The sequence below is a fragment of the Hemiscyllium ocellatum genome, chromosome 15, assembly GCF_020745735.1.
Source record: "Hemiscyllium ocellatum isolate sHemOce1 chromosome 15, sHemOce1.pat.X.cur, whole genome shotgun sequence".
NCBI lineage: Eukaryota > Metazoa > Chordata > Chondrichthyes > Orectolobiformes > Hemiscylliidae > Hemiscyllium > Hemiscyllium ocellatum.
In genome coordinates this window covers 65,934,757-66,002,432 of record NC_083415.1, presented here as the reverse complement: position 1 = coordinate 66,002,432, position 67,676 = coordinate 65,934,757, and the positions used below count along the sequence as shown (strand labels likewise).

General features: G+C 46.6%; 2 protein-coding genes across 3 annotated transcripts in view; both read right to left on the bottom strand.

Annotated features, from left to right (window-relative positions):
- The window catches only part of LOC132823026 (DENN domain-containing protein 3-like), a 148,299-nt gene extending 142,128 nt beyond the window's left edge, over window positions 1-6,171 (bottom strand). The window contains exon 1 of the mRNA XM_060836560.1: window positions 6,152-6,171. The gene's annotated coding sequence lies outside the window, so the exon portion shown is untranslated. The remainder of the gene's footprint in view (window positions 1-6,151) is intronic.
- Window positions 6,172-39,347: 33,176 nt separating this feature from the next.
- Window positions 39,348-67,302, bottom strand: LOC132822828 (large ribosomal subunit protein P1-like). 2 transcript variants are annotated; one of them, XM_060836186.1, is made up of 4 exons: window positions 67,204-67,302; window positions 46,431-46,505; window positions 43,988-44,111; window positions 39,348-40,615 (listed from the first exon to the last, which is right to left on the bottom strand). In XM_060836186.1, exons 1-4 carry the CDS (start codon window positions 67,273-67,275, stop codon window positions 40,536-40,538), a joined length of 351 nt encoding a protein of 116 aa, XP_060692169.1. In that variant the 5' UTR covers window positions 67,276-67,302; the 3' UTR covers window positions 39,348-40,535. The 2 variants fall into 2 exon arrangements, with proteins under 2 accessions (XP_060692169.1, XP_060692171.1); XM_060836188.1 differs by lacking the exon at window positions 67,204-67,302 and adding an exon at window positions 48,459-48,770.
- Between the last annotated feature and the right edge of the window lie 374 nt (window positions 67,303-67,676).

Sequence of the window (67,676 nt, the reverse complement as noted above, 5' to 3'; positions counted from 1 at the left end):
CCCACACATATTCTCACACACACACACTCACTCACACACACACAGGCATACAGACACATACACACACTCACTCACACACACATACACTCATTTTCATGCAAACACACACACACATACACACTCATTCATACACACATATACACACTCACGCACACACTCACTCACACACATACACACAGACTCACTCATTGACTTGCACTCACACACACTGACTCTCACACACACATGCACACTCAAACACACACAGACTCACTCTGACTCATACACTCACACACACTGACTCTCACGAACACAGTCTCTCTCTCACACACACAAACATACACATACACATATACACTCACACACTCTCTCTCACACAAATTCTTTCTCACACACTATTTCACAGGCAAACACTCTCACTCATACTCATATATGAATGAATAAAATAAACAGGAGAAGGCCATTCAGCCCCTCAGTTCTTCAGATGAATGAGATGATTGTAATTCCATTGCCCTGCCTTGGCTGTGTATGATGGGTCCCAGTCCTGGATGGGTTTGTGTTGTGGTGGAAAGAGTTCCCAAAATTGCCCCTGGGAGGGGCTTGCTGACATTCCTAAGTGACCTGGCTGGAGTTTCCATGTTCTACAGTCCCCCTCCCCATCACAGCCCCTCGGACTGGAGAGCACAGTTTGTCCATCAAATCCTTTCAGAACATTGATCAATTTTTTCCACTGGGAGGCCAGCCGTAGCAGCTCTCCATCCCCGTCCACAAGGCTGGTCTCAGGCTCACCTCCCTGGGGGGTATTGTTCCAGTGGGTCAGGGCTGCACTCTCCCTGGGACTACATCCCTGCATCACCAGAAGCACAGTCAGAGTGTCCCAGAACTCAGGCACTGTCTGCCGACGGTCCTGCTCCAAGGGGCAGCTCGCAGGACAGTGCAGGAGCAGGCTACACTCAGCTGGAAATGCTGACGGTGGAAGTGTTTAATTTTAAACAACAGCTTGGGACCCCTCCCCCTCCCATGGAGACCCCCTGCTTACAGGGAGGGGATGGGAGGGGAATAGTGAGAGGGCAGAGGTGACATAAAGGAGAAACTCTGAGCTGTGAGGGCACAGTGTGTGTGTGAGTGTGAGTGTGTGTGTGTGTGTGTGTGTGTGTGTGTGTGAGAGAGAGAGAATGTGTGTGTGTGTGTGTGTGAGAGAGAGAGAGAGAGAGAGAATGTGTGAGTGTGTGTGTGTGTGTGTGTGTGTGTGAGAGAGAGAGAGAGAATGTGTGTGTGTGTGTGTGTGTGTGTGTGAGAGAGAGAGAGAGAGAAAATGTGTGTGTGTGTGTGTGTGTGAGAGAGAGATTGTGTGTTTGAGAGCATGTGTATGTATGTGAGTGAGTGTGTGTTTGAGAGCGTATATGTCTGTGTGTGAGAGTGTGTGTGTGTGTGAGTGAGTGTGTATTTGAGAGTGTGTGCACGTGTGTGTATGTGAGAGTGTGTGTGAGCGAGTGTGTGTCTGTGTCTCTGTGTGCGAGAGTGTGTCTGTATGCAAGTGTGTCTCTGTGTGTGAGTCTGTGTGAGAATGTGTCTGGACATCTGTGTGTGTGTGATTGAGAGTGAGAGAGTATGTATCGGAGTGACTGTATGAGATGGCGTGTGAGTGTGTTTGCGTGTGAGTGAATGTGAATGTGTCTGTGCAAATCTCAGTGCATGAGGCGCACAGATTTTGCTGGTCACATTACAAACATCACTTGCACATATTTAGCCAGTTAAAGACCATAGAGAGGTAGCATTGAGCTCAATTCCATCTCTAAACAGGAAGCAGCTTACAGTGTGGTAACATGTTACTGTTTCTCTGGTGTATTTGTTGCGTTTGATGTTATGGTCTTTAACCGTAAGAGTTGTGCTTTGTAATGGGTGTAAATCTACAATCACGTCAATGTACACCAAGCGAAGGGTTAGTGTTCATCATGGAGTCTGAACAAATCAGCTTTACATCAACTATTCACACCCTGGACTCAGGAGCCTGTCAACGGACAGCTTCAGAGAGAGAGAGACAGAGAGAGAAAAAAAACGAAGAACATTTCCTGGCAGTGAAACACAAGTTATGACTTGGCAGATCAAGGCAAAATATCAACTGTTGTCTGGGAAACACTGAATCAAATCCAGATGTCTCTGGGAGGCACATCAGGTCAACGTTAACACTGGATTGGATTGAATTGTGCAGTCATCAGTGAACATCCCCACTTCTGACTCAATGATAGAGGGAAGGTCATTGATGAAGCATCTGAAGATGGTTGGGCCTAGGACCCTGCCCTGAGAAACTCCTGCAGAGAGGTCCCGGAGCTGAGATAACTGATCTCCACAAGAAAGAAGCCATTTGGGCTAAGCTAGACCATGCAGGTCCTAATATTCCATAATCTGTCCATTCTGACCACAGACCCTTAGCCATAGAATCCTAGAATCCTAGATTCCCTACAGGATGGAAACAGGCCCTTCGGCCCAACAACTCCAACCGGCCCTCTAAAGAGTATCCCACTCAGCCCCATCCCCCTACTCTATTAGTTTACATTCCCCGCTGACTAACACACCTAGCCTACATATCCCTGGCGGTAGATCCCATGTCATTCTGTTCTCTCGTCCCTCACACATTTGTCCAATTTCTTTACTGAAGCATCTGGCCTATCAGTGCCCCCCAATATCTGAAACTTCATGGTGTATACAGAATTCTCTGATTCCTGATTCAGAGCTGTCTTGTATCAATGGCCCTTCATCTCTCACCCTCCAACAAGTGGAAATGTTCCCTTCATCGACACAGGATTTTGAATGCTGCCAGCCGTATGGTCACGAGATGAGAAGGAGGCCATTTGGCCCAAGGTGCACATGCCAGCTCTTTGACAGAACTGTTTGACAGATCCCACCACATCCATGAACCACATGCTTCACCTTCACAGGGAGTCCAGAACTAGAGGGCATAGGTTTAGGGTGAGAGAGGAACGATATAAAAGAGACCTAAGGGGCAACTTTTTCACACAGAAGGTGGTACGTGTATGGAATGAGCTGCCAGAGGAAGTGGTGGGGGCTGGTACAATTACAGCATTTAAAAGGCATCTGGATGGGTATATGAACAGGAAGGGTTTGGAGGGATATGGGCTGGGTGCTGGCAGGTGGGACTAGATTGGGTTGGGATATCTGGTCGGCATGGACAGGTTGGACCGAAGGATCTGTTTCCATGCTGTACCTCTCTATGACTCTATGAAATGTAGTTATTATCAACTTACATCAAACATTGGTTAGATCACACCTGCAGTAGTTCAGAAAACTTTGCTCTCTGTCCTGTAAAAGGTGATAGAGGCACTGGACAGGGAATTCCAAACATTTCCGAGGCTGATATCGAAACACTCAAGGAGCTCAACACCACCCAGGTCAAAGCAGCCGCTTGATTGGCACCACACCCACAAGCATCCACCCCCTCCCCCAGTAACAGCAGGGTGTACTATCTACAAGATGCACTGCAGAAACTCACCAAAGATCCTAAATAGAACCTTCCAAACCCCTGACCACTTCCATCTAGAAGGACAAGGGCAGCAAATACATGGGAACCCCACCCCCTGCAAGTTTCCCTCCAAGCCCCTCACCATCCTGACTTGGAAATATATCGCTGTTCCTTCACTGTTACTGGGTCACAATCTTGCAACTCTGCCGAATGAGGGCATTGTGGGTCAACCCACAGCACATGGACAGCAGCAGTTCAAGAAGGCAGCTCACCCCCACCTTCCCAAGGGGCAACTAGGGTCAGGTAATAAATACTGGTCCAGCCAGTGACACCCACATCCCATGAATTAATAATAAGAAAAAAGATAAAGGCTAGCATGGACTGGTTGGACAGAATGGCCTGTTCCCTTGTTGAGATTTGAGATATTTTTCTGTTTATAGTGAGTTATACTCATGGACAGCAGTTTTAAGTTGGAGTTTTTGTGGGATGAAATTGAAAGTAACCTGATAATAAAAAGTACAGAGCCTCAGACACAGGGGCTTGGGATTTTGTCTGAGGCAAAATATCAAGGCCATAATACTTAACACATTGCTGAGGCCTCCGATGACTGCCCATAACCAATCAAATTAATACTGCAATCCTGGCTGGAACAACTGAAATCTGATCAGAATCCCATTGGACTGAGATTCACTAATGACTCATAAACAACAAGAATAATTTCATTCGTATAGCACAGTAAAACATCCCAAAGTGTTTTAAGAAGCAGCAGTAAACAATATCTGAACCACACGAGGAAAGAGACTGACTCCTGAGATGGCAGGGCTGATATACGAAAGGAGACTGGATTAGTTTGGATAATATTTACTGGAATTCAGAAGAATGATAGGGATTGTCATAGAAACCTAGAACATCCAAACAGGACTAGACAGGGCAAATGCTGAAGAGTGAGCTTAGAGAGGCTTATAAAATCATGAGAGGCATGCATAATGTAGATAGTCAAGGTCTTTATGCCAGGGTATAGGAGTCCAAACTAGAGGGCATAAAGTGAGAGGGAAAAGAATTAAAAGGGACCTAAGAGGCAACTTTTTTCACACAGAGGTTGGTGTGTGTATAGAATGTGCTGCCAGAGGAAGTGGTGGAGGTTAGTACAATTATAACATTGAAAAGCTATCGGGATGGGTAAATGGATGTTGTAACTGTGCCCATTTTGACCACTTCCTTTGGCAGTTCATTGCTATTCACTTTATCTATACCCCTCATGATTTTATAAACCTCTATAAGATCACCCCCTCAACCTCTGATGGTCCAAGGAAAAATGTTCCAGCTTATCTCGCCTTTCTTTATAACTCAAACTTTCCAGTCTTGGCAACATCCTTATAAATGTTTTCTGAACCCCCTCCAGTTTAATAATATCATTCATAGTGCAAATAAATAGACCCTTCGGTCTGACTTGTCTATGCTAACAAAAGTGGTCTCACCACTGTTCAGTACAACCTTAACATGACATCCCAACTCCTGTACTCAATGCTCTGAGCAATGACGGCAAACAGACTAAATACCTTCTTAACCGCCCTATCTACACGTGACTCAAATTTCAAAGAATTATGTACCTGCACCCCTAGTCTCTCTGAATGACAACATTACCCAGGGCCCTATTGTTAAGGCTATAAGTCCTGCCCTTTCTTGTCTTACCATAATGCAACACCTTGCATTTATGCAAATTAAACTATATCTACTACGCCTCAGTCCATTGGCCCAATTAATCAACATCAGCAAATTAGGGATGGGCAGTAAAGTGCTGGCTGAGCCAGAGACACCCATATAGGTGACTAAAAAAAACAAGGTTGAAAACTGCTCACAATATTCTAAACGTGGTCTGAACTGAGTAGTATACAGCCTTAGCAATCCATCTCTAGTCTTGAATTCTAGCTGTCTTGAAATTAATTTTAATGTTGCAATCAGATTCTGTCTCCTCTCCTGAACTCTGTTCTGTGGAAAATAACCCGAGCTATCCAGTGTGTCTTCACAGCTTGATCACTCCAACCCAGGCAATATCCTGGTGAATCGCCACTGTACCTCCTCCAGAGCAATCCCATCCTTCTTGTAGTGTGGAGAACCACACACATTATCCCAGTTCTGGCCTGATTGATGTTATCTACAGTTCCAGCACAACCTCCTTCCTCTTGTATTCAATGCCTTGACTAATACAGGGAAGTATCCCAGTTTGCCTTCTTCCCCACCTTATCGACCTGCCCTGCTGCCTTCAAGGAGCTATGGACATGCACAGCAAGATCCCTCTAATCTTGTGTACTTCCTGGGATCCCGCTATTCAATGTATAACTCCCTTGTCTTCTAAGTGTCCCCAAAATACATCACCTCATACTTTACAGGATTAAATTCCATTTTCCACACTTCAGTCCATCTGACCAGCTGTCTTTGTCATCCTGGAGTGGAAGGTTCTCAGTCTCAATACTTACTGCAGCTCCAGTAAGTCTGTGAACCTGCCGATCAACTCTCCTACATTCATGTCCAGATCATTAATGCACACTGTTGAGAGCAACAGACCCATAACCAAAGCCTGTGTTACACCACTGGTCATAGACCTCTAGTGATTAACACAGACTGACTCAATCAAACTCAGAACGACTGAGCCATTGACACTACTTCCCCTCCAGAGAAAATGGTTTTTACCTTGCTGTCTTCTTGAAATCTTCTATCAGTTTAAGTGCTCCAATCAATTCACCTACTATTCCTCAAAATCTGAATGAATAAACCCAGAAATGTTCCAAAGAACAATTCTCAAATACTTTGCCAGCTGTAAAGAGCATTGTGAGTGCTCTGAAGTTGCAAAAGGTGCTGCATGAATGCAGGTTCCTTCTAATGATTGATTACATCTCCAATCAGAGCAGAGCACATTTACCACAGTGTGATACACGTAAGCAGCTGTGTCTGTTAAATGAGATCAAAACCAAGTCTAGCTTCAGCCCCCACAAGGAAATAATGTTTTCTTTGTAAACGCCCAACATCAGTTTTCTCTTTGAAGGAGAATGAGAAATAAGGTGTTATTTTCCCGCGAAACCAGCCCTGTTTCATTTTATAAAGCCAGCCTTTCCATTTCAGGACAGGACAGTGAGGCCTCTATGGTGAAGATTTCATGACTCAATTTGACATTTTCCAAACTTCCAGGGAAATCATTTACATTAAAGTTCTGCTGTGATAAATATGTTTAGAATTTATTCCAAACTTTCCTGCGGAACTTTTACCCCCTACTAAGACATTGTAAACTCAGCAAAAGCTAAAAACAAAATGAAACTTCCCTCTGAACGGTTCTGCGATGACTGGACAGAATCAGGCCATTTGGCCTAACTTGCTGTCATTTATACTCTACACGAACTTTCACCCACTTGAATGCAACTTCATCATTGATTTATTGTTTTACATCAACTAGGAGAAAGTGAGGACTGCAGATGCTGGAGATCAGAGCTGAAAATGTGTTGCTGGAAAAGCGCAGCAGGTCAGGCAGCATCCAAGGAGCAGGAGAATCGACGTTTCAGGCATGAGCTCTTCTTCAGGAATCATGCCCGAAATGTTGACTCTCCTGCTCCTTGGATGCTGCCTGACCTGCTGCGCTTTTCCAGCAACACATTTGCAGCACTTATTATTTTATATATTTGTACATTTATCTAGCGCCTGTGTATGATAGGTTCCCAGTGTATCCCACATGGCCATCACAAAACAAAGGAGACAGTGAGGTCTGCAGATGCTGGAGATCAGAGTTGAGAGTGTGTTGCTGGAAAAGCACAGCAGGTCAGGCAGCATCCGAGGAGCAGGAGAATCGACGTTTCAGGCTGGAGCTCTGATGTAGGGCTTATGCCTGAAACGTTGACTCTCCTGCTCCTCGGATGCTGCCTGACCTGCTGTGCTTTTCCAGCAACACACTCTCATTAGCAAACAAAGTCTGATCCAAAAAAGAGAGAAAAGCACAGATCACTGAAAGTTTCATCATACTTTCAAGGTTTAAAGATTTAAAACTTAAAGCGTGCATCTCCCAGGGAGATAGAGAGGTAGACAGAGACTTGTGGAGCTGCTGATCATATTGACAGCGTTTTCTGTCTCTAATCACAGAATTTAGACTCTGGGCAGCTGAAGGCATGGCCTTCAGCCAATGATGGAGCACATCATGTTAGGATCAGAGAGGGCTGGAGTCTCAGAGGGTTGTGAGGAGGCTACAGAGATAGTGGGGGGTGAGTCTGTGGAGGGATGTCAAATCTGGGATGAGAATTTCAAAATCAAGGTCAGAAACAAGGAGCAAATGTAATCCATCAAATCGAGATGGGCACATTCTGATGAAATGACCCCATGACCTGTAATTTTAAGTCAGATTCTCTCCACACAGGCCTTGCTGAATGTTTTTAGTGGTTTCTCTCTTAGCTACAACATGAAAATACCTTTCTATTCAATTTTTTCTCAGTTAACTAGCTTCCTCTTAAATGTGTCTACCGTTGCCTAAGCCATCGCTAGTGGTTGCAGGTTTCACATTCAGTTCATTTATTGGGGTTATTTTTGGGATATGCCGTGCTTTACTTCCTTCCCCTTTTCCTTCTAACTTGGTTTTGCTGGTGGTTCCGGTTGTTCAAATTGTCAATCTCACCAGGACGAGTCTTTCCTCACTTTGAATCAAGCCCTCTGATTCCAGCTCGTATCCAACATGTGAATTCGGAGCACGTCATTCAATGGCCTCAAGTGCAAATCCCTGATTAACTCCCTTTTTGGGAACACAGAAACTAGGAGCAGGAGTAGGCCATTCGACCCTTCGAACCTGCTCCCCCATTCAATATGATCGTGGTTGATCATCCAACTCAGTCCCCAGATCCCGCTTTCTCCCTGTACCCTTTTATTCCTGTCAGTCCTGCATTCTCTGATAAACCTTTACAGGAACATTCTTCCTGAGGTAAGGAGACCAAAACTGCACTCAGTGTTCCAGGTGTGCTCTCACCAAGGCTCTGTACAATTGCAGCAAGACATCCCGGCTCCTGTACTCAAATTCCTCTTGCTGTGAAGGCCAATGTCCTCTTTGCATCACCATTGAACATGCCATTTGTTAGTGAACACCTTATCTACCTCTGACTTTAAAGTATCCAATGATCCCCACATGACTGCTCCCTGGGAAGAGAATCCCAAAGACTTATGACCCTCTTGAGAGAAAGATAACCTCCATATCTCCGTTTTAAACCAATGTCTGTTAGTCCACAGTCTCCCCTACAAGGGCAAACAGCCTTTTGGCACCTTTTCATTTCTGGACCTGTTACGTTTCATTGGTATTTACATGCTGCGGAGGAAGTTACAGCTCCTGACGTGATTAGACTGTGCAGATATCAACAAATTGTCTGCAAATCCATAGTGAAGATATCAATGTGTCACTCACATGTAATTGAATCTGAGATGTCATTGCAATAATTTGGACACATGATCAGTTGGCCATTCAATCCCAGTCTGACAACCGAGACCATTCCTTTTGAATAAGGGACAGACACAGAAACCATTGTTTTTACTGTAAGGCAGTCCCTCTGAATGTTCAAGTTGCAGCAAAAATTATTCAAGTGCACAATTCTGTCATTTGTGTTGACTAATTCAAAAGGCTTTCATGAAATGTCCAATTATCTTTTATGTACTGCCCAGTTTTCCATAGGAAAAAGTGAGGACTGCAGATGCTGGAGATCAGAGCTTAAAAATATGTTGCTGGAAAAGCGCAGCAGGTCAGGCAGCATCCAAGGAGAAGGAGATGCTGCCTGACCTGCTGTGCTTTTCCAGCAACACATTTTTAAGCTCAGTTTTCCATGGACTGGTTTATTCTTTTGTAATACATTTTGCATTCCAAGTAATTTCCTGAAAGTCTTTTATTTTGGTGCCTGAGGGGCTAGTTCTGTTCAGCACTTGGTACGACTTGCCTGTACAGCACACAAAACAACACTTTTCACTGTATCTCGCGACATGTGACAACAATCAAATAACCAATGGCCCTGGGTAGTTGTCAGGTTGAAGCCCCATTCTCAGTGGAGCTGCCCACTGCAGTGTTTTGGACCAATTAGCTCTTCCTCAAATTCCACATCCTCTTGAGCTGCTTTCTCTATAAAATGCTGCCTGTAGTTTGGGGAAGTGATTTGGTGGGTCGTTGTAGCCTGGTTCAGAAGGGTCCTTCGCAATAACCACAATCACGTAATCTGTACTGACATTCCCACCACAGCACTGAGGGATTGCTGACTCCTGGACCAGATGCCTAACTGATGCCTTCATCTCTGAATGTGCTCAACTGTTCAAACCTCTCCAGTATCCCAGCCAATTGTTATCCCGCAGTGATTAAAATAAATGATCTTGGGTCATGATCACATAGCTGTCTGTGGGAGCTTGCTGTGTGCAAGTTACTAACTGTGTTTCTCACAATTGGTAGCCATCAAAAGTATCTCATTTGCAATGGGGCATCTTAAGGTTGTATAAGATGCTATATAAATGTAGTTCCCTTATTTCACATTTTAAAATATGTATCTTAATTTCCTATACAACTAAACATTACCTTCATTTCCACGACTATTTCTTTTACTAATTAACTTAAATCTGTATCCTCTGGTTACTCACGTTCCTTCCATTGGAAACTATTTAGAATCATAGAATCCCTACAGTGTGGACACAGGCCATTTTGCCCAACATATCCATACCAACGCACCGAAGAGTAACCTATCCAGACCCATCCCTCAACATTTCCCCTGACTAATGCACCTAGCCTATACATCCCTGAACACTATGGGCAATCTCCCATGGCCAATTCACCCTAACCTGCGCACCTTTGGACTGTGGGAGGAAACCAGAGCACCCGGAGGAAACTCATGCAGACATGGGGAGAATGTGCAAACTGCACACAGACTCCCAAGGCTGGAATCGAACCTGGATCCCTGGCACCGTGAGGCAGCAGTGCTAACCACTGAGCCACTGTGCTGCCCTTACTCTCCACCTTCATGAATTTGAATAACTTTTAAATCTTCTGTTAACCTTCCTTGTTGAGAGGGGTTTTTACAATATCTCCATGTCGCTGAAACCCCTCATTGTTGTCACTGTGCCAGTGAAGTACCTCTGTACCTTCTCCAAGGCTCTGATACCCTTCCAAATGTCTGCAGCCCATAAATGGGCACATCTATCTAGGAGCTAACCAGAGAAGGAGGTCCCTAAGGACAGATGTTCACAAATTTACTTGCATTTTGTTGGGTTTTGCACACTACATTCACTGCTCGCAGTCCTGCCTCCTCCAAAGTGTGGAGACCAGATACAGGTTAGATTGCTGCTGTGTAAGACAGCTGAATCCACTGCTGCGAGTTTCCTGTCACATGTCCTTTTAATCCTCATGGGTCTCACCGTGCTCAGTCTCCTGCACTGTGCCAAGGAGTTCAGTATAAGATTGAGCATCAGCACCTCATCCTCTGAGCCTTGTGGATTCAACGATTTGGATCAGAACTCGGGACTCCAGGTTTTGGACAGCAGCTGTTAGCAATCATTTTCTGCTGCCATTGACACCTCCTCTGGACCCAGCGTTTGTTTACTGATGAGTCACATGACTGTCCACACCCCACAACCCAGCTGTCTTGCCCCTTCCATTATCTCTTCTTTCACTCTATTACTGATCTTCCCTTTGGGATGTTCCCCACTTTTGCTGCCTTTCTCTGCCTCTGTACTCTGTTCCATCTCCACCCTGCTCCAAATTTGCTGGAGGGTCATTGACTTGATCTTCTGTTTCTCTCTCTCCACAGATGCTGCCTTTTCTGTTAAGTGCTTTCAGTATTTTCCATTTTAAATTACGACTAGGGACTCGCTTCGTTATAAACATGACCATTGCTTGGCCAGCAACAATCAGTGTACCTCCGTCAGAGTGGATGTGCCATTGGGTTAATAATCCAGAGGTTCAGGCAAAAGTTCCAGAGCCCTGGATTTAAATCCAGTGTGGATTTTAAATTCAATTAACAAATCTAGGTAGTAGATAAACCTCAAGCTAACCCTCGATTATTATTGTGTAAAAATCCATCTCACTGACCTATCGAGTTCTGAGGAAGGGTCACTGGACTCAAAACATTAACTCTGCTTTCTTTCCACAGATGCTGCCAGACCTGCTGAGTTTCTCCAGCAATTTCTGGTTTTGTTTCAGATCTCCAGCATCTGCAGTTCTTTGTTTGATTTTGTTACCATGTAAAAACTCAGCTGGTGCACAATGGGTTTTAGGGACTGGTCTGGCCTACACGTGACTCCCTCCCCACTGAAATGTGACACTGACGGAAAGGTGATACATTTCCAAATCAGAATGGGAAGTGGTTTGGAGGGGAACTTACAGGAGCTGGTGTTCTCATGTATCTGCTGCCCTTGTCCTTCTAGATTTGATTTTGGATTTGGAAGGGCTATCTGTAGTGATTGTAACATAGTCAGCCAGCTCAACCTCATCAAAAATGAGTTGCCAGGTTGGTGGTATTAATTTGGTCCAATCAGGAAGCCCTGGTGGACAGATATAAAGCAGAGTGTGAAACTATTGTCTGAACTAGAGGGTCCAAAGATTTTGTTAACTTGTTTTGTCTTGTGTTCCAAAAAAAAAGCAGAGTGTAGCACGCGGTGTTCACCAACACCCTGGAGTTGTTCAGGGAGAGGTGGGCACCGCAGGGAGTGGAGTGCATCATTTCCCCCACCAACTCTATTTTGATTTAATCCCTGCCCTCCCCTTCACTGTTTGATCACACAGCATTGCCCTTTGATGTGACGGGCACTGCTTGTCACTGGCCACTCGGGTGTTTCCTATATTCCTGGTGGTGGAAAATGAATAAAGATTCATGCACCTTGTGTCCTTCACTGCGTCTCACACCTGCACACACACACGCACCATGGGTGCTGGGGAAAATACAGGCACTACCGCAGTTAGGTGGTAGTGTGGGGGTAAAAAAGGAAAAAAAAAACAGGAGTGTCAGAAGTTCTGCTCACTCTGAGAGCTGGCTCGGAGGAAGCTGGGTCAGTGTGAAGAAGCAAAGAAATAAAGCAGAGTGTCAGAGGTTGTGTTCACTCTGAGATCTAGCTCGGAGGAAATGAGAGTGGGGATGAGACGCGATCTGATAGAGGTTTATAAAATAATGAGGGGTATAGATAGGGTTAAGGTCAGGTATCTTTTCCTTAGGATGGGGGATTTCAAGACCAGGGGGTGCATTTTTAAGGTGAGTGGAGAGAGATTTTAAAAAGACATGAGGGGCAATTTATTTACACACAGGGTGGTTCATGTGTGGACTGAAACTCCTGAGGAAGTAGTGGATGCAGGTACAGTTACAAACATTGAAAAGACATTTAGATAGATGTATGGATAGTAAGTGGTTGGAGGGCTATGGGCGAGGAACAGGCAGGTGGGGCTCGTTTAGTTTGGGGTTATGTTCGGCATGGACTGGTTGGACCGAATGGTCTGTTTCTATTTCCACGCTGTATGATTCTCTGACTCTCCACAGGTAAATAAAGGGTAACTTGATGACAGGATACCAGCCCCTGTGGAGTTATTTCACTATCTAAGGAGCTTTTTAAAAAATTTATTCAGAGATTGCAGGTAGCAGAATTGCAGGATGGGCCAGCATGTATTGCCCATTGGTCAGTTATTGTGGGTCTGGAGTCATATGTAGGCCAGAGCAGCTAAGGATGGTAGATTGCCTTCGCTAAATGACATTAGTGAACCAGATGGGTTTACTCTGACAATCAACAATGGGTTCACCAGGCAACTTACAATTTGGGTTTTTAATCCCATCATCTGCCCTGGATGCAGGTCCCAGAACATTACCTGGGTCTCTAAATTAATAATCAAGGGATAATACCATGTGACCATCGCCTCCCCGAATTTCTGCTCCGCTCAACATTGGTGGTGGAGGACGTGGATCTTGTCGATGTGTTACCAATCACGGGGGTTGCCTTTGACCTGGATGGTTCTGGAGCTGCCCCCATCCAGAGCAAGTGGGGAGTATTCCATCACACTCCTGACCTGTGCCTTGTAGATGGCAGACGCACTGTGGGGATCAGGAGGTAAGTTACCTGGCCTGCTCCTGTAAATCGGTTGCTGCATGTTGTGCACTACAAACGTTACTGCATTTCTGAAGTGCTCCATTAGTCAATTAGAGTTAACATTTTAAAAGATGCTGTAAAAAGGCAAGCCTGCTGGTTCTCCTTTCTGCAGTTTTGTGTTGGGATGAGGGGGGGTCACTGTGTTGGCCAGTCTGTCACACTCGGTAAGGGGTCGTACAAAAAGGTGAATATCCTGCTTTATCAGTTACTCCTCAAACTAACAGCATTAGAGCAGGAGCAGATTGATCAAGTCCAGTTCTTATTATTGTATCAACCTCACACCAAACAGTAACATTTACACAAAACCTCCTGAGTAAAGCTGAGTTAACAGCAAAACTGAGAAATGATCAGACACTGATTCACACTCTGAGCTGGCCTGGCCAATACTTGACATTTGTTTGTCCTTTTGCGTTAAATGGTCATTTCTCATCAACAACTTTGGACATCCTAATTGCCCTGCAGTTCAAATCCTTAGGCTGAAAACTGTGACAGAAATTCATGAATGTTCAACATTCTGTGAACACTTTCTGATGTAAGTACTCACCCTGATTGGTAGCCTTTTCATTCAGCTTATTATCTGCCCTGAGCTATAACAGACACTGGACCCACATGGTTATACCACCCCCACCCTGGTTTCCTCATGGACACCCCACATGAAGGACAAATTGTTGAAAAGATGGCATTCAGCTTTCTGCGAACATTTACAGTATCACATCTCCTCAGGTCTCATTAGAGGAATTGGCCACGTCACAGGGAGAATTCAATGCAAATTAAATCAGTTCTTGAAAAGTGAAACAGTTAAATTAAAGAGAGAACAATGACAGTTGATTTGATCTGTATTGTAGCTATTTTATTTCAACTTCCCAAACTCAAGATTAGTTTGCCACTCCTAATCCTTTTCCTGTCCACATTGATGCATTTCCCCCACTCAGTGATCACAAGATCATGACAAGGAGATGGTGTCCGCTCCCTGGCCTGGGGAACTGAAGCTGATTGTGATACCTGTATTGTTTCCCAGACTGGAAACCTCATTAATCCAGCCATCCAGTGTGGGTTATTCCAAACCCCTCCTCAGCTCACATTCAACTCGTGACATTAAAATAGGAAATCAGGAATGCTATTTGTGCTGAAAACATTTCTTTATCCCAGCTTAATCAACACAAAGGAAGAGAAATAAATACGAGTCTCCCACTCAGTCTCTCTCATATACACAAACACACTCACTCATACAAACTCACAAGAACACATACATTTACTCAAAGAAACACATATAACACACCCTGACACATACACACACACACTCACACTCCCTGATACACAGATACATACACACACTGATACAGACACAACAAACTCACACAGACATACATGTGTATACACACTGACATAACTGATACACAAAACCTCGAAATTACATGCATAAACATGCACTGATACAGAGACAAACACACACATGCACTGGTGTACACACTCAAAACACAAACACACGTACAATGATATACATGAACAAACATGCAGGCATGCACAAAGGCAGACAGACATACACACAAGTGCACACACATTTGCACACTCACTCACAAACACTCATCACAGACGCACAACATGCACACACCGACACAGACTCACAGAACTATCCCTACGTTTACACTCACAGAGTCACTATCACACACTCACCTACATACAGAACTCAGAGACGGATACACACACAGACACTCACACATACATGTTGCTTGCACATGTACATCCTGTTTCCTATTGGTCTCTTGAGTATTTGACTTGAAATCATCAGAAAAAATAGCTCAGGAGTTGAAATGGGGGAGCTGCCTAAGAACATACTGTCTGCCTAAAGTTTGAATTCCAAAATTAAACTTATTTGTAACAACTTTCTCTTTTAAAACTTAAATTACCTGAAAATTAGAGAGGCCCAGTGACTACAGGGTTTCAGTAATCATCATGAGAAGGGTTGGAGGGCGCCCTGAGGTTCCTGCTGTTACTCGCTGCTTGTTGACACGATCAGAAACTGCATTGATTTCTCCAACATGAATGCACAGACCGTTTACATGTCCAGCTGCTGGGACAGGGCAGAGATGGCAGCTCTCTCCCACAACTTGATCGGCTGCAGTCTCCTCTGACCAGTCAGACAGTATATGGCCAAGATAAGCAGTTCCTGTCTAACTGTTCATCAGTTCAGTCGAATTAATTGTACTTCCCCTTGTCAGTAAAGAGTAAAGAGATTACATAACTTCTTAGTCCCGCCTCTTAGAAAGGCAGACAGCTGCAGAGCGTCCTTCCTCTAGTCAGTAATGATTTAATGTCCTGCTATCCTGATCCCTGCCAGAATTTACTCTGTGAGGTCTAAACTGACTGGAGTCAAGTCTTTGAGTGTATTTCACACTGATTAGGAATAGGTTCTTGATGAGCCAGGGATAGCCAGGGTTATGTTGGCAAAACAGGAGAATGGGGTTGACAAACATAGCAGCCATGATAGAAAGGCAGGGCTACTCGATGGGCTGAATGGCCTAATTCTGCTCCGATACCAAATGGTCTTACGGAATCTGATTACAAGCAAACACCAGAGCATTCAAAGGAGCCACTTTTTAAAATTTCCCAGGAGAAAGGATCAGGTGATGCTCTCTAGCCGGGGCTTGTTAAGGGTGACTGGCTTTCTGAAATGGAGAGTGGGATTTGTGATATCCACCGAGAGGGAAGGTTGGGGAGGGGGTGGAGGCTGCAGTGGGGATTCAGTTTAATTCAGAGCTTCCCAAAGCAGGGGCTGGGGGCTCCCTCAAGGTGGGTCGTGAGCTGAAATGTAAGAACTCCAAAAACACCAGGAGCCAGGGGTTCCTGAGTGAGTTCTGAGCACCACGCCCCATCTATAACAGGGCCCTAACTACCCCCACACCCCCCACCCACCACCACTGAGGGATGATTACAATCTTCAGGATTTGCGATGGAATTTACAGTGGGAATCAGTCAAAAAGGGTATTGCTGGAAAAGCACAGCCGGTCAGGCATGATCCGAGGTGCAGGAGGGTCAACGTTTCAAACATTAGCTAAAGAGATTATACTCGAAATGTTGACTCTCCTGCTCCTTGGATGCTGCTTGACCAGCTGTGCTTTTTCAGTACCACCCTTTTTGACTCTGACCTCCAGCATCTGCAGTGCTCACCCTCTCCCAGTGGGAATCTGTTTGCCAAGCTCTGGTTTGATGTTCAGTTGAAAAAACATCATCAGCAGAGCAGAGATTTGCTTACCATGGGGGACTTCAGGAATGGGATAACCAGGGTTTTTGTACAAGGAAGTTCCCGAAATAAACACCACAGTGGCGGAGAGCCCCGACAGAGGCCCTCAGTTTTTAGCAGCTCAGTATTGCCCACAAGAATTGCCTGTAAAAGGAAATAAATGGATCACTGCAATGACATCAACCGTGAGTGATCCCTGCACTGAAACACGGGTAGATCTATTCAGCACCGCCTCAGTAAGGCAGCTACAGCTGTGAAAATAATGGCTGCAAATGTGTTGCTGGTCAAAGCACAGCAGGACACATGTTTCTGTTTCCTGTCCAGCTTTCTGGCCCACGTTTAATAGTTTCCAACTTCCTCAATAAAATCAGTGGCAGTGTCATAATAAATAGCCCGTTAGCTTTGTATAGGAAGAGGTTACTAAAACTGACACGAGATTCAGGAATTGTCCAGTCAACAAATCTCGCTTAAATGTCCTTAAATAAACAGCTTACACAGTTGATGCAAATCAATACTGCTTGAAGAATCCAAAATGTATAGATATTTTCAAATCAACTTGTTCAGAGATGTTATTACACAGATCTGGAGCAAGTGGGACTTAAAACTGGGTGTCCTGGCTCAGAGCTGCAAATGTGTTGCTGGTCAAAGCACAGCAGGCCAGGCAGCATCTCAGGAATAGAGAATTCGACGTTTCGAGCATAAGCCCTTCATCAGGAAGGGGGTGTCCTGGCTCAGAGGTAAGGACTGTACCACTACACCCGTATATCGTGAGGTCTTAGCTGTGACATGGGGTTTTTATGTCAGCACTTTAAGATGTTTAAAGGCGTATATTTGGGAAGCTCAAAAGGTAAAGGAACTGAAATGTTATTCCCAGTGTACAGCTCACCTGTGTGATATGTATGCAACATTATTTCTGTGCATTCTACCAGTAACTAGCCCTCCATGCATGTCATTAGGAAGCTCTGCAAGTCACAGTTTGTTAAGAACATTGGAACAGTAGGAAACCATTCAGCCCATCAAATCTTCAATGGGATCCTGGCTGATTGGTGACCAACACCATACACGCATCATTGTCTTGTATTCCTAAATACCACAGGTGAATGAAAATCTCACAATAACAACTAATTCGACATCAATTTCCATTGACAGAATTCCAAACAGTTTATTCCATCTCAGGACGTGAACATTGCCAGCATTTGTTGCTCATTGCTGTGGGTCTGGACTCACATGTAGACCAGGCCAGGTAAGAACAGCAGATTGAAGGACATGAGTAAACCAGATTTTTATTGACTTCAAATTCGATCATCTGTCACGGTGAGACTTGAACATGGGTCCCTGGAATATTAGCTGATCTCTTGATCATTAAAATCCACTAGGATCCAAGATGGCGGCGACCCAGCAAGACTGAGTCCACAGTGCTCTACCCAAAACTTGGGAAAAGTGGGCTATCCACCCCCACCACACTCACTAAACCATTTATAATAGTTGTTAACCTTAAATAGTTACCTATTAGTACATTTAAATAGTCTAATACTAGCTGGAAAATGAGTAAAGGGAAGGGAACAGGCGGCTCTAAGAAAGCAGGGACCCCTCCCCCACCCTCTCCCTCTTCAGCTGCAACAAAGGTGTCTTCAGCTGCTTCAGGAGATTTACCAATGAAGATGAGCTTTGAGGAGATGTTTGCCAGGTGGGAGGTGAAGATTGATGCTTTTATCGATGAGTCTCGGCAGAGCAGAGAAGCACTATCAGCCGAGCTGCAGAAGCAGGGCAGAGACATTCAGGAATTGGAGTGCCGAGTCAGAGAGGTGGAGTCGAAGGCCGCAGCCTCAGAGACTGGGATAAAATCAACAGCCGACCACATCCGTTTTCTCGAGAATCGAGTCCAGAACCTAGAAAACCACATTGATGACCTCGAAAATCGATGTCGTAGAAAAAATATTCGGTTGTTGGGCCTGCCCGAGCAGGAAGAGGGAGGCCAGCTGACAGCATTCTTAGAGCATTGGCTGCCACAACTTTTAAATCTGCATAATGGATCAGGCCGGGTAAGGGTGGAATGGGCCTACCGGGTCACAGTACGTGGGCCCGGCTCAACCCAGCGCCCACGCCCGGTCCTGTTCCAGCTGCAGAGCTATAGGGAGAGGCAGATGCTCCTGGAAGCCTCAAGAAATCTGGGAAAAGATCCCCAAGCCATGACCCACAAAGGATCCAGGATCATGCTGTTCCAGGACTTCTCCCCAGCTTTGGTCCGAAAGAGGAAGGCATTTGATGAGGCGAAGAAGCGTTTAAGGGACTTAAATATCCAGTACTCCTTACGATATCCAGCGACGCTACGCCTTAGCCACGAAGGATCCATATATAACTTCGGATCACCGGAGAAGGCTAAGGAATTCTTGGACTCTCTTAAATAAACTGTAAGAGATTGTGGACGCTGGTCTGCCTTTCCCATTATTTTGGTTTACATCCCTTCATCTTTTCTTATCTTTCCCCCTATGTGTGTATGTATATATATATATATATATATATGTTGGGGCGTTTGGTTAATGTTGATGGGGAGAGGTGGTTACCTTATTCTATTTTACTTCTGTTTTTAGGAGCGGGGTTGTTTTTCTTTCCCCTGTTATTTTGTGGTATTATATTTAAGTATTACATGTTGAGATTGTAATCTTATAGTTATATATGGTATTAATATTCCCAAATATATTTAGATGTGGGTGTGGGTGGGGGTGGGGTGTTCACTGTTAACTCTAGCTTTATATTATATTTGAATTCTCCTCATTTTATTGAGGAACACCTGGGTCAAGGGTGGGGCACTGGTTGGAAGAGGGTAAGATGGACTGTGGGAGAGGAAGTGACGCTCCCTGGGAACAAGGGAGAAAATCTCCAATTCGGAATGTTTTATATTTTTTATACTTAGAAAGAGTTTTTTGTTATATTGTTTTGAGTGTATCAGAGAATCTTTACTTTTGTAAATCTTGTATGCTCCATGCTCGGGATGTTCTAGATAGGGTTTCCCCTCCCGAGGGGTCTCGGATCTGTCCAGATGATTATGGCTGAACAGTCGGTTAAGTGGTGCACCTGGAATGTCAGGGGGAGTAATTCGCCAGTTAAAAGGAAGAAAATATTATCAAATCTTAAGAAGGAGAGAGTTGATATAGCTCTCCTACAGGAGACACACCTGTTGGATAAAGAACACTTAAAATTACGACAGGGCGGATTTGATCAGGCCTTTTTTTCCTCTTTTAATTCAAAAAGCAGGGGAGTCGTTATCCTTGTCCGGAAGAACTTCCCTTTGAAAATTCTAAATCAGATAAAAGACAAATCTGGACGATATATTTTGATTAAAGCCCTCATAAATGGAGAGGAATATGGGATCTTAAATGTATACTGCCCCCCGGCACACCCCTTTAAATTCATAACGGAAGCTTTTTCAAAACTGATGGCCTTTGGTGCCCGTCATACAATTATAGGGGGAGACTTTAATTGTATTATGGATCCGGAAATAGACAGGATTCCCAAGAGTGCCGCTGGAGTATCTCCCAGATCTAGACAATTGGCGGACCTGAATAAAGAATTAGGATTGGTAGATGTATGGAGATGTCTCCATCCACAGGGTAGAGATTTTTCTTTCTACTCTAATCCACATAAATGTCACACAAGAATTGATATGTTTTTTGCCCCATCAATTTTTCTAAACTCTATAGCAACCTGTAAAATAGGTACTATAGCAATCTCTGACCATGCCGCCGTATACATGGAAACTAAGGTAAAGAACAATGGGACATCTGCTCGGCATTGGCGTATGGACCCCTTCCTGATAAAAGATAGCAAATTCTTAAAGTACTTCTCCCAAGAACTTAAAACCTTTTTAGAAATTAATACTGGTACGGCTAGCAATCCGTCAATGATGTGGGAGACCATCAAAGCTTATGCACGAGGTTTGATCATCTCCTATTCAGCGACCCAGAGGAAAATGAAGGGAGAGCAACAGCGTCTGCTCGAAGCTCGCCTAAAAGCAGCCGAAACAGCATACGCTGATAGACCTTCTATCAGAAAATTGCAGAGGATTACAGCTCTTAGGACAGCTTTAAACACCGCGCTTACTCAAACGGCTAAAAGGGAAATATTATTTGCGAAACAAAGATTATATGAATATGGCGACAAACCGGGTAGATACTTAGCATTTCTTGCAAAGAAACAGAAAGCCCCTCAAACTATTCCGACCATCAAGGAAAGTACAGGTACCCTGACTCATGATCATAAAAAGATCAATGCGACCTTTAAAGAATTTTATTCTGAACTATATAGATCGCAGGATTGTGAAGATAGGATTAGGAGGATGCAGTCATTTTTTAAAAATTTGACCTTCCCGGGCCTGACTCCGGAACAGGTGCCGGCCCTAAATACCCCTTTAACAGTCCAAGAAATACTTGAGGCAATTAGGCAACTTCAGAGCGGAAAAGCACCGGGCCCAGATGGTTTTCAAGCTGAATTCTATAAAGAATTTACAGGAATATTGGTTGACCCACTTATGGATATGTATAATTTTGCGCATAGTCAGGTCTGTCTCCCGCCCACGCTGAAAGAAGCAAATATTTCTCTTATCCTCAAAAAAGGAAAAGACCCAGAAGATTGTGCATCTTACAGACCAATATCCTTACTAAATGTAGACTTTAAAATTCTCTCAAAAATGTTAGCACTAAGACTAGAAAGGGTACTGCCATATATTATAAAGGAGGACCAGACGGGATTTATTAAGGGCCGCAGATCATCCAATAATATCAGAAGGGTCTTGAATATGATCCAAGCCTGTCATCAGGGAAAGATACCAGGAGTAGTAATTTCATTGGATGCGGAAAAGGCATTTGATAGGGTTGAATGGTCATATTTATTTTACATATTGGAAAGGTTTGGCGTTGGACAGGTGTTTACCAAATGGGTTTCAACATTGTATAATGACCCCAAAGCAGCTGTTATTACTAATGGGTTAAGATCGGATGGCTTCAGTGTGGGTAGGGGCTGCCGTCAAGGATGTCCTCTCTCACCATTGTTGTTTACACTGATAATCGAACCATTAGCAGAAGCCATCCGGACTGATCCTAATATAATGGCCGCGAGGATTGGTACAGGTAAACACAAAATTACCCTCTATGCAGATGACGTTCTCTTATTCCTCAGTAATCCTTTAATGTCAGTGCCTCGTCTAATTCAAGTTATTAATACATTTAGTGCATTCTCAGGCTATAAAATTAATTTTTCAAAATCGGAAGCCATGCCAATGGGTGGTCTGGCTATGATACCCCACTTAATGGATGGATCCCCTTTTCCCTTCCGTTGGTCCCTGGAGGGCTTCTTATATTTAGGTATTTTTATCACGCCAGTATTTGATCAGCTGTATAGGGCTAATTTTGTACAATTAATGGAAAGGATAAGGCAGGACCTCCAGCGATGGAGAGACCTTCCGATTTCCTGGCTAGGGAGAATAGCATTAATTAAAATGAATGTTCTGCCCCGTCTCTTATATCCTATGAGAATGCTCCCGCTGATGCTGCCAAGGCTAGCCCTACGTAAATTATATGGCTGGTTGGGCTCCTTTATTTGGAACCATAGACGGCCCCTTATTAAGCTGAAGAAGCTACAGCTTCCACAGGCAAGGGGAGGACTGGACTTCCCAGACTTTAGGAAATATCAGTTAAGCTTCCTACTAAGTTACATAGCTGATTGGGTTTCATCTGATCCACAATCAATTTGGCTGGATATCGAAGCCTCCCAAGTAAAATACCCACTTATTAACCTTTTATTTTCAGATAAGAGGAAAATCATTACAGACCACTGTAAAAATCCCATAATATTAAACACAATTAAGGCCTGGAATATAATGCGGCAAAATGAGGGTAACTCACATAAAACATCCCCCCATGCACCAATAGTAGGCGCATGGGGATTCCAACCGGGGATTACAGATGCCACCTTTAAACTCTGGAGATCCAGGGGCATCTCATGCTTAGGGGACCTATTTAAAGATGGGATCCTGATGTCCTTTGAGCAGCTGCGTCTGAAATTCGGAATACCTAATGGGGATCTCTTTCGATACTTCCAAGTTCGAGATTATATACAGAGGAAGACTACATTAATAGATAGTCTTTATAAATCAGACAGAGAACGTAATGTCTTACGACCAGCGGGGCATCCTCCGTTAGTACTATATACCATTTGCTACATGATGGAGTCTCAGGAGACATGGATGACCTGCTTAAAACATGGGAGCAGGACTTGGGGCTAGAAATCTCTGAGGATATGTGGAATGACATTTGGGAAAATGCTAGAAGAATTGCTATCTGTAACAGAACTCAGGCTATCCAACTAAAGATACTTCATAGGGCCCATATAGCTCTGGCTCGACTGGCAAAATTTAAGGCAGGAGCATCCCCAATGTGTCCTAAATGCAAAATAGAGGTGGGTACTCTTGTACATTGTCTGTGGACTTGTCAGAAAATCCGCAGATACTGGACTAAAGTGGCAAATACCCTGACAGAAATTTTAGGAACGGAAATTAGGGTGGACCCTGTATCTCTCCTTTTGGGCTTTTCGAACCTCTCATCTCTGGATATGCATGGGAAGAGACTATTTTCTATTCTCTCTTTCTGTGCAAGGAAAAATATTTTGGTGAACTGGGTGGCTGAGGGCCCCCCTGGAATTTCAAATTGGCACAGATTAATTATGGAATATATCCCCCTTGACTTCCTCACAAATATGGTGCACCGAAAGACTGAATTATTTTATAAAATATGGCAGCCCTTTTTGAATTATATAAATGCAGATATTTCGGCTATCCTAACAAGGGCTTTTATTTAGTGAAGATTTCAGACCGGGCTGCTCCGGGGCCCCTTGGGAGAGGAATCCTGCGCGAATACGGGTTTTATTATATTTGATGTTTATACATTCCGAGCATGTAAGAGACTTAGGTATACACTCTGGTTAGTTATAGGTTAGATTAGTAGAAAGTTGAGGGTTTTTTTTTCTTTCTTTTTTCGTTTTTTTTTCTTTTTTTGTTTTCTTTCTTTCTCTTTTCTTTGTTAAATTATGACTATTGTATATATGATTTAATTGTACATCAATGTTTGTATTTGAGAATTTTGTTTATTTTTGTAAATTTGCAAAAATGTTAAATTTCAATAAAAATATCTACAAAAAAAAAATCCACTAGATCATCATCATGACTACGCTTCATGAATGGAAGTGATCCCTCATTTCACACCAAAAAATTCTGCCTCTAAATTTCAGACCACACCCATGTTCCACCCCAACTAGACAAAATAATTTCTCTCTAACAAACCCTTAATCCCCATAAACTGTGAAAACAGTTGCTCCTGTGTCCCCACTACAGCACTCCCTCACTGCTCTTTGGAAAGGTGTCACTGAAACATTATTCTAAACTTTCTGAAGTTGGCCTTGAACCTGTAGCTGAAACAGGCAGCATCCAAGGAGCAGGAGAATCGATGTTTCAGGCATGAGCCCTTCTTCAGGAATCAGAAGTAACCTGTAACCTACTGAAAGACATTGAGGGAGCAGGTGAGAAAGTGTAAACAGTATCACCGAGAGCAAGCTCAAAAACAGAGCTTGCTGGAGAAGCTCAGCAGATCTGGCAGCACCGATGGAGAGAAACAGAGTTAGTGTTTCAGGTCCAGTGACCCTTCTTTGGAACTTCAGAAGTTCTGGGGAAGGGACACTGGACCTGAAATGCTAACTCTGATTTCTCTACACAAATGCTGACAAAACTGCTGAGATTTTCCAGCAACTTCTGTTGATGTTCCATATCCAGAGGGTCATTAGCCGCCATTTCTGCCACCACCTGCAGGATGCCAACACCGGACACATCTACCCTTCCCCTCCCTTGTCAGCCATCCACAAGGATATCCTGGTCCACTCCTCCTTCACTTCCCAACATCCCCACGGTACCTTCCCCTGCAACCACCGAATGTGTAACACCTGCCCATTTCCCTCCTCCCTCCTCTGTACCCAAGGGCCCAGACACACCTTCCAGGTGAAGCAGCACTTTACCTGCACTCCCCACAATCGAGGAGAAAGTGAGGACTGCAGATGCTGGAGATCAGAGCTGAAAATGTGTTGCTGGAAAAGCGCAGCAGGTCAGGCAGCATCCAAGGAACAGGAGAATCGACGTTTCGGGCATAATTCCTGAAGAAGGGCTTATGCCCGAAACGTCGAATCTCCTGTTCCTTGGATGCTGCCTGACCCGCTGTCTTTTCCAGCAACACATTTTCAGCTCTTCTCACAATCTAGTCTACTGCATTTACTGCTCACCATGTGATCCCCTCTACACTGCAGAGATGAAGTGTAGATTCGATGACTGCTTTGTAGGCCATCTATGTTCGGCTTGAGAAAGGAACCCTGAGCTTCCAGTTGCCTGCCATGTTAACCCCCCACCCTGTTCCCTGGCCAACATCTCAGTCTCAGGTTTGCTGCAGTGCTCCAGTCAAGCTCAGCACAAGCTGGAAGAACAGCACCTCATTTTCCACTCGGGAACTCTCCGGCTTTCTGGACTTAATATCAACTTCAACAATTTTAGGGGTTGAGCTCTCCCATGTCCTTACACCAATACCCACACACCAGGCCTTGTCATCACATGGGCACTTACCACAAACAAGCCATTGTCAGTCACTAATGGTCCCCATGAACAGCTATTGATTCTTCCATGTTGACCGTTACTCATTCTTTTGTCTATCCAATTGTTTTCCCTCTCCCTGGGCTCCATCTTCATGCTTTGTTTATTTCTCCCCTCACCACTTCCCTACCGGTCCATCTTCAGCGTACACACCAATCCTTTCCTCGCTACCATCAGTTCTGAGGAATGGTCATTGGATCTAAAATGTTAACTCTGATTTCTCTCCACTGATACTGCCAGGCCTGCTGAATTTATCCAGAAATTTCTGTTTATGTATCTGATTTCCATCATCTACAATTCTTTGCTTTTTTTTCTAATCTACAGAATGAGCTGCCAGGGGAAGCGGTGGAGGCTGGTACAATTGCAACATTTAAGAGGCATCTGGATGGGTATATGAATAGGAAGGGTTTGGTGGGATATGGGCCGGGTGCTGGCAGGTGGGACTAGATTGGGTTGGGACATCTGGACGACATGGACAGGTTGGACCGAAGGGTCTGTTTCCGTGCTGTACATCTCTATGATTCTATGACTTAAGTATCAAATCGAACTGATAGGGCGGCACGGTGGCTCAGTAGTTAGCAATGCTGCCTCACGGCACCAGGAACCTGGGTTTGATTCCAGCCTCTGGTGACAGTGTGGAGTTTGCACATTCTCCCCATGTCTGTGCAGGTTTCCTGCGGTTGCTCCGGTTTCCAAAGATGTGCAGTGTAGGGTGGATTGGCCATACTAAATTGCCCATAGTGTCCAGGGATGTGTAAGCTATGTAGGATAGCCATGGGATATGTAGGGTTACAGGGATTGGGTGGTGGGTGGCTGGGTGGTTGGATCTGGGTGGGATGCTCTTTGGAGGGTCAATGTGGACTTGATGGGCCGAATAGTTGGCTTCCATACTGTAGGGAGTCTGTTGGTGGCAAGAACAGGAAGGCAGATTACTACCTAAATGGAGTCAAGTTAGGTAAAGGGGCAGTACAAAGAGATCTAGGTGTTCTTGTACACCAGTCAATGAAGGTAAGCATGCAGGTACAGCAGGTAGTGAAGAAGGCTAATAGCATGCTGGCCTTCATAACAAGAGGGATTGAGTATAGAAGCAAAGAGTTTCTTCTGCAGCTGTACAGGGCCCTGGTGAGACCACACCTGGAGTACTGTGTGCAGTTCTGGTCTCCACATTTGAGGAAAGACATTCTGGCTATTGAGGGAATGCAGCGTAGGTTCACGAGGTCAATTCCTGGAATGGCAGGACTATCTTCTGTTGAAAGATTGGAATGACTGGGCTTGTATACCCTTGAGTTTAGAAGACTGAGAGGGGATCTGATTGAGACATATAAGATTATTAAAGGATTGGACACTCTGGAGGCAGGAAACATGTTTCTGCTGATGGGTGAGTCCCGAACCAGAGGACACAGCTTAAAAATAAGGGGTAGGCCATTTAGGACAGAGCTGAGGAGAAACTTCTTCACCCAGAGAGTGGTGGCTGTGTGGAATGCTCTGCCCCAGAGGCCAGTGGAGGCCCAGTCTTTGGATTCATTAAGAAAGAGTTGGATAGAGTTCTCAAGGATAGTGGAATCAAGGGTTATGGAGATAAGGCAGGAACAGGATACTGATTAAGGATGATCAGCCATGATCATATTGAATGGCGGTGCAGGCTCGAAGGGCAGAATGGCCTACTCCTGCACCTATTGTCTATTGTCTATTGTCACTTGTAGCGCTGGGGATGGGGGCTGCACTGTTGATGATGCTAAGCTTCAGATGAAGCATTAATTCAAAACCCTTCCTGCCCTCCTCATGTAGTCACAGGAGGTTCCATGGCTGAGGAAGGTAAATATTTTAACGATGAAGGTGTTAAGGGGACAACATTAGAGGTGAGTCCAAGGTCAGAGCAGCCATGATCTTCTTGAGAGAGGCTTGAGGAACTGAAAAGCCTACTCTTCCCTAATTTGCATGTTTATGTTTCTATATAATATTCAGGAAATCGCATCTATTTTTGATATCCTGATAGTCAGTGGATGCTTGAGAATGACCCTCACGTGAGAAATGTCTCAGAATTAACCATATTTTTTGAACATTATTCAGCAGTAGTCAGGCCCCTGTTAACACTTCACACCAAACAACATGGGCGGCATGGTGGCACAGTGGTTAGCACTGCTGCCTCACAGTGCCAGAGACCCGGGTTCAGTTCCCACCTCAGGCGACTGACTGTGTGGAGTTTGCACATTCTCCCCGTGTCTGCGTGGGTTTCCTCCGGGTGCTCTGGTTTCCTCCCACAGTCCAAAGATGTGCGGGTTAGATGAATTGGCCATGCTAAATTGCCCGTAGTGTTAGGTGTAGGGGAATGGGTCTGGGTGGGTGCGCTTTGGAGGGTCGGTGTGGACTTGTAAATAATCTAATCTAAACAGAGATTCATAACAGCACGATTCACATATTTCATGGAATCATAGAATCTCCACAGTGTGGAAACCAGCCCTTCGGCCCAACAATCCACACCGAGCCTCTGAAGAGCAATCCACTCAGACCCATTCCCACCTACCCTATTATCCTATATCTACCCCTACTAATGCACCTAACCTACACATCCTTGAACTATGGGCAATTTAGCAAGGCCAATTCACCTAACCTGCACATCTTTGGATTTCTGCCCTTTATGTAAATACTTTTTCCTTTTTCTGTCTTATAAATAATTCATTCATTTCCCTATTTGAATAGACTTTGGTCTCACTTTTGTGCCCTCCTCTCTCCATACAATCTGAAATCAATTTGAGGTTCATGGGCCGGTAGGGTCAATTGGATAGAAAATTGGTTTAAACATAGATTACAGTAAGTCACAGTAAATGAGTATTGTTCGGTGCACTGGTGGACTCTAGCCAGTGGGATGACCCAGAGATCGGTGCCACTGGGTTTTAAAAAAATATATAAATGACTTGGATATTGGAGTACGAGTGAAATTTTGATAGTTTCCAAAGGTTTTGAATTTTGGAAACGGGCGTTACAGTGGAGATGATGTTCATGAATTGCAATAAGATTAGCTCAGAGAGCTGAATGGTTAGATGGTGGCATAGCGGTCATCTCAATGGACTCATCATTCAAAGGCCCACCATTGGACTCTGGTTCAAATCCCACCACTGAATCTGGGGAGTTAATTTAATTGATAAACCTGAAATTGAAAACCAATCTGGGTGATAATAACTATCATCAATTATCATAAAGACTGATCTGGTTCACTCATGTCCTTTCCCGGAAGGAAGCTGCCATTCTTACCTGGTCTAGGTGACATGTGACTCCAGACCCATAGCAACATGGTTGACTCTTAACTGCCCACTGAAATGGCTCAATTCCAGGGCAATTAAAGCTGGGTGACTAATGCTGCTCATGCCAGTGACGCTGACATCATATGGAAGAATTTTTAAAGGAGAAGGGGAAAATGGAATTTAATCAAGAAAAAAGTGAGATGAAACATTTTGGCGGAAGGGGTACGGAGAGATAACACAAACGGAATAATCCCATTCTAATGAGTGTGCAGGGATAGAGTGACCTGACAGTGTCTGACCATAATTTGTCCAGACACCCAAATTTTAGCGAGGTGCAGGATATATTGAGAACAGTTATCAGTAAGGGGAAGGTGCTGGGGAAGCTGAAAAGTTAAAGGTGGATAAATCACCTGGACCAGATGGACTACACCCCAGAGAGCTGAAGGAGATCGCTGAGGGGTTGGAGAGGGACTGGTGATGATCTTTCAGGAATCACTGGAATTAGAGAGGGTCCCAGAGGACTAGAAAATGACTAACGTAATGGCTATGTTTAAGAAGGGTGAGAGGTAGAAAACGGGAAATGATGGACCAGTTAGCCTGACCTAGGGTCATTGGTAAGATTTTAGAGTCCATTATAAAGGATGAGATTGTGGAGTTCTTGGAATTGCATGGTAATATTGGGCTGTGAAGGCACAACTGGAAGGCACTTCAGAATTCCTTACGTGCCCTCATCCCACGTACTTCTTGAGTAAGTGACCTCTGCTGCTTCTGAAGGAGCAGCGCTCCAAAAGCTAGTGCCTCCAAATCAACTGTTGAGTGATTTTTAACTTTGTACACCCCAGTCCAACACCAGCATCTCCAAATCATGAATACCATCGACGCCACTAACCGCCGGCTTAAAGTGGAGAGGATCTCCAAGAGGATCACATATATCGACACAGACACCAAGTTTCTACAGGAATGCAGACAAGCAGGAAAGATCCCGAAAGGATTATGGATCAGGAACCCACTCAAGTCGACCTACAACACAGACTGCGCCGAGAGACCACGCCTCTCGCAAACTCCTCAATCACCTTGTGCACCAACTCTACAGCAGGTGCCTCAAACTTGATACTAAGATGGAGTCCACACTCTCAGCCTGCGCTCAGGATACAGCAAGACAGATATGGGATATTGCCAAACAGACAAGGCGACAAAACTACACCACATACACGCACACCAAGAACAAGAAACTGCAGAACCTTGGCATCACCACCAGCAGTAGCCAAGCCTCACCCTGGCACCACAGGGGAAACTATTATCACTGCGGGGAAGTCAATAGTCATTTTATCAGACCACACCCCTCAACTGGAAGAGATTGGAGTTCTTAGCAGGGCTCTCAATTTCTGCCCCACCACCAACATGAGCCGCAATGTTCTTACAGCAGACACGGAGAATTTCATCAGACAAATGAGACTCCGGGAATTCTTTCAAGATGCCAGCATGATCCCAATGAGCCCACTGACGAACCAGAACAGTCATCACAGGGATCCATAGAGAGGTGATCAAAGAAGGAGTCAACTTGCACTCCTGGGCTTGACATGTATCCTCAAACTGTCAGGAAATATATAAATGCCAGATTAATCAGCTGCACCCACAAGGCACAGCAAAACATCACAACGCAACGCCATCCAGGCTCTCAAAACCAATCAAAACATTGCCATTAAACCAGCAGATAAAGGCGGAGCCATCGTCATTCAGAATAGAACAGATTACTGCAAGGAAGTGTACTGACAACTGAACAACCAGGAGCACTACAGGTAACTACCGGCCGATCCGACCAAACAGCACACCCATGAACTAAACACATTCATCAGGACTTTGGACCCAGTTCTTCAGAGTTCCCTATGCAGCCTCATCCCACGTACTTCCCACTAAGCGTTTCTACTGCCTTCTGAAGATACACAAAGCCAACGCACCAGGACGTACCATCATATCAGGCAATGGGACCCTGTGTGAGAATCTCTGTGGCTATGTCGAAGGCATCTTGAAACCCATTGTATAGGGGGCCCCCAGCTTCTGTCATGATACTACAGATTTCTTATAGAAACTCAGCACCCAAGGACCAGTCGAACTGGGAACATTTCTCGTCACAATGGATGTTTCTGCATTCTACACCAGCATCCCCCACAATGATGGCATCGCGGCAACAGCCTCAGTACTCAACACCAACAACTGCCAGTCTCCAAACACCATCCTACAGCTCATCCGTTTTATCCTCAATCACAACGTCTTCACCTTTGACAACCAGTTCTTCATCCAAACGTACGGAACAGCCATGGGGACCAAATTTGCACCCCAATATGCCAACATTTTCATGCACAAGTTTGAACAAGACTTCTTCTCTACGCAGGACTTCCAACCAACATTATACACCAGGTACATTGACAACATTTTCTTCCTCTGGACCCATGGTGAGGAGTCATTGATAAAACTACACAGTGATATCATCCCGCCATCATCCTCACTATGGACTACTCTCTAGTATTTGTCGCATTCTTGGACACATGCATCTCCATTAAGGATGGACACCACAGCACCACACTCTACCGCAAACCCACAGACAACCTCACAATGCTACACTTCTCCAGCTTCCACCCAAAACATATTAAAACAGCCATTCCCTATGGACAAGCCCTACACGTACACCGGATCTGCTCAGGAGGAGGAACGTGACGGACACTTGGAAGTACTCAGGGATGCCCTCACATGAACAGGACACGATGCTCAACTCATTGACCACCAGTTCTGACGTGTCACAGGAAGGAACCGTAATAACCTCCTCAGGAGATTGACACATGCTGCAACTGACAGGGTACCCTTCGTTGTTCAGTACTTCCCAGGAGCCAAGAAACTTCACAGCCTGCAACACATTATCAATGAGGATGAGCACCGCGCCAAGAACTTCCTCACACCTCCACTGCTCGCCTTTAAACCTCAAACAAATCATTGTTCGTAGCAAACTGCCCGGCTCTCAGGACAACTCCATACAACCCTGTCACGGTAGGCACTGCAAGACGTGTCAGAGTGTGGACATAGATACCACCATTACACGTGGGGACACCTCCCACCACGTATGTGATCGGTATTCATGTGACCTGGCCAAAGTTGTCTACCTCACACACTGCAGGCAAGGATGCCCTGAGGCATTGTACATTGATGAGACCGAGCACAGGCTATGGCAAAGGATGAATGGACACCACAGAATAATCAACAGACAGGAGTGTTCCCTCCCAGTCAGAGAACACTTCAGCGGTCTGGGACACTCGACCTCGGAGCTTTAGGTGACGATCCTTCAAGGCAAAGTTAAAAATCACACAACACCAGGTTATAGTCCTACAGATTTAATTGGAAGCACACTAGCTTTCGGAGCGCTGCTCCTTTATCAGGTGATAGTGTTTACATACATACAGCTTCCAATTAAACCTGTTGGACTATAACCTGGTGTTGTGCGATTTTTAACTTTGTACATCCCAGTCCAACACCGACATCTCCAAATCATTCTTCAAGCAGACTTCGGGACAGGGAACAATGCAGGGTGGCCGAGCAGAGGCTGATAGCCAAGTTCGGTACACATGGGGTTGGCCTCAACCAGGAGCTCGGGTTCATGTCACACTACAGGTGACCCCACTGCACTACACACCTTCTCTCTCTCTCATACACACACACACACATTCCTACTGACCCTTACACTCATGCAGAACATCTCTCATACACAAGCTCTCTCATACACTCATACATACACACCCCCCACACTCACAAGCACCCTCTCAGGGACACACACACACACGTAAATTTTTGGGTGAATTTGTACTTGTAGAATTACATTTTATTTTGCTCAAAAACTGCATGAATCCATGTAAGATTCTGTATATCTCTTTTTTAGATTAGAATCAGTCTGAACATTGGGATACAGACAGCCTCACACAGGGTACCTCACACCTTCAACACATTACCTGAGCCGACACAGCACCTATTGTTAAAGTTCACTTGAGAATGTAACTTTAGAAAAAAATCTGGGATTTACATGTGAAAGAACTGAAACCAACCTGGCCATTCTAAAAGATGAGAGACTGAACAAACAATCCAGGTCTTTTTCAATATATAATTCCAGTTACATCACACTGTAAACCTTTGCTATAAATTCTGTGTCCAACAATCTTATACTCCACAACCGCCTGATGAAGGGGCAGCGCTCTGAAAGCTAGTGCTTCCAAATAAACCTGTTGGACTATAACCTGGTGTTGTGTAATGTTTAACTTTGTCCACCCTAGTCCAACACTGGCTTCTCCAAATCACAGCTAGATCAAGGAGAGGTCATGCCTGACAAATCGGTTCAAATTCTTTGAGGAGGTAAAGTTAGACAAAGGAGAGCCAGTGGACATGACCTATTTAGATTTCCTGCAGGCCTTTGACAAGGTACCACCCAGGAGGCTGCTAAATAAAAAGAGCTCATGGTGTTAGGGGCAAGGTACTAGCATGGATAGAGGACTAGCTCACTGGCAGAAGGCAGAGAATGGAAATAAAGGGGTGTTTTTCAGGATAGAAGCTGGTAATTAGTAGAGTTCTGCAGGGGTCAGTGTCGGGACCAGAACTAATCATATCAGACATTAACTTAGGGCATTGTTGCTAAGTTTGCAGATGACACAAAGTTAAGTGGAGGGACAGGTAGTGCTGAGGAAGTGTGGAGGCAGCCGAAGGTCATCGGACAGGTTAGGAACATGGCCAAAGAAGTGACAGATGGAATACAATGATGTTATGCACTTTGGTAGGAAGAGGAGGAGCGTAGATATTTTTCTAAATGGAGAAAGGTTTTGGAAATCTGAAGCACAAAGGGACTTGCGAGTTCCTGGTTCAAGATTCTCTTAAGTTTAACATGCAGGTTCAGGTGGCAGTTCGGATGGCAAATGCAACGTTAGGATTAATTTCAAGGGAGCCAGGATACAAAAGCAGAGGTGTACTGCTGAGGCTGTATAAGGCTCTGGTCAGACTGCATTTGGAATACTGCGAGCAGTTTTGGGCCCCGTATCTAAGGAAGGATGTGATGGCGTTGGATAGAGTCCAGAGAAATGATCCCAGGGATGAGGGGCTTGTCATATGAGGAGCAGTTGAGGACTCGGGGTCTGTACTCAATGGAGTTTAGAAGGATGACGGTGTTGGGGGGAAGGAATTGGATTGAAACTCTCAGAATATTGAGAGGCCTGGATAGAGTGGACGTGGAGATGTTTCCACCAATAACCATAGAATTCCCTCATTGTGGAAAACAAGCCATTTGGCCCATCAGGTCCACACCAACGCTCCAGAGAACATCCTGCCCAGACCCAACTCCCTTCCATCCCTGTAACCCTGCATTTCCCATGGCCAATTCACCTAAACAGCATATCTTTGGACTGTAGGAGGAAACCGACGCAGACATGGGGAGAATGTGCAAACTCCACACAGTCACCTGAGGCCAGAATCGAACCTGGGTCCCTGGTGCTGTGAGGTAGCAGCAATAACCACTGAGCCACCATGCCGCCCACAGGGGGAATTCAGAAATGTCACAGCTAGAATTAACTATGACACAGTTAGAAAGTGAAGATTGAAATAGAGAGAGAGAGAATGAGAGAATAAAGAAAAGCAGAGGAAAATGAAAAGTGAGGAGAGAGAGTAACAGATATTGGAACAATAGGCGAAATTCAAAAGCATTGAACTCCAAAGATATAGTGAAATTGGACATCATGAATTAGCCCTGTAAATGATGTGGAGGAGCCGGTGTTGGACTGGGGTGGACAAAGTTAAAAGTCACACAATACCAGGTGATAGTCCATCAGGTTTAATTGGAAGCACTAGCTTTCGGAGCACTGCCTCCTCATCAGGTAGTGGTGAATGAAGGAGCATCACCTGGTGTTGTGTGACTTTTAACGTTGTCCGCAGCAAAACAGTGTAAAGTTTGGAGGATGATTCTAATAGCAGGAATGAGGGATTTAACTAAAAATGTATGCTTCATGCTTAAATTTACTGAGGAGAGAGTTAAAAGACATTTCATCTCACTTGGGAGGGTAGCTGAATGGATGAAGTGGCCAAAAGATGTTTGGACCAAAACAAGGTGTTTTGACAGGCACAGCTATGGTTTCGTCTGCTCGCCTGTCACAAAGACACTGTGTGGTTGATGAAACTGTTAGACAGGTAGCACTGTGTACTTTTGAGTTTGTTCCTGAAGCGTATCAATTAAAAACCAGGGGACTGCAAGAACAAAACCTAATCTGATATTTGTAGATTTTGTAACAGAATGAAGAATTGCTATGGGCTCAGTGGCTTCGACCACTAAAACCAGAGACAGGTTTTAAGAATGCAAGGGGAATTATGATTGTAGAAGAATTCAGGAATAGCACTCCCGCTAACCTTAAAATCTTACTTAGAAGAGAAACAATTATCCAGGATCAGGGAAGCAGCAGTTCAGGCAGATACTCAGTTACAGGTGGGGAAAATCTACAAGGAAACTGGGGGGATAGAAAATCTGTAGATAGAAGGGGACTGGTTTTGGAAAACAGACCAAAGGATGCAAACGTAATAACACAGAAAGACTAGAACCAATTAGTGATATTAAAAGAAAAAACACACTTCCATTGTATTAAGAGTGGACAACTCCAAGTCAATTGCAGCAAGTTAAAGTGGAGACCGATTGCAATACGAGGAACGTTTAAGGGATCCTCAGGAAAGGCAGTGAAGAGGAAGGAAATAAGTAACTATAGCAGCAGCATTAAGAAAACATAGAGTCATAGAGATGTACAGCACAGAAACAGACCCTTCGGTCCAACCCATCCATGCCGACCAGATATCCCAACCCAATCTAGTCCCACCTGCCAGCACCCGGCCCATATCCCTCCAAGCCCTTCCTATTCATATACCCATCCAAATGCCTCTTAAAAGTTGCAATTGTACCAGCCTCCACCACATCCTCTGGCAGCTCATTCCATACACGTACCACCCTCTGCGTGAAACAGTTGCCCCTTAGGTCTCTTTTATATTTTTCCCCTCTCACCCTAAACCTATGCCCTCTAGTTCTGGACTCTCCGACCCCAGGGAAAAGACTTTGCCTATTTATCCTATCCGTGCCCCTCATAATTTTGTAAACCTCGATAAGGTCACACCTCAGCCTCCGACGCTCCAGGGAAAACAGCCCCAGCCTGTTCAGCCTCTCCCAGTAGCTCAGATCCTCCAACCCTGGCAACATTCCTTGTAAATCTTTTCTGAACCTTTTCAAGTTTCACAACATCTTTCCGATAGGAAGGAGACCAGAATTGCACACAATATTCCAACAGTGGCCTAACCAATGTCCTGTACAGCCACAACATGACCTCCCAACTCCTGGACTCAATACTCTGACCAATAAAGGAAAGCATACCAAACGCCTTCTTCACTATCCTATCTACCTGCGACTCCACTTTCAAGGAGCTATGAACCTGCACTCCAAGGTCTCTTTGTTCAGCAACACTCCCCAGGACCTTACCATTTAGTGTATAAGTCCTGCTATGCTTCATTAGAATACAAAGAAAGAGCAAACTACTCCCAACAGTCACAGAAGTTCTTTGAGTACTCACAAATGGAGAACCAGACTACCAGAAGTTCTGCTTACCTCGAAACGGGTAGGTATTTTCAAATGCTTCCAACCAAGGAGGTAAACTAATGAACATGTTAAAAGACACTGGACTGAGTGAGTCACTGGTGCTGGCTGATGATACTGTTTCGCTGCCAGAAATGTTAATAAAGGACAAAGTGTGGAGGTACACCCAGAGATTGCCATGCAGTCCCATTGTACAGAGTTGGAGATAGTTGGTGCAGTGAAACTGATTTCTAAAGAAGGAATTGATTTTATCTCGGATAGTGACCGAGCTGGTTCAGAAATGTTGGCCTTGCTGATGGTGGTGGGCCAACCGCTAGAGCAAGAGGCCGACTGCTACAAAGAGGAAAATCCGGGATTGATTTTTGACTGTGCTGTGACCAGATCTCAGGTCCAAGGAATTAGACAGAAAGAAGAGGATTCTAGGAAACAGGGAAATAGTTTGGATATTGAGAATATTTGGAATCAGGTTTCCTGATGAAGGTCTTATGCCCGAAACATTGATTCTCCTGCTCCTCGGATGCTGCCTGACCTGCGGTGCTTTTCCAGCACCACATTCTTGACCCAAAAGGATGAAGGTAAAGAGATTGAGGTTGATATAGTCAGCCCATCATCTTTAATAGAAACAGAACCAACAGATCCTGAATTCATATAAAACCTACTCAGAAACTGAATCAGAGTCAATATCTGAGTGTTAATACACTGATGAAAAAATACCATTGAAGAATTGAAGACCACCTCAAATACAAACCAATAAAAGAAAACCAGGCTGTGGACCACCCCATGGTGGTTCCATTTGAGCATTGAACAGAAGAACATTTTGATGGAATATTATGAGTGACTCATTATCTCTTTCATTCATCGGATGTAGGTGTCGCTGGCTGGGCCAGTATTTATTACCCATCCCTAGTTGCCCCTTGAGAAGATGGGGGTGAGCTGCCTTCTTGAACCGCTGCAGTCCATATGCTGTGGGTTGACCCACAATAGCCTTTGGGAGAGAATGATAGGATTTTGACCCAGTGACAGTGAAGGAACAGCGACATACTTCCAAGTCAGGATGGTGAGTGGTTTGGAGGGGAAGTTGCAGAGAATGGTCCCATGTACCTGCTGCCCTTGGCTTCTAAACAGAAGTTGTCATGGGTTTGGATAGTGCTATCTAAGGAGGCCCTGGGGGATTTCTGCAGCATATCCTGTAAATATGCTCAACAGCAGCAGTGTGCATTTAGAAGGGTGTTATAGACCCGGTTGGACCCCCTCTGAAAACAGTTCAAGAAGGTAGCCCAGACCCTAACTTTTCTGGTTGTTCTGAGCAGGTGTATAGTGGATATTCCAGGAGTGATGCAGCTGGTAAAAACCCCTTGGCTTTAAATATAATTTATTTACAAAGTAGCGAATGAAAAACATACAAAAAAAAGACTGGAATACAGAATAACATAGCTGCACATGTGTTGCTGGTCAAAGCACAGCAGGTCAGGCAGCATCTCAGGAATAGAGAATTCGACGTTTCGAGCATAAGCTGATGAAGGGCTTATGCTCGAAACGTCGAATTCTCTATTCCTGAGATGCTGCCTGACCTGCTGTGCTTTGACCAGCAACACATTTGCAGCTGTGATCTCCAGCATCTGCAGACCTCATTTTTTACTACAGAATAACATAACCTATCCGAAAAACCAACAGATTATCCCAACTTAATGCTGCTGTTCCAAATTCCTGCCCCAATAAAATCCCCCTTAGCAAAAAGGTAAAAGGGGCTTACAGGAGAGATTCAGCAGGGAACACCTTCTTCCATGGAGCCGTTTCTTGGTCCAGCAACCTCAAAACTGACTGACTGCTAAAATCAAACCAAACCAGAGTAAAGCTGACCTGGGAGAACTGGCCACTCCCCTTTGATTGTATGAATGCTGGTTTAAAAACTTAAAGCCTCGAGTAGATAAACCCAGACATTTCAGAATTATGTATTTACAACCGCTCTGATAAAAAAAAGGACAACCTAACTTTGTTAAAGGAGTAGCATCGTCACAGGAGGAAGTAAGTGTTTGTGGATGTGATCCCAATCAAATGGGCTGCTTTATCTTGGATGGTACCAAGCTTCATCAGGCTGTTGGAGCTGCTCCCATTCAGGCAAGTGGAGATATTCCATCATATTCCTGACCCTTTTGCCTTGCAGATGAGGGACAGGCTTTGCAGACAGGAATTGAGCTATTCACTACTGGATTCCTAGTCTCTGACCAGCCCTTTTCACCACTGTATTTTTATAGTTGGTCCATTCAGTTTGGGTAGTGGTATCTCCTTGGATGTTCATGGCGGAGGATTCCATGATAGTGACACCATTTGATTAGATTCCCTCTTGTTGGTGGCATTCTTTGCCTGGCACATATATAGACACAAATGTCACTTGCCACTTCCTGCATTTGGATATGGACTGCTTCAGTATCGAAGGAGTTGTGAATGATGCTGAACATTTTTAATGGGGATGTTCACAGATGATTGCACAATGGAAGAAAGGTCATTGATAAAGCAACTGAAGATGGTAGGCCCTACAAGGGCGGCACAGTGGTTAGCACTGCTGCCTCACAGCGCCTGAGACCCGGGTTCAATTCCCGACTCAGGCGACTGACTGTGTGGAGTTTGCATGTTCTCCCCGTGTCTGCGTGGGTTTCCTCCGGGTGCTCCGGTTTCCTCCCACAGTCCAAAGATGTACGGGTCAGGTGAATAGGCCATGCTAAATTGCCCGTAGTGTTAGGTAAGGGGTAAATGTAGGGGAATGGGTGGGTTGCGCTTCGGCGGGTCGGTGTGGACTTGTTGGGCCGAAGGGCCTGTTTCCACATTGTAAGTAATCTAATAAAAAAAAATTACACAATTACCCAAAATAATGCTCCCAACCAAACAAAATAATTACACAAGATCATTGAATTATCTTTTTATTAAGACTAAAAGCAAGATACATTTAAAATTATTGCAGCTCTTTTATTTCCATACACATTTGTAATACAGGATTGCACACATTTTCAGTAACAACATTTGGATTTAATTTCTTACATTCAGGAGACCATGAGCACAATGGAAAATATTACAACAACATCTTTCACCTAATTTCCAAAACTGAATAATTTTTTGCCTTTCAAAAAGGAGACATACTTACTATTTCTTGGAATTATATTTGAAAGGGTTCAACCCCTGGAATGGGTGAGAGTGTGAGGATAAAGTGCAGCAATGATTAGAACAGGTGCTAAGAGATGGTTTGTACCGGAGCTTTGTAAAAGCTGGCAGAACCTCCCAGGAGATGCTTCTGCAGGCAATGGCGTCATTTAAGGAATAAAAAGATAAACCACAGTGATTTTAAGTTCGTAAGTGCAACATCAGAAAAAGAATGCAAAGTGCCCCTTGCTTCCTTATAGATAGGTGCAAGGATATAGTTCAAGATGATGCATAAAGCAGGCATTCTCAGTGCAACATTTTCAAATGGAAGTCACCTTATATTACTATTATAAATTAATTTAAGGTCTTAAGAACAATAAAATTATATAAAAGCTCAAGCAGTGCAATTAATAATAAAATGGTGCAGCTTACACTGCCCCAGATGTTCCGACTGTGGAATAGTGCATTTTGCGGGGTGAGAGTGGAGGGATGGTATTATACTATACTGTCTCTGCATCCCCCCTCTACCCCTCTCTCAATCTAAAACCCCAATGTTCCAATCTCCTGCATTATTTTAAAATGCGGAGGTGAGGCGAGGGAAGTGATAGTCACTGGTTTTGAGGAAGCTGATGTCAGAGGTTACATGTGATAGCAGGTCAGTAGTGCAAGAGCCACATGCAGAAACAGGAAGTTCCAACTCCCAAATCACAGCCAAGGCTGCCTTAGGTCAGTGTAGATACATGGTGTGATTGTTACAGAGAGCAGACTCAGATGTACAGGGTCGAGACTAGTTTCAGATGGGTCTCAAATGGAACTTGGAATGCCTCATACAAAGGTATTTAGTTAATTGAAGATTAAATCCAACTGGACACTAATTTATCCAGGAAATGACTAAATGTGCCTCCCTTCACCTTTTCCATCCATTTTGTAAGCTCTATTCTGGCATGGGGGTTGGTTGTTTCTCTTGCTAGTTATAGGAAGTTCTTCAAGAAAAACGCGTGCAAGGATTACACAGACTAATCATCAAACAGCCCAAACCCCATGTCTTCATCAGATTCGTCTGATTCCTCCTTAACCTCAGCCTTCTTCTCTTCAGCTGTGAAGATGAAATAGAGGTTATCTTGGATAGCAATAACACAGCTACTGTGCCGAAGACAGAAAGAAACGGAGCACAGCTGGCACATCCACTCACTCACTGCAACTTGGTGACAAACGCGGTCTTGGTACCTGCTTCCCACCAATTATCTAACCCCTTTGAAAAGGCAGAAAAGTCAAGGTTAATACGGAACAAAATTCCTCATTGACCCTCTCGGGCCTTTCAAAGGGAGTCCAGGAGGTGACAGAGACCATCGTAATAGTTGGTTTTGGATTGAGATGAGGACGAAGATGATCATGAATCGAAGGAGCAAGGGAGAGGGAGAGAGGGAGTGAAAGGAGGACAGGGAATAAAGGAGAGGGAATAAAGGAGAAAGGGAGCGAGGGAGAGGGTAAGCGAGAGGGAGTGAAGGAGTGAAGGAGAGAGAGAGAGCGAGGGGGGAGGGGGAGGGAGAGAGAGGGCGAGGGGAGGGAAGAGAGCGAGGGGAGGGGAAGAGGGCGAGGGGAGGAAAAGAGAGCGTGGGGGGGAGAGAGCGCGGGGGGGGGGGAGAGAGCGCGGGGGGGGGAGAGAGCGCGGGGGGGGGAGAGAGCGCGGGGGGGGGAGAGAGCGCGAGGGGGGCGAGAGAGCGCGAGGGGGGGGAGAGAGCGCGAGGGGGGGCGAGAGAGCGCGAGGGGGGCGAGAGAGCGCGAGGGGGGCGAGAGAGCGCGAGGGGGGCGAGAGAGCGCGAGGGGGGAGGAGAGAGCGCGAGGGGGGGGAGAGAGCGCGAGCGGGGGGGGGAGAGAGCGCGAGGGGGGGGAGAGAGCGCGAGAGGAGGGGGGAGAGAGCGCGAGAGGTGGGCGAGAGAGCGCGAGGGGGGGGAGAGAGCGAGAGGGGGCGGGAGAGAGCGAGAGGGGGCGGGAGAGAGCGCGAGGGGGGGGGAGAGCGCGAGGGGGGGGAGAGAGCGCGAGGGGGGGGGAGAGAGCGCGAGGGGGGAGGAGAGCGCGAGGGGGGGGAGAGAGCGCGAGGGGGGGGAGAGAGCGCGAGGGGGGGGGGAGAGAGCGCGAGGGGGGGGGAGAGAGCGCGAGGGGGGGTGAGAGAGGAAAGAGGGTGAGAAAGGAGGGGGAGAGATTAGGGGGCAGTGAGAGAGAGAAAAAGTAAATGAGAGAAAAAAAGAGAGAGACGGAGGGGGCAAGAAAGAGAGGGGGAGAGAGAGAGATAACTGATTGGCAGCGTGTTAATATTACAAATGGGGCTGATGCCAGATGAGTGCACACTGGCACACAGTCAGGACTCCAGACTGTCACTCCTAAGAGCCAAGGTGACCAGAGAATGGCAGCTCCAGGTCTGACAGGGGTTTATTCATATAAATATTGAAAAAACAGCAGCAGCAGGCGGCCATTCAGCCCTTTGAGCTTGCTCCACTATTCAAGATGATCATGGCTGATCATCCAACTCAGTCCCCTGCTCCCACTGTTCCCCCACCACCTTTGATCCCTTTGGCCCTAAGAACTACATCTAACTCCTTCTTGAAACCATTGGACGTTATATCCTCAACTTCTTTCCGTGGCAGAGAATTCCACAGGCTCCCCAATCTCTAGGTGAAAACAGTTCTTGTCATCTCATCCCAGCATCCTTAGCAGGTGACCAGTGGTTCAGGACTTTGCTGTCATCAGGAACAACCGTGCTGCCTTTCCCTTGTCTAACCCTGCAAGCCCTACAATCCTTCCTGGCCTCTTGTAAACTGATCAGCAAGTTCCTCCTTAATTGGATTCCCAGTTGTAGCTGGGTGGAACCTGCCTACTATATCACATATCGCTGGGCTCATTTACATATTACAAAGGCCTGTTGCCTGAGGCAGATGGGTGTTTTCAGCTTGTGGTACTGGACAACTGGGCACTCAATGCTGGAAAGGAAGAACTTTTATACAGGCATTTTTATAGCACCTAACACAACTTCAGAATGCCACAAAACTTTTCACAGCCAATGAAGTTGCGCAGCACGGTGACTCAGTGGTTACCACAGCTGCCTCATGGCACCAGGGACCCAGGTTCAATTCCAGCCTCGGGTGACAGAGTCTGTGTGGAGTTTGCACATTCTCCCCGTGTCTGCGTGGGTTTCCTCCGGATGCTCCGGTTTCCTCCCACAATCCAAAGATGTGCAGGTTAAGTGATTTGGCCATGCTAAATTGGCCATGGTGTTCAGGGATGTGTAGGTTAGGTGTATTAGTCAGGGGTAAATGTGGAGTAATAGGGTAGGGGGACGGATGTGGGTGGGTTACTCTTCGGAGGGTCAGTGTGGACTGGTTGGATCGAAGGGCCTGTTTCCGCTCTGTAGGGATTCTATGAAATACTTTGCGACCATCAACAATGCTGGAATGTCAGGGAACATGGAAGCTAATTTGCACACGGCAAGCTTCCATCAGTGTGGCAGAGAATCTGTTTTAGTGATGTCGATTTGGGGATGAACGCTGATCAGAGAAGAACTTTGCTACTTTTCTTTGTAATACTGCTGTGGGATCAATGAAATCCAGCTGAGGGGGTTGATAGGACCAGGAGTCCCTAACACATGTTCAGCCAGCAGCTCCCTCAGTCCTGCCCATCCGTTAATGCAAGGCCATCCAGGACCGTCCCTCTAATCGCACAGCACTGCTTCAGCACTGACCCTCTAATGGTGTTGCCTTAATACTGCATTCCAAATGTCAGTCTGGATTTGATGGTCTCATTTCTGGAGTAGGACTTGAACTCAGTCCTCCTGAGGAGAGAAAGTGCTGCCCAACAAACTGCTACTGGCACCCAATGTTCACATTTGCACGAGAGAGAATTCCGAAGAGATTTACCAAAATGTTTCCAGGCATGGAGGGTTTGAGTTATAAAGAGAGACTGGATAGGCTGGGAATTATTCCACCTGTGTAGGAGGTTGAGGGGTGATCTTATGGAGGTTTGTAGAACCATGAGGGGTATGGATGAGGCAAATGTCTTTTCCCTAGGGTGGGGGATTTCAAGACTAAGGGGCATACTTTTAAGGTGAGGGGAGAAAGATTTAAAAAAGACATGAGGGGCATTTTTCTTTAAACAGATTTCATGCGTGGAATGAACTGTCAGAGGAAGTGGTGGATGCAGCTACAGTTATAATGTTTGAGAAACATTTGGATAAGTTCATGAAGAGGAAATGTTTGGAGGGATATGGGCCAGTGCAAGCAGGTGGGATGAGTTTAGTTTGGGATTATGGTCAGCATAGACTGGTTGGGCCGAAGGGTCTGTTTCCGTGCTGTATGAATCTACAATGAGAATGCTTCCATGAATTACAGTTCCATTTTCACTCCGTCATGTGGTTTGTGTCACTTTGGCAAGGTCAACAGCTATTGCCCATCCCTAATTACCCCCCCCCCCTTACCGTCAGTGGCTGCTGCAGCACCCCCAGCTGCTGCTGTCCCACCAGAGGTGGATGTACCCAGGGCTAAAGGGCCTCCAGCCCCAATGTTACAGATCAGGTTCGCGATGTTCACATTGCTCAGGGCCTGCAGGGACATGGAAATACACAACTCCATTAATGCAAATCTGATCAGGCAGGATCCCACCGCGGATTGGGCACAGACCGCACACGGGATCACAGCACATGGGATCTCACTGCGGATCGGGCACAGACTGCACACGGGATCATAGCACATGGGATCCCACCGCGGATCGGGCACAGACCGCACACGGGATCCCACCGCGGATCAGGCACAGGCCGCACACGGGATTCCACCGCGGATCAGGCACAGGCCGCACACGGGATCACAGCACATGGGATCCCACCGCGGATCAGGCACAGGCCGCACACGGGATCCCACCGCGGATCAGGCACAGACTGCACACGGGATCACAGCACATGGGATCCCACCGCGGATCAGGCACAGGCCGCACACGGGATCCCACCGCGGATCAGGCACAGGCCGCACACGGGATCCCACCGCGGACCAGGCACAGGCCGCACACGGGATCACAGCACATGGGATCCCACCGCGGATCGGGCACAGGCCGCACACGGGATCCCACCGCGGATCGGGCACAGGCCGCACACGGGATCCCACCGCGGATCGGGCACAGGCCGCACACGGGATCCCACCGCGGATCGGGCACAGGACGGACACGGGATCCCACCGCGGATCTGGGAGACCACACAAGCGGAGAATCCTCTGTTTCACTATTCCGTCACACCCACAGCTCGTCCGTTTATGAAGTCTGTGAGGAGTTATGTGCTTCTGGTACTTCCCAATTTTATACACAACCTACTGCCCAGAAACAGGCCATTCATCCCAACCGATCCAGGTTACTGGATAATTCCTTCTAAGCCTCCTGCCACTGTGGCTCCTTTCACTTCCCTCAGCTCCTGACCTCAGTCCAGCCTTGATTCAAACATGGAGAGAAGAGCTGAATTCCAGAGGGGAGGGGAGGGGAGAGTGACAGCCCTTGACATCAAGGCTGCATTCAACCGAGTGTGGCATCAAGGAGCCCGAGCAAAATTAGAGTCAATGAGAATCGTGGGAAATCTCTGCTGGCTGGCATCATACCTGGTACATGGGAAAATGGCTGTGATTGTTGTAGGTCAGTCATCACAGCTGTGCAGGAGGTCCTGGGGGTGGGATGCTAGGCCCAAATATCTCCAGCTGCTTCATCAATGATCATTCCTTCATCATAACATCAGGAGTAGGGATGCTCACTGATGATTGCACAATGCTCAGCACCATTGGCCACTCCTCAGATACTGAAGCATTTCATGTTCAAGTGCAGCTTGACCAAGGCAGTATCCAGGTTTGAACTGGCATGAGGCAAGTAACATTTGTGAGTTACACTACAAGTGCCAGGCAATGACCATCTCCAACAAGAGAACACCAAACATTACCCTGTGACATTTAATGACATTAACGTCACTTAATCCTCATCACTATCTATAGTCTGGGGGTTACCATTGACCAGAAATTCGGTAGCAATGTGGCTACAAGAGCTGACCAGAAAGAATCCTCCTAGTGTGCAACTCCTGACCTGACTCCCCAAAGCCTGCCCACTATATAAGGGGAAAAGATCAGGATTGTCCCATTTCAGGTCAGCATTCACTGCTACAACTGAGTGTTGGTGGTGGAGCTTGTAAGTCTTGAAGGTCGTGGTTGGGTGCAGTTGCTTTGCCTTGGATGAACTTCTCCATGTTGTTGCATCCAGGCCATTGGAGAGTGTTCCATCACACTCCTGACTTGTGTCCTGGAGCTGGTGACAGACTTTGGGGAGTCAGGAGATGAGTTACTCGCCATAGAATCCCCAGCCTCTGAAACAGTGGTGTAGTCACTGTGGTTACACAGATGGCCCAGTTCATTTGCTAGTCTAGGACATTGCTAGAGAGGATTCAGCGATGGGAATGCTGCTGACCACCAAGGGACAGTGTTCTAGTCTCCATGTCCTTGACATCAAACTCAGCCTCCAATCCTTGTATTACCTCTTTAACAGCACAGTGTCAGACATTGTAAAGAGATAGACCTTTGCATGCAGTCCGTTAGGTCTCAATCTTAATTTTACTTTCAATTCCCAGCATGGAGATCATCCTTTTTTTTCAAAAAAATAGAACTAGATAAAAAATACAATTTTTAGATTTAAATTCTATGATCACTGATGAACATCCTGAACCACTCTTCAGTCAGAGTTCTTGCTTTTTGACTCCAGTTATTTTGAATTGGTTTGATTGGTCCCTGACCCCTTGAGAAAGTTGTAATCTCCCCCCCGCCCCGCTCATGTTAAGTTTTTGGTTTAAAGAGTGCAAGTTTCTACAGGTCGACAAATAATTAGTGAATTTTCCAGCGCAATACCTTTGCAAACAGACTTGGCCAGAACGGTTCCACTGTAACACCTGCTGCTTTGATCAAAGCATTCAGCTTGTCCTCCTGTGAAAAGAACAGGGAAAACCGATGAAGCAAAAACCTGCCAAGATTTAAGAAGCGGAATATCGGAGTTTCCCAGTTCCCTGGAACCTAAAGGTTCAGTGTTCTTCTGTGTCCATCTCCATAACATCACTCGATTCCATCTCCACCTCCAAATTCTGTGCCGCTGACTCCCTCGTCCATACGAGACTCCGCTATTTCCTCGCCACTTCTGTTGGTTCCACGTTACACTTGGTCAACACGGTACAATTCCAAAGTGATCCAGTTCTAATTCCATGACTAAGTCTCTTGATCTGGATTCTCCCACCAGAGAAAATAGTTTCTATCCATCCTGTTAGATTCGTCAAATATCTTAAACACCTTAATGAGATCAGTTGGCTAGTCAAAGTGACATCAACAGCGAGGGTTCAATTCCTGAACTGCCTGAGGATTTTTCTTCTTTATTCATTCATGAGATGATGGCATCACTGGTCAGGCAGCATTTATTCCCATCCCTAATTGCCCAGAGGGCAGTTAAGAGTCAACCACATTGCTGTGAGTCTGGAATCACATGTAGGCCAGGCCAGGTAAGGATGGCAGTTTAAAGGACATTAACGAACCAGATGGGATTTTTCAACAATTAACAATGTATTCATGGTCATCATTAGACTCTTCATTCCAGATCTTAAAAAAATTGAATTCAATTTAGCACCTCGTTAGCGTAGTAGGCCTCACGTCAGTCTCATAATCTGAAGGTCTCGAGTTTGACCCTCACATGGGGCACAATGTTTGGGGCGGCACAGTGGCTCAGTGGTTAGCACTGTTGCCTCACAACACCAGGGACCCGGGTTCAATTCCAGCCTCAGGCGACTATCTATGGGGAGTTTGCACGTTCTCCTAGTGTCTGCGTGGGTTTCCTCTGGGTGCTCCAGTTTCCTCCCACAATCCAAAGATGTGCAGGCCAGGTGAATTGGCCATGCTAAATTGCTCAGTGCTAGATGCATTAGTCAGAGGGAAATGGGTCTGGGTGGATTACTCTTCGGAGGGTCGGTGTGGACTTGTTGGGCCGAAGGGCCTGTTTGCACACTGTAGGGAATCTGATCTCATTGCACCATCTGCCGTGGTGGGACTTGAATCCAGGTTCCCCAAACATTCCCTAGGTCTCTGGATCATAGTCCAGTGATAACACCACTCAGGAGTGCAGACTAGAGGGTTAAACCACCCCCAGTCATCGCTCTCTAATGAGAGAGCAGGCTTAGGCTTCGTAGGGCTCTGAATATTGTATTTTTTTTAATGAGATCACCATCCCTCCTCAAGTATCTGACCAGAAAGGAGAAGCTTTCATTCTTAGAATCCAGACATTATTGGCAGCTGTGTATTTAATATAGATCACCACTTTCCCAGAGAAGTTGGTCAGTGGCTTTTGGAACTGCTACAGTATTTGAATGAGGGGGTTCCAAACAAATGACCCAGCCACAATGAAGAAATAGCAATATACTTTCAACAAAGCATACAGTGTGGTTTCATAGACTTTGTACAGTGTGGAAGCAGGCCATTCAGCCCATCGAGTCCACCCTGACTCTCAGTACAAGATCCTGCCCAGACCCACCCTTGCATTTCCCATGGCCAATCCACCTAACCTACACATCTTTTGGACTGTGGAAAGAAACCCACACAGCCACGGGGAAGATGTGCAAACTCCACACAGACAGTTCCTTTGATGGTGGAATCAAACCCAGGTCCCTGGGATGTTTGTTAATTGCACAGAGTTCCACTCCTTTCATGATTCCTCTAATAAATAACCAGTCCACAGCCTCCGGCAACAATGCCTGAGCGATGTCCAGGCTTAGGCCCACCCCCATTCCGAACTAAGCAGCCCATTGACGGCATGTTTCCTGCTAGTACCTTCATCCCCCTCCATCACTGATGCATAGTTGCAGCAGTGTACCATTTTCAAGATGCACTGCAATCACTCACCAACATTGCAAATTCCTCTCCAAGGCGCGGTGGCTCAGTGATTAGCACTGCTGCCTCTCAGCACCAGGTTTGCTGGTTTGGGATTTTGATGGAACAGATATTTATGTTTATGGATTATACGGAAAGCTGGAAGGTGCAGACATTTCCTGAATTGAAAAGGGAGGTCTACCTGCTTTTATGAGCCAGCCAAGTGCTTAGGAGCTCTTTGAGCTTCCATTGGACAGTACAGCTTCAGACAGCATTGCGACTGGATAATGATAACTTGTTGTTCAGATAAAGCCGGAAGCAGCTTTCCCTGGAGCAGTTTCGGCACTGACCCATTATTTTCATCAACCCAATCTTGGTGCCGATTAGAAGAAGAGGGCATAGGTTTTGAAGGGACATAGTAGCCATGAAGAACACAGTTATCATCAATGTATACAGCGCCATTTCCCCGCACACAAGTGATGCTTCAATTTCTCGGTTACAATCCCGACCACACTTTGAAACAGGAAATGGCTTTGTGAAGTGAAAGTAGACAGATCACAGGGCTTACAAGGCTGACTAGTTTCTGAATAAGCTTTCACACTGAGCTACTGTCTTGCAGGGAAAGAATAACAAAAATTAAGAGCTATATAGTGCCTTCATCACTCTATTAAGCATGTACGCACCAAGAGTGCGGCGTTCCCTCAGCATTGACCCTCCGACAGTGCCTCAGCGCTGACCCTCTGACAGTGTGGCACTCCCTCAGCATTAACCCTCCCCCCTCCGACTCTTTATGTATATGATTTGTATGCATGTGGTACCTGATGTGCTCTTACACTCATACCCCTTCTACTATCTTTCATAAGACTGTCCAATTTTATCTTCAATTTACCTGTTTGAATTATAAATAAAACTTGAAATTCTGCAACATGTTTAACGTTAGTAAATGTCCCAAAGAACAAATGCACCAAAGATTGGGATCTTGCTTTGTACATATTGCCCGTTGTGTTTGTCAAAGCCTTGACATTGACCACTTTGCCGGCTGCCCCTGCTTCCTGATACCTAGAGGACATTCACTGGCAATTTACAATTCAAACTCACATTGAATTTGAGGGAATCTCTCGGTTTCATCCCCGGTCAGTCCATTAATTGAACTTGGCAGGGAGGAGGGAAAGGTGGGATCGGGTGACCAGAGGAAAGAGGGCTGCAAGAGACTGAGGGCACAGTCAGAGGCAAGCAGAAGGGAGAGACAGAGAGTGAGCAAATGGGGAGCGACAGGCTGAGAATGTAGTCATGAGTGACAGCAAGAGGTAGCAACCTGCATTTCAGTGACCAATGAGTGTTCTATTACTTGCGGCATGTCTGTGTACGGGTGATGGTTAATGTGCAATATCAAACTCAAGCTCAGTCACTGAGCTACCTGCATGACTCAGTACTTCATATGTACACAGTGATGGTCACTTGTTGAGGGGCAGTGACACTGTCTGAACAGAGGTCAGCACCTTCAGAAGGAAACAGGTTCTAATTACTCACATTCCTCTACAGTAAGTCTAATCTCAGCAAATTGAAAAATAAAAACTGCAACTCCGCTAATCCTTTAGCGTAGATCAAATGGGAGGACAATCAGACAGAAAAACAACTATCAGAGGTTGGGGAGCTATTGAGAGAGCCAGCCTGCAGCATTTTGAAGGCATTGTTAACACTTTCACGTTACAATAAAGAGTTTCTCATGTAGCTTTCTTTTGCAAATATGTAAAATGATTGTGATAATCCTTTCAAAATGCATTGCATTTGTGGCCTAGGATTCTAATTTTTGTTTCTGCTGCTGTTGAACACATCTGATCATCACATGATGCTATGGGGAAGGTAGATTGGTGTTTGTGTGTGGGAGAGGTGTGGGGGGGGTCTGGGGTGGGGTGCAAGGGTGTGCAGGTGCTTGTGTGTGATGTGGCATTTAGTCAAGTCTGAAGAGCATGGCAGTGTATGAGTTAGGTTATGAGGTAAGAAACCAACAGGATTGCAGTTCAAGCTTCCATCTTGAGTCTTAATTCATCTGAAAATGATCTGGGAGTAAAACAATGGCAGGTGCTCATACAATAGACAACAAATCTGTCAGACTGTCATTAAAAACGCACCCTGTTCACTTTGAGCTGGAAACCTATGCTCTTGGCCATGCTAGGCTTATACACGATTCCAGGCTAACACTAAGATGGTTTCTCTTAATTGCATTTGAAATATCCTGGAAAACCACCGCCAACAGTGGGAAACCAAACTCATCTGTGGGCAGCATGGTGTCTCAGTGGTTAGCACTGCTGCCTCACAGCACCAAGGTCTCTGGTTTGATTCCAGCCTCGGGCAACTGTCTGTGTGGAGTTTGCACATTCTCCCTGAGTCTGCGTGGGTTTCCTCCGGGTGCTCCAGTTTCCTCCCACAGTCCAAAGATGTGCAGGTCAGGTGAATTGGCCATAGTAAATTACCCATTGTGTTAGGTGCATTAGTCAGAGGGAAGTGGGTCGGAATGAACTGATTAGATTAGATTATTTAGTGTGGAAACAGGCCCTTCAGCCCAACAAGTCCACACCGACCCGCCGAAGCGCAACCCACCCATACCCCTACATTTACCCCCTACCTAACACTATGGGCAATTTGGTTGGGCCGAAGGGCCTGTTTCCATACTGTAGGGAATCTAATCTAATCTCCAAACTCTTGAGACTTTGGATTCTGCTCCTCCCTCTCAACTTCCTGACCCACAGACTGCAATCAGTAAGGATAGATGACAACATCCCCACCATAATCATCAACAGAGGTGTCCTGCAGGCTGCATACTCAACCCCTTACTGTACTCCTTATACACTCACAACCGTGTGGCCAAATTCAGCTCAAAGTCCATTAACAACATTCAATGACATCACCATTGTACTGGGTTGGATCTCAAACAATGATGAGACAGAGTACAGGAAAGAGATAGACAGCATGGGGTAAAATAAATCTCTCCACCAACGTCAGCAAAATGAAGGTGCCAGTCCTTTGAAGCAGGCTGCAGGACATGTCCCTGTCTGTATCACTGGTGCTGAGGTGGAGGTGGTCGACAGCATCAAGTTCCTTTGAAATAAATATCACCCACAATCTGTCCTGGTCCATGCACATTGATGCTACAGTCAAGAAAGCACACTGATGTCTCTACTTCCTCAAAAGGCAAAAGGAAATTCACCCTGTCAACAACGAATCATCAATTTTTATCGATGCACCACAGAAAGCATCCTATCCGGGTGTATCACAGCTTGGTCTGGCAACTGCTGTACCTGATGCTGCAAGAAATTACCGAGAGGTGTGAACACAGCCCAGTCCATCACACAAACCAGCCTTCCATCCACCGGCCCCATCTACACTTCTCACTGCAGCCAACATCAAAGACCCTTCCCACCCCTCTTCCCCAGGGCAAAAGATAGAAAACATATACCAATAGATTCAGGAAAAACTTCTCTGCTGTTATCAGCCAGATAGAGACGTACAACATGGAAACAAACCCTTCGGTCCAACCCGTCCATGCTGACCAGATATCCCAACTGCAAATGTGTTGCTGGTCAAAGCACAGCAGGCCAGGCAGCATCCCAGGAATAGAGAATTCGACGTTTCGAGCATAAGCCCTTCATCAGGAATAAGAGAGAGAGAGCCAAGCAGGCTGAGATAAAAGGTAGGGAGGAGGGACTAGGGGGAGGGGCGATGGAGGTGGGATAGGTGGAAGAACGTGGCTGAAGAGCTTCTGTGCAGAGGAGATGACCTGGGGGGTGCAGTGAGAGAGGGACTCACTGAAATCCTTGTAGAGGGAGGAAGAGAGCTAATCTAGTCCAACCTGCCAGTACCCGGCCCATATCCCTCCAAACCCTTCCTATTCATATACCCATTCAATTGTACCAGCCTCCACCACTTCCTCTGGTAGCTCATTCCATACACATATCACCCTCTATGTGAAAATGTTGCTCCTTAGGTCTCTTTTATATCCTTTCCCTCTCATCCTAAACCTATGCCCTCTAGTTCTTGACTCCCCCATGATTTTATAAACCTCTAAGGTCACCCCTCAGCCTCCGACACTCCAGGGAAAACAGCCCTAGTCTATTCAACCTCTCCCTGGCAGAATCCTTGTAAATCTTTTCTGAACCTTTTCAAGTTTTGCAACATGCTTCCAATAAGAAGGAGACCAGAATTGCACGCAATATTCCAATGTCCTGTACAGCCGCAACATGACCTCCCAACTTCTGTACTCAATACTCTGTCCAATAAAAGGAAAGCATATCTTCACTATCCTACCTACCTGCAACTTCAAGGAGCTATGAACCTGCACTCCCAAGGTCTCTTTGTTCAGCAACACGCCCCAGGACCTTACCATTAAGTGTATAAGTCCTGTTAAGATTTGCTTTCCCAAAATGCAGCACCTCACATTTATCTAAATTAAACTCCATCTGCCAATTCTCAGCCCATTGGCCCATCTGATCAAGATCCCATTGTAATCTGAGGTAACCTTCTTGCTGTCCACTACACCTCCAATTTTGGTGTAATTTGCAAACTTACTAACTATACCTCTTATGTTCACATCCAAATCATTTATATAAATGAAGAAAAGTAGTGGACCCAGCAACGATCATTGGGCACTCCACTGGTCACAGGTCTCCAGTCTGAAAATCAACCCTCACCCTCTGTCTTCTACCTTTGAGCCAGTTCTGTATCCAAATGGCTAGTTCTTCCTGTATTTCGTGAGATCTAACCTTGCTAATCGGTCTCCCATGGGGAACCTTGTCGAATGCCTTACTGAAGTCCATATACATCACCCTCATCACTGCTCTGTCCTCATCAATCCTCTTTGTTACTTCTTCAAAAACTCAATCAAGTTTGTGAGACTGGATTTCCCACACACAAAGCCATGCTGATTATCCCAAATCAGTCCTTGCCTTTCCAAATACATGTACATCCTTCCTTCAGGATTCCCTCCAACAACTTGCCCACCACCAACGTCAGGCTCACTGGTCTATAGTTCCCTGGCTTGTCCTTACCACATTTTTTAAACAGTGGCACCACGTTAGCCAACTCCCAGTTTTCTGGCACCTCGCCTGTGACTATCGATGATACAAAGGGGTCCAGAAATCACTTCTCTAGCTTCTCACAGAGTTCTTGGATACATCTGATCAGATCCTGGGGATTTATCCACTTTTATGCATTTCACAACATCCAACACTTTTCACATTTTTCAAGATGTCACCATCTATTTCCCAACATTCTATATCTTCATGTCCTTTTCCACAGTATACACTGATGCAAAATACTAGTTTAGTATCTCCCCATCTCCTGCAGTTCCACACAAAGGCCACCGTGCTGATCTTTGAGGGGCATTATTCTCTCCCTCGTTATCCTTTTGTCCTTAATATATTTGTAAAAACCCTTTGGATTCTCCTTAACACTATGTGCCAAGCTATCTCATGTCCTCTTTTTGCCCTCCTGATCTCCCTCTTACAGTATAAAGGCAGTAGGAGTATACTCTAAGGATTCACTCGATCTATCCTGTCTATACGATTCCTTCTTTTTCTTAACCAAACCCTCAATTTCTTTAGTCATCCAACATTCCCTATACCTACCAGCCTTCCCTTTCCCCCAACAGGAATATACTCTCTCTAGACTCTTGCTATCTCATTTCTAAAGGCTTCCCATTTTCCAGTCATCCCTTTACCTGTGAACATCTGCCCCCAATCAGCTTTTGAAAGTTCTTGCCTAATATCATCAAAATTAGCCTTCCTCCAATTTAGAACTTCAACTTTTAGATCTGGTCTAACCTGTTTCATCACTATTTTAAAACTAATAGAATTATGGTCGCTGGCCCCAAAATACTCCCCCACTGACACCTCAGTCACCTGCCCTGCCTTATTTCCCAAGAGTAGGTCAAGTTTTGCACCTTCTCTAGTAGGTACATCCACATACTGAATCAGAAAAATTCTTGTCCATGCTTAACAAATTCCTCTCCATCTAAACCCTTAACACTATGGCAGTCCCAGTCTATGTTTGGAAAGTTAAAATCCCCTACCACCGTATTATTCTTACAGGTGTTGTGGTTTTGTTCGCCGAACTGGAAGTTTTTGTTGCAAACGTTTCGTCCCCTGGCTAGGCGATATCATCAGTGCTCTGGAGCCTCCTGCGAAGCGCTTCTTTGATGTTTCTTCCGGTATTTATAGTGGTCTGTCCTTGCCGCTTCCAGGTGTCAGTTTCAGCTGTCCGCTGTAGTGATTGGTATATTGGGTCCAGGTCGATGTGTTTGTTGATGGAGTTTGTGGATGAATGCCATGCCTCTAGGAATTCCCTGGCTGTTCTCTGTCTGGCTTGCCCTATGATAGTAGTGTTTTCCCAGTCGAATTCATGTTGCTTGTTGTCTGCGTGTGTGGCTACTAGGGATAGCTGGTCGTGTCGTTTCGTGGCTAGTTGATGTTCATGTATGCGGATTGTTAGCTGTCTTCCTGTTTGTCCTATATAGTGTTTTGTGCAGTCCTTGCATGGTATTTTGTAAACTACATTACATCCACATTCATCCACAAACTCCATCAACAAACACATCGACCTGGACCCAATATACCAACCACTACAGTGGACAGCTGAAACTGACACCCGGAAGCGGCAAGGACAGACCACTATAAATGCCGGAAGAAACATCAAAGAAGCGCTTCGCAGGAGGCTCCAGAGCACTGATGATGTCGCCTAGCCAGGAGACGAAACGTTTGCAACAAAAACTTCCAGCTCGGCGAACAGAATCACAACAATGAGCACCCGAGCTACAAATCTTCGCACAAACCTTGTATTCTTACAGGTAACTGAGATTTCCTTACAAATCTGTTTCTCAATTTCCCTCTGGCTATTGGGGGGTCTATAATACAATCCCAATAAGGTGATCACCCCTTTTTTTATTTCTCAGTTCAACCCAAATAACTTCCCTGGATGTAGTTCCGGGAATATCCTCCCTCAGTACAGCTGTAATGCTATCCCTTATCAAAAACACCACTCCCCCTCCTCTCTTACCTCCCTTTCTATCCTTTCTGTAGCATTTGTATCCTGGAACATTAAGCTGCCAGTCCTGCCCATCCCTGAGCCACGTTTCCGTAATTGCTATGATATCCCAGTCCCATGTTCCTAACCATGCCCTGAGTTCATCTGCCTTCCCTGTTAGGCCCCTTGCATTGAAATAAATGCAGTTTAATTTATCAGTCCTCCCTTGTTCTCTGCTTTGTCCCTGCCTGTCCTGACTGTTTGATTCGCTTCTTTTCTCAACTGTATCAGTCTCAGACTGATCTCTTTCCTCACTATCTCCCTGGGTGCCACCCACGCTACCTTACTAGTTTAAATCCTCCCAAACAGCTTTAGTAAATCTCCCTGCCTGTATATTAGTCCCCTTCCAATTCAGGTGCAACCCATCCTTTTTGTACAGGTCGCTTCTAAGGAGCAGGAGAGTCAACGTTTCGGGCTTGAGCCCTTCTTCACGAAGAAGGGCTCATGTCTGAAACGTCGACTCTTCTGCTCCTTGGATGCTGCCTGACCTGTTGCGCTTTTCCAGCAACACATTTTCAGCTCTGATCTCCAGCATCTGCAGACCTCACTTTCTCCTCCAGTTCACTTCTATCCCAGAAGAGATTCCAATGATCCAAACATGTAAATCCTTCTCCTGTACACCAGCTCCTCAGCCATGCATTCATCTGCTCCATCCTCCTATTCCTGCCCTCACTAGCTCATAGCAGCGGGAGTAATCCAGATATTACTCCTCTTGAGAATCTCCTTTTTAAATTTCTGTCTATAATTCTCTATATTCTCCCTTCAGAATCTTATCCTTTTACCTTCCTATGTCATTGGTTCCAATGTGTACAATGATCTCCTGCTGGTCCCTCTTCCCCTCGAGTACATTTTGCACCCTCTCGGAGATATCCTTAATCCTGGCACCAGGGAGGCAACATACTATTTTGATTTTTTGCTGCTGGCCACAGAAACCTGTCTGTGCCTCTGACTAGAGAGTCCCCAAACACAATTGATCTCTTGGAACTCGACATACCCCCTCATTGCATTAGAGCCAGTCTCTATACCAGAAACTTGTTTGTTCTTGCTACACTCCCGAGAATCCATCACCCCCTACATTTTTGAAAACAACATACTTGTTTGAAATGGGGATAGCCACTGAAGACTCCTGCACTAACTGTCTACCTTTCCTGGAGGTAACCCATGTATGTGACTGTATCTGCAACTTTTCTCCATTTCTATATCTGTCATCCATCACACCCCCTTGCTCTTGTAAATTCATCATTGCCTCTAACTGTCTCACCAACCGATCCATTTGATCTCACAGGATTCACAACCAATGGCATTTATTGCAGATATAATCCTCTAACACGTAAACACTCCCTAAACTCCCACATCTGACAAGAGCAAATCACTCTACTAAAGGCCATTTTTGCTCCTTCACAATCTACAGATCCAGAAAATAGCACTGTCTTATCCCTTTACAAAACACGTCTCCAGGCTAACTTGATACTTATGGCTTATATTTTTAAGTTAAATCAAGAGTCATACCTCAATAAAACATATAATCAAGAAAGAACCCATTCTACTCACTAGAGTTACTGTAAAGCCACACTTATCTGTTTCCGTGCTGTGACCTCTCCTAAACAGGTTCCTCCAAGGTTAGTTGTGAATTTTACTGTTTGTTAATTTTCCAGGATGCACTCCGATGTCCAGCGATACTTGAATTCAAACAGCAAAGGCAGTAACTGCACAGGTTCACTGCTGTGTCAGGGAGCAATGTAGGTTTCTCTCTCTCTCTCTCTCCCCCTCTCTCTCTCTCCTGCACTGACCTCCCCATGTGCTTCCTTTGTCTGCTCTTCTCCCTTTTAAAACTTGTTTTGACTTGTTTTCTTCCAAAACAATGCAACAGCATATAAAACAATAATTGCTGCTCCTGGAATTCAAGGAAATCACCTCCAGCACCTAAAATACCTCAAAAAAAAAGGAGTAGCCTGTTACAGCCAGAAATTTTTCCCATCCTCCATCCTGGATTACCCAACAAACCTTTCATATCTCTGTACCCTCCCTGTCGCTGTAACACTGTGTTCTGCATTCCGTTCTGTTACACTGATTTACTTACGAGGTATGATTTGTCAGGCAAAACAATACTTTACACTGTGTCACAGTACATGTGACGATAATGAATCAAATCATCTTCCTGGGGCACTTAATAAACATTTGGAGCAGTAGTAAGGGCAAAAATTGAATTTATTAACCATGGATACTGGGGTAAGGAGAATATATAAACCCTGGTTAGGGTTGACACTCCTGAGGTGAACAAGGAACAAGAGGCCACTCAGCCCTTTGAGCCTGCTCCCCCATTCGATAAGACCATGGCTGACCTGATTTTAACCTCAACTTTACACTCCTGTATGAACCAATAACCCTTACCTCTAGCTTCAAAATATTTTCGGGTTTTGCATCCGCAGCCTTTTGGAGAAGGGCGTTCCTATGACTCACCACTTTCAAAGGCAAATATGGTTTTTCCATCTTCATTTTACATGGGGGGAGGGGGCCCTAATTTTAAACTGACCCTAAGTTTTCGGTTCTCACACAGGAGGAACCATCCTTTCCACATCCAGCCAATCAAAGCCCCTCAGGATCTTAGTATCAATTAAGTCACCTTTGATTCTACTAAACGCCAGAGGACACTGGCCTAATCTGTCGAGCCTTTCCTCATAAGGCAATCTGCTAATTCCTAGTATTAGTCTTCTAGTAAGAAACCTTCTCTGAACTGCTTCCAATGCATTACCATCCTTCTGCAAGGACAGTGATCAGAGCTGTACACAGTACTCCAGATGTGGTTTCACTAATGCCACATACAGCTGAAACATAACCTCCCATCTCAGAGATAAACAGTCAACAGCACAAGACTTGGCTGTGATTCCTTTTGAAGTCAAATAGGCCACCAGTTCCCTCTTTTACAGCTTTCCATTAAACAACGCCAGGTTATAGTCCAACACAAGCTTTCGGAGATACCTGACAAAGGAGCAGCACTCCGAAAGCTTGTGATTTCAAATAAACAATTTGAACTTGAACGTGTTTTGTGACTTCTGACTTTGTCACATCAGTCCAGCACCTCACATCATCGCTTCCATTAAACAGCAGCTTCATACACTTAGAAACACAGATTTGAATGCATCTTAAGTTATTCAATTCTGCATTGACAATCAATGGTATAGACTGCCACCCAGTGGGGAGAAACTGGGTGAAAAAACAGAAAATGCTGGTGATACTCAGCAGATGTGTCAGCAACAGAGAGGGAGAGGGAGAGAGAGAGAAAGAGGGAGAGGGAGAGAAAGAGGGAGAAAGAGGGAGAAAGAGGGAGAAAGAGGGAGAAAGAGGGAGACAGAGGGAGAAAGAGGGATCGGATTGGCATTTTAAATTTGTGACTATTCATTTATACTGCCTTCAGATCTGAAATGTTAAATCTGAATTCCCTTTTCAAAAGATACACTTTGACCGGTGGAATATTCCCAGGTTACCAGTATTCATCATATTTTGCCTCAGCAGTAGAGATTTAATAAGAACATAAAACGTTGGAATAGAAGTAGACCATTCAGCCCATCAAGTCTGTTTCCCCATTCCTGTAGAATGTTGCTGAGCTGATCATTGTTAATTCTATCTTCCTGCCTTTCCCCATAATCCTCAATTCTCTTCCTGATAAAAAAAAATCAACATACCATGGTTTTCAAAATGCTCAATGACCGCCTTGACAGGCCTTATGATAAAGAATCTCTCAGAGTCACTATCACCTGAGGGAAGAACTCCTTCCTCATCTCTATGTGAAACAGCTGACCCTTTATTCTGAGGTTAAACCCTCTCGTCTGAGACTCTGCCACAAGGGAACACAACCTTACAGCACCGACCCATCAAGTTTCCCAAGAATCTTAGGTCTCCTCTCATTCTTCTAAATTCCAATGAGTACAAACTCAATGTTGTGGTTCTGTTCGCCGAGCTGGGAATTTGTGTTGCAGACGTTTCGTCCCCTGTCTAGGTGACACCCTCAGTGCTTGGGAGCCTCCTGTGAAGCGCTTCTGTGATGTTTCCTCTGGCATTTATAGTGGTTTGTCTCTGCCGCTTCCGGTTATCAGTTCCAGCTGTCCGCTGCAGTGGCCAGTATTTTGGGTCCAGGTCGATGTGCTGATTGATTGAATCTGTGGATGAGTGCCATGCCTCTAGGGGTTCCCTGGCTGTTCCCTGCTTGGCTTGTCCTATAATAGTAGTGTTGTCCCAGTCGAACTCACATTGCTTGTCATCTGCGTGTGTGGCTACAAAGGATAGCTGGTCGTGTCGTTTCGTGGCTAGTTGGTGTTCATGGATACGGACCGTTAGCTGAATTCCTGTTTGTCCTATGTAGTGTTTTGTGCAGACCTTGCATGGGATTTTGTACACTACGTTGGTTTTGCTCATGCTGGGTATCGGGTCCTTCATCCTGGTGAGTTGTTGTCTGAGCGTGGCTGTTGGTTTGTGCGCTGTTATGAGTCCTAGTGGTCGCAGTAGTCTGGCTGTCAGTTCAGAAATGCTCCTGATGTACGGTAGTGTGGCCAGTCCTTTGGGTTGCGGCATGTCCTCGTTCCGTTGTCTTTCCCTTAGGCATCTGTTGATGAAATTGCGCGGGTATCCGTTTTTGGCGAATACATTGTATAGGTGTTCTTCTTCCTCTTTTTGCAGTTCTGGTGTACTGCAGTGTGTGGTGGCCCTTTTGAACAGCGTCCTGACGCAACTTCTTTTGTGTGGGTTGGGGTGGTTGCTTTCGTAGTTCAGGACTTGGTCTGTGTGTGTGGCTTTCCTGTATACCTTTGTGGTGAATTCTCAGATGACAAGCAACATGAGTTTGATTGGGACAACACTACTATTATAGGACAAGCCAAACAGAGAACAGCCAGGGAATTCCTAGAGGCATGGCACTCATCCACAGATTCTATCAACAAACACATCGACCTGGACCCAATATACCGACCACTGCAGTGGACAGCAACTGACAACCGGAAGCGGCAGAGACAAACCACTATAAATGCCGGAGGAAACATCACAGAAGTGCTTCACAGGAGGCTCCCAAGCACTGAGGATGTCACCTAGACAGGGGACGAAACGTCTGCAACACAAATTCCCAGCTCGGCGAACAGAACCACAACAACGAGCACCCGAGCTACAAATCTTCTCACAAACTTATTCAACTTTTCCTCAGAAGGCAAGCCCTCCCTATCTGGTAAAATATCTGTGACATTTTGCCATACTAGTAGAGATTTCGGTGGGTTGGGTGTCTTGAACATTGGTATAGTAAGAGGCCATTCAAGCCTGCTCTATCATTCCATTACAAAAGGTCAGCCGTGATCTCACTCCATTCATCACCCTTAATAAAAACAAACTTTACCCAACTGTTCCATTCAAGACCGGAGACGGTTACAGAGGGTGGTGAACTCAGCCCGGACAATCACAAAGGGCAACCTCCCATCTGTAGAATCCACCTACTAGACCCACTGTCAAGCATTCTCAAAGAATCATTACACCCGGTCAGTTCAGACTGTTTCTGATGTTCCATTCTGTCAATCTTTCTTGATGTTATTCTTCATTTAATGCTGTGGATTGTGGTGTCAGACAGGCACAAGCTTATAAAAGATTTGCCTTTCATTTAAAGAGAAAACGTGAAGCCTTGAACATGAGACAGGTTATGAAAATTGTGAATGATCCAGGCAGGGACAAGCTGAATTCATGAAAAGAAATAGACAAAAAGGTGCAGAGACTTGCTGCTGATGCAGGATTATCCCCATCTCCCCACGACTATAACCTGGGGTTGTGTGATTTTTAACTTTGTACACACTGGTCCAACACCGGCATCTCCAAATCATATCCCCAGCTCTGCACAGTTCCTCGACTCCCCAATCTACCAGCACTAAATAGATTAGATTAGATTAGATTAGATTACTTACAGTGTGGAAACAGGCCCTTCGGCCCAACAAGTCCACACTGACCCGCCGAAGCGCAACCCACCCATTACCCCTACATTACCCCTTTACCTAACACTATGGGCAATTTGGAATGGCCAATTCACCTGACCTGCACATCTTTGGACTGTGGGAGGAAACCGGAGCACCTGGAGGAAACCCACGCAGATACGGGGAGAACATGCAAACTCCACACAGTCAGTCGCCTGAGTCGGGAAATGAACCCGGGTCTCCGGCGCTGTGAGGCAGCAGTGCTAACCACTGTGCCGCCCACAAATAAAATCGACACATCTGCTGCTGAAGATGAGGCAGCCTCATTCGTTTCAATGGATAGCGCAATGCGTTGAGGGCAATGTATGATTGCTTCATCCCTTGAAGTGTTACAATACTAGTCAGTGCAGGTCAGTGGGTGGCAATCTCACCTCTGAGTCAGGAGATAATGGACTCAAATCCCACTCAAGACTGGAGCAAAAATTCTAAACACTTGAGGTGCAGGAGAGTGCTGCACTGCTGGAGGCACTGGCGTTACGCTGAGGCAGAGGTCAAGGATCTTGTGGCAAGTGCTCAAGGCCGAACAGGGGAGGTTTCCCGGTACCCTGATTGAGGTTTATTCTTCAATCCCGGTCACCAACAAATTGCCTCTCGGTGTCATGTTGCTGTTTCTGGGATTTGCCCAAATTGGCTCTGTGCTACCTACATCACAATAGTGACCACACTTCATTGGTTGTGAAGTCTGAGAGATCCTGGAATCATAAAAGTTGTTATATAAATGAAGCAAAATCAGAAGTTGTTGGAAAAGCTCAGCACGGTGGCCGAATCTGTGAAATCAGAGTTAACGTTTCAGGTCCGGTGACTCTTCCTCAAGTAGATACTTTCTTGAAAAATAAAGGAATTAAGGGAGATGGTGAAAATGCGGGTAAGTGGAGCTGAGTCCATGAAAAAAAATCAGACATGATCTTATTGAGTGTCGGAGCAGACTCGAAGGGCCAGACGGCCTACTCCCGCTCCTGGTTCTTATGTTCTTCTTATGCTCTAACAAGCTGTTTTCTAAAAAAAATGATTAATATCCAAATCACTGGGACAATCTTTAAAGTGAACTATTTCTTACGTCTTGGGGGAGCCGGTGTTGGACTGTGGTGGGCAAAGTTAAAAGTCACACAACACCAAGTTAGAGTCCAAAAGGTTTATTTGGAAGCACTAGCTGTTAGAGCCCTGCTTCATTAGTTGGTTGTTGAGGTTAAGATCATGCTCACAGAACTTATAGCCAAAGGAGTCGTACCATGGAGTCATGTCACATGGTGTGTCAGGAATAAAAACAAAACACCTCCAATTACTGTCATTTCAGAATCTAGTCAACTCTACAATGCAGGATGGAATTATTAGTTCCTGTTTCTCTCTCCCTTTCTCAGGTTTCACCGACTGTAACTCTCTCTTTCTTTCTCTGTTAGAGATGCCGGAAATCAGATGTTTAACCTCTGACATCCCAGTCCCTCCAGACTTCTCACTATCTGAGGATTGGTTGCTTGAGCTGCCATTCAAACCAGCAATTGCCCTATTGGTGAGCACTTTCCCACCCACATCCAAACTCAAAACATCTTGTTGTTGTTGGAAATCTGATATGGAAACTGAAAGTGCTGGAGAAACTCAGTAGGTTTGACAGCATCAGTGCAGAAGGAAACAGAGTTAACGTCTTGAGTCCAAAAGTACTCTTCCTCAGAAAGGTGTTTCTTTACCTACCTTTGGACTATATCAAGAACGCTATCAACAATAAGTAGTATGTACAAGATTAGGCCATTTGCTCCCTTGAGCATTCTCTCCAGTTCCTCCTCTGCCGAAGTGTTAATGGGGCAATGTGGTTGACTCTTAAATGACCCTCTGGGCAATTATTGATGGATAAGAAATGCTGGCCCAGCTAATAAGTCCCAAATCCCGTGAATGAATAAAAAGAATACTAGTTCAAAGCGGTCCTTTGACCAGAGCCTCATTATTTCTTAATTTCAATCTTTGTTTTCAAAATGTTTAAACTTAGTTCAACTAAATCAAAATCAATGAAGATAAATTACATTAAAATCCTTCCGTCTTCAATTCATCAAAAAAACCGTCCCAGAATGTGACAGGTAACCAGCTCTTTTCATTTGTTGGAAAATGAGCTCTCAAATCACTTTTGAAGCGTCCCGATCCCTCCCATTGAAAAGATGTTGTGAAACTTGAAAGGGTTCAGAAAAGATTTACAAGGATGTTGCCAGGGTTGGAGGGTATGAGCTATGGGGACTGGCTGAACAGGCTGGGGCTGTTTTCCCTGGAGTGTTGGAGGCTGAGCGGTGACCTTAGGAGGTTTATAAAATCATGAGGGGCATGGACGGGATAAATAGACAAGGGCTTTACCCTGAGGTGGGGGAGTCACCTATGCCCAGAACTAGAGGGTGTAGGTTTAGGGTGAGAGGGGAAAGAGTTAAAAGGGACCTTTTAACTTTTCACACAGTGGGTGGTGCATGTATGGAATGAGCTGCCTGGGGAAGTGGTGGAGGCTGATACAATTGCAAAAATTAAAAGGCATCTGAACGGGTACATGAAGAGGTAGGGTTTAGAAAGATATGGGCCAAGTGCTGGCAAATGGGACTAGATTAGGTTGGGATTTCTGGTTGGCATGGACGAGTTGGACCAAAGGGCCTGTTTCGATGCTGTACATCTCTATGACTCTATGACAAGGCCCCAGGCAAAAGCCAGGGAAAAATCAGAGACTTCTGTTAATTAGGACCTCATTGGAGATGTTATCTAGTTTGGTGACAAAACGTCTGAAAATGAACCTTCCATCTCAGCGAGCAAACCTACACCCATAATTGTAAATTGATGTCCCACTCATCACCATCTCTGCAAATTCAGGAAGTTTTCAGGGACTAGCCACAGCTCAGTGGTAGTGGTCCAGCCAACAGTGTTAACAGGCTGTGGGAGTGGAGGACCACTGTCGGACCTGACCTTATAAACCAGGGCAGGACTGAGGGAGTGCAGCACAGTCAGTGATGCCATCTTTCAGATATGTTAACAGAGCTAAAAGCCAAAAGAATCGCAGATGCTGTAAATCCGAAATAAAGACAGAAATTGCTGGAAAAGCTCAGGATGTCTGGCAGCAGCAGATGCTTTTAGACCTGCTGAGCTTCACCAGCAATTCCTGTTTTTGTTCCTGTCTACTCTTTCATGAAAACACGGGAGATCCCACGGTACAGTGTGAACACATCAGCATAGATCTGAGATCCGGGATCATCCCGTACAGAATGCAGCATGCTCCCTCAGCGCTGACCCTCCGACAGTGCGGCGCTCCCTCAGCGCTGACCCTCCGACAGGGCGGCGCTCCCTCAGCGCTGACCCTCCGACAGGGCGGCGCTCCCTCAGCGCCGACCCTCCGACAGGGCGGCGCTCCCTCAGCGCCGACCCCGCGACAGGGCGGCGCTCCCTCAGCGCCGACCCCGCGACAGGGCGGCGCTCCCTCAGCGCCGACCCCGCGACAGGGCGGCGCTCCCTCAGCGCCGACCCCGCGACAGGGCGGCGCTCCCTCAGCGCCGACCCCGCGACAGGGCGGCGCTCCCTCAGCGCCGACCCCGCGACAGGGCGGCGCTCCCTCAGCGCCGACCCCGCGACAGGGCGGCGCTCCCTCAGCGCCGACCCTCCGACAGTGCGGCGCTCCCTCAGCGCTGACCCTCCGACAGTGCGGCGCTCCCTCAGCGCTGACCCTCCGACAGTGCGGCGCTCCCTCAGCGCTGACCCTCCGACAGTGCGGCGCTCCCTCAGCGCTGACCCTCCGACAGTGCGGCGCTCCCTCAGCGCTGACCCTCCGACAGTGCGGCGCTCCCTCAGCGCTGACCCCGCGACAGTGCGGCGCTCCCTCAGCGCTGACCCTCCGACAGGGCGGCGCTCCCTCAGCGCTGACCCCGCGACAGTGCGGCGCTCCCTCAGCGCTGACCCCGCGACAGTGCGGCGCTCCCTCAGCGCTGACCCCGCGACAGTGCGGCGCTCCCTCAGCGCTGACCCCGCGACAGTGCGGCACCCCCTCAGCGCTGACCCCGCGACAGTGCGGCGCTCCCTCAGCGCTGACCCCGCGACAGTGCGGCGCTCCCTCAGCACTGACCCCGCGACAGTGCGGCGCCCCCTCAGCGCTGACCCCGCGACAGTGCGGCGCTCCCTCAGCGCTGACCCCGCGACAGTGCGGCGCCCCCTCAGCGCTGACCCCGCGACAGTGCGGCGCTCCCTCAGCGCTGACCCCGCGACAGTGCGGCGCCCCCTCAGCGCTGACCCCGCGACAGTGCGGCGCTCCCTCAGCGCTGACCCCGCGACAGGGCGGCGCCCCCTCAGCGCTGACCCCGCGACAGGGCGGCGCTCCCTCAGCGCCGACCCCGCGACAGGGCGGCGCTCCCTCAGCGCCGACCCCGCGACAGGGCGGCGCTCCCTCAGCGCCGACCCCGCGACAGGGCGGCGCTCCCTCAGCGCCGACCCCGCGACAGGGCGGCGCTCCCTCAGCGCCGACCCCGCGACAGGGCGGCGCTCCCTCAGCGCCGACCCCGCGACAGGGCGGCGCTCCCTCAGCGCCGACCCCGCGACAGGGCGGCGCTCCCTCAGCGCCGACCCCGCGACAGGGCGGCGCTCCCTCAGCGCCGACCCCGCGACAGGGCGGCGCTCCCTCAGCGCCGACCCCGCGACAGGGCGGCGCTCCCTCAGCGCCGACCCCGCGACAGGGCGGCGCTCCCTCAGCGCCGACCCCGCGACAGGGCGGCGCTCCCTCAGCGCCGACCCCGCGACAGGGCGGCGCTCCCTCAGCGCTGACCCCGCGACAGGGCGGCGCTCCCTCAGCGCTGACCCCGCGACAGGGCGGCGCTCCCTCAGCGCTGACCCCGCGACAGGGCGGCGCTCCCTCAGCGCTGACCCCGCGACAGGGCGGCGCTCCCTCAGCGCTGACCCCGCGACAGGGCGGCGCTCCCTCAGCGCTGACCCCGCGACAGGGCGGCGCTCCCTCAGCGCTGACCCTCCGACAGGGCGGCGCTCCCTCAGCGCTGACCCTCCGACAGTGCGGCGCTCCCTCAGCGCTGACCCTCCGACAGTGCGGCGCTCCCTCAGCGCTGACCCTCCGACAGTGCGGCGCTCCCTCAGCGCTGACCCCGCGACAGTGCGGCGCTCCCTCAGCGCTGACCCCGCGACAGTGCGGCACTCCCTCAGCGCTGACCCCGCGACAGGGCGGCGCTCCCTCAGCGCTGACCCCGCGACAGGGCGGCGCTCCCTCAGCGCTGACCCCGCGACAGGGCGGCGCTCCCTCAGCGCTGACCCTCCGACAGTGCGGCGCTCCCTCAGCGCTGACCCTCCGACAGTGCGGCGCTCCCTCAGCGCTGACCCTCCGACAGGGCGGCGCTCCCTCAGCGCTGACCCTCCGACAGTGCGGCGCTCCCTCAGCGCTGACCCCGCGACAGGGCGGCGCTCCCTCAGCGCTGACCCCGCGACAGGGCGGCGCTCCCTCAGCGCTGACCCTCCGACAGTGCGGCGCTCCCTCAGCGCTGACCCCGCGACAGGGCGGCGCTCCCTCAGCGCTGACCCCGCGACAGGGCGGCGCTCCCTCAGCGCTGACCCTCCGACAGGGCGGCGCTCCCTCAGCGCTGACCCTCCGACAGGGCGGCGCTCCCTCAGCACTGACCCTCCGACAGTGCGGCACTCCCTCAGCACTGACCCCGCGACAGTGCGGCGCTCCCTCAGCCCCTCCCTGCCTCACTCACGGTGATGGACACCTCATCGTCGAACAGGATCAGCGCGCTGTAGATACACGCCAGCTCGGACTCGGAAGCCATGGCGCCGTCCGTCTTCAGCAGCTCAGCCTCCTCGGAACGAATGTCCCGTGCTCCGACGACCGGCCGGACTGCAGACGCGGACGGACCGGAAACGGCGCCATGTTTGTGCGGGGCCCCTTGACAAACGGAAGGGACATAGCTGCGGGGCGTAACGCGGAGGAGATTGATCCAGGCTCTTGTCTGGGAAGGGAGATGGAGAGTGTGTGGGTTAGGGAGGGAGGGAGGGAATGGAGTAATTGGCCACATTTAGATATTTTATATGATTAATTATTGTAACTGGTCCCTTGAACCTGTTCAGTTAATCAGGGATTAATGAAATGTGGGCCATGTCTGATAAAACTCAGAGGGGTCAAAGGTGGTGGTCAGAGCTAAGTCAATGGATGTTGTTTATATGCACATCA

Bases quoted from the DNA above. Each gene is read 5' to 3' on its own strand.
- LOC132822828 (XM_060836186.1), bottom strand. From the start codon at position 67,275: ATGGCTTCCGAGTCCGAGCTGGCGTGTATCTACAGCGCGCTGATCCTG. The intron at 44,112-46,430 runs GTATTGCGCTGG...ATGTCCCTGCAG, and splicing joins GGCCAAGTCTGTTTGCAAAG to GCCCTGAGCAATGTGAACAT. The intron at 40,616-43,987 runs GTAAGGGGGGGG...TCATCTTCACAG, and splicing joins TGCTGCAGCAGCCACTGACG to CTGAAGAGAAGAAGGCTGAG.